General features: G+C 33.5%; 1 protein-coding gene across 1 annotated transcript; it reads right to left on the bottom strand.

Moving 5' to 3' along the window:
- Positions 1–33,205: 33,205 nt before the first annotated feature.
- LOC124364080 lies at positions 33,206–37,399 on the bottom strand. Its single transcript, XM_046819261.1, has 3 exons — positions 36,802–37,399; positions 36,456–36,612; positions 33,206–35,777 (listed from the first exon to the last, which is right to left on the bottom strand). Exons 1-3 carry the CDS (start codon positions 36,958–36,960, stop codon positions 33,655–33,657), a joined length of 2,439 nt encoding a protein of 812 aa, XP_046675217.1. The 5' UTR covers positions 36,961–37,399; the 3' UTR covers positions 33,206–33,654.
- Between the last annotated feature and the right edge of the window lie 34,690 nt (positions 37,400–72,089).

Genomic DNA, 72,089 nt, shown 5'->3' on the forward strand with positions numbered 1-72,089 from the left:
CGAAGCTTATCACTTGAGGAACTGAAAATACGCAACTTCTGTCTGTCTGTCTGTCTGTGTCTCCGTACAATAACTCGATAAGAAGAGGACCCTTACGAGATTCCTGCATGAAGGTGTATTTCTAAATGTGGAACACTGAGTTCGATGATGGTGCATGTCACTCCATGAGATTTGGCTAAATGTTAGCAAATGTTTACATTTGTCTTATGGTTAAAAATCGTGGCATCTAAAAATAGCGGAATATATAGGTTTGTAAACAAACTCAATACACATGTATAATATTTTAATATTAGACATATTAACACATATAGCCTAACCATCCCAAAACATTCAGCGTCATGTTATAGTAATTTGGTGCGTTAACAAGTAATGTTCAAACACTGATCTCCTCCCAACAGAAAACAATCATGTGCAAAGATATATCGAGAAAGATATCACTGACTTTGAATTTTGCATTAAACTTAATTTTTACAAATAATAAAAATAAGTTCCATGATGTGTAATTTTTTTTTAAACTTCGCATTTATCTCAGAATGTGTGGTTCTCCGCTCTAAATCAGTGAAAAGGACTAGAAGGAAGTGTGGTACCGAGTGTCAAGGGACATAAGATAAAGGGAGGATTTGTGGCTGAGACAACAGATATTGTGATTTATTTAAACCCTGTTTTACATATGAATGGATGTTCTTGCAAGACTTTATGTGAGTTAGATTGTTATACTTACATTAACTTCAGCTGTAACGTTGAACCCGAGTCTGCATATTGAAAATTTAACTAACAAACCTTAACAGCCTAGAATATGGTTTTTAGGAGTATATTGTTTATTAGTAGTAACGATAAATTTAATAACGAAAGGAATGAAATATATTTTAAAAAATTGTATGATTTTTTTTCCTAGAGAAGGGAAGTGTTTGCATTATAAATCTGTAGGTTCTAATCTACTCTAAAATAATACTTTTATTTCATATTTCTTTTAAAACACTGAATGTCAAGTCAAGATGAGTGGTAATAAATTATACAAATTAAAAAAATATATAAAAAAATGTCGTCACAATAAAGTCTTATTTCATTTTTAACTGAAATGTAACTTTAGTCGGAAGTTTTGACAATTAACGGATCTGTAATAAAATCTAAAACGTATTTATAATTTGGAAAAACAAAAACTAATATCGTTAATAACATAAATTAATGTTTAGACAGGAATTATTTACAGAGATAATGTCTGTATTCATAATACAAAAATTAGTTACTATAATTAACCCTGATAAGTTTGTTAGCTAAAAATAATGTATTTATAAATCAGGTTATATTACAAACGTTTCCGATCTTGTATCACAACCTCTATTCATCCCTTCCCGTAACTCACCCCAGTTAAGACGTCAGTATATCAGGAGCACCAGTCAGGACACGTCACTAGACGCCCTAATGTGATCAGCGTCTGTCATCGTCACGTCTGTCATTCGCCTTATGTTTCTGAGAACATCATTACGTTAAGACGTCACTACAGCAATGCCTGTTAGGACACGTCACTAGACGCCCTAATGTGATCAGCATCCTGTCATCGTCACGTCTGTCATTCGCCTTATGTTTCTGAGAACATCATTACGTTAAGACGTCACTACATCAATGCCTGTTAGGTCACGTCACTAGACGCCCTAATATGATCAGCGTCTGTCATCGTCACGTATGTCATAAGGCTTATATTTCTGAGAACATCATTACGTTAAGACGTCACTACAGCAACACCTTGTCAGGACACGTCACTATACGCCCTAATGTGATCATCGTCACGTCTGTCATTCGTTCTAATGTTCCTGAGAACATCATTACGTTAAGACGTCACTACAGTAACGCCAGTCAGGACACGTCACTATACGCCCTAATGTGATCATCGTCACGTCTGTCATTCATTCTAATGTTCCTGAGAACATCATTACGTTAAGACGTCACTACAGCAACGCCAGTCAGGACACGTCACTAGACCCTAATGTGATCAGCATCTGTCAGCGTCACGTCTGTCCTTCCTCCTTATGTTCCTGAAAACATCATAGAATTGTGACGGATGAAATATTTACACTTATGATTCCTTAATGTCCTCATATTAGTCTGTTTTTGTAAATCAATCACATATGTACATGTGTATAGTACGCTTAAAAACTTAATAGGTTAATATTAGAAATATTCAATTCCGTTTCAAGACTTCATGATTCTACTGGTTGGTTTAAATGATATTATAATTAATTTTTGATTTAATTCAAATAAACTTAGCTACCTTTGCGGGTTTTTAGAACAGTGGAGAATTATATTAGATGCTATAATCAGATTTTGAAATCTATAATTGTACGAGATACCGTATAAAAATAATTATTAAAAAGACAATAATTATGATAAGAATTAAAAATCTTCACTGCAGTACGATTGATGTTATCAATGTTAAACGACGAGTATAGTTTTATAGTGAAATCCTAGTTAACAGTTCTGTAGCACAGAAAACATACGAGGAGAGGCTATTTGAAAACGAGATAATCATTAGCTGGCCAACCGGTTGCTGCGAGCTGATAAGTGGGTAAAGAGAGTAATGATTATCTCCTGAAGTACTTATAAGTCCGTGGATATCAAAATAAGATCGCTCAGTCCAGTAATCTTGTCACAACTGCCGTGTAAATTGCATCAAGTGATAATCGTTTGCTGGGAAAATGTTAAGTGCAAAGATTGAGCAGCGTTATGTGATTGAGTTCCTGGTAAAAAATCGCGCCTACCGAGTGTTTCAATATGTTCAAAGTGTTCGGTGACTCGACTATGTCACAAAGAAGGTGTAATTTGTGCGGATGTTTTGGAGCGTCTTGAAAGTGATAAAGTTTCTTAGATAGAGTAATTAAAAGCGATAGTACATGTACTGGAAATTACCGACATCCCCAAAACTGAAGAAAGCGAGAGAGTGAGAAACTGACAAAAGAAGTTATAAATGAAATCCATGTTAATAGTTTTCTTCGTTGTTAATGATATTTCGATAACTCTGTGTATTCCTGAGAGTTATTTAATCTCGTGTACAACCATAGATTCTTGCAAAGCCATTCGAAACTGTGTACAAAAACTCGTGATTCTGCATTAAGACAATGTACCATGCCATACCGCTTTATCAGGGGTTTTGAGCTAATAAGAACCTAGGGGTTTTGAGCTGTAAGCCTTGCAACATCCAACCTAAACTCCTGATTCAGTACTGTGTTTCTTTTATATGTTTCCAAAGATCAAAAGTCGACTCAAGGGAACTCAATTTCAAAACGTTGAGGAGGTGAACAGAATGCTGCACAAGTTTTGAAGACGCTCTCAAAGATGACTTCCAGCTCTGCTTCAACCAATGGAAGATACGAAAGCAGCCGTGATTTGAGAGAGGAGGAGAGTACGTAGAAGGGAATATTTCAATTCAATTCAATTCAATGTTTTATTGCATAAAAACAATACAAATTGCATCGCAATCGTCATAACATTTTAAAGCTAAAATTTTGCACTCATCACTACAGTGGCTCTCATTCAGACCTACAGTTTTTCATTCACCCAAATTCTCATTCATTACATAATTTTCCCACTCTAATCACATGGCTAGCCAATTAGGTGGTCGCCCAATCGTTTGCCATAAACTCGTCTGTACTATAAAAAGCTTTAGAGATTAGCGCGGTTTTCAGACGAGTTTTAAATGCCTTAGGCATTGTGGTATTTTTTATCGAATTTGGTAATTTGTTGACGAACTGAACTCCTGCCTGCGAAGGCAATCGTTCATAAGCCACCGTCCTGTGTCTTCCAGTACAGTAGTTATTCCTGCCTCTAGTGTCATAAGAGTGTACGTCACTACCTCTTACGACCTCGCATTTTGATTTGAAAAAAAGAGTTGTTTCCAGAATATAGAGGCAGGGAAGCGTCAACAGTTTGAGATTTTTGAATACTGGTCTGCACGACTCTCTCTGTTGAAGTTTTGCAATTATTCTAACTGCTTTTTTCTGCAGGGTGAAAATTCTTTGAAAATGTGTGTTTGCACAACCTCCCCACAAGATCACTCCGTACGAGAGATGTGGGTAGATTATTCCATAATATGCAGTCATCAGTACCTGAATTGGGCAGTATTTGGAGAGCTGCCTCAGAACATAAATGCCTGAAGACAGCTTTGAACAGACACTGTCGACGTGAGAATTCCATGTCAGCCCTCTATCGAGGTACATCCCAAGGAATTTAGTCGAGAGGGCGTGTTCGACTTCAGTTTCATCCAACATGACTGTTGGATTCCAATTTGAGTCTGTATTTCACAAACAAAATTTGATGAAAGTTGACTTTGATGGGTTTGTTTTAAGATTGAGCTCGTTGAAGTGCTGGATTGTATTGTTGAGCTCTGTGAATGTCTCAATTTCCAGTTCTGGGATTGATTTTGAGCTGAAACAGAGAGTCGTGTCATCTGCGTACTGGACAATTTGCCCTTTATTAAGCGATGAGCCAGCGTCATTGACATACAATAAGAAGAGAAGCGGACCGAGTGTGGAACCTTGAGGGACTTCACAACTCAGGCGCTCCTCCCCCTGCACGTTTGAAATTTTGACGAATTGTTTTCTATCACTAAGATACGATTTGAGCCAATCGAGAGGCACTCCCCGTATCCCGTAATATTCCAATTTGTTAGTCAAGGTGTAATGATCAACGCAGTCAAAAGCTTTCGATAAGTCTAGAAACACACTAAGTAATAAATAGGAGGTAGCGTAAACCTTCACCAATTTCACTTTTTACAAAAAGTCTCTATTTCAGATATCCTCGCCTTGTACACTTTTGGAGAGACAGACCTAAGGGTGAGTCTTCTGGCAATTTAGGAACACTAGTGAGTATTCCTTACATAGTTATCTGATAATTGTGTACCACAATATTTCTGCTGACGCAAAAAAACCATGTCTAAACCATGAGATGGTTCGACGAGTATATCTACTGTAGTCACGAATTCCAATAGAGAATGACTACAATACTTGATCATTTTATACTGATATAAATCTAGTTCAGGAAAAATACAAGGTATTCTGTGATAAGTTCTACACCTTGTTTTCTCAATGGGAATTGTTGCTCAGTCATGTTTACAACCAATCCATCAATCAATATTTTTCCTATTTCTTTAGAATTGGAATAACATATTTTTAAATGGACTCTCCATTTAACTTCTTGAGAGAGATGGTTCAACGAGCATGTCTACTGTAGTCATGAATGCCCCTATATAATTAGTACAATACTTAACGATTTTATACTGATATAAATCTAGTTTAGTACAAATAGAAGTTATTCTGTGAACCCTTAAGCCTTAGTTTTGCAGAGAATTGTAGTTCAGTTCTTGTATATTTACAACCAACCCACCAATCAATATATCCTTTAGGATTGGAATTTAAAATGTTTGAATGGAACCCTGACATCATATATTTTTTAACGTTACTTTTATCACAAAATCTAGCCCTTTAGTATAAATAATGTAAAAAAAATCGGTAGGAAAAAAGTGGAGAAATCGGATTGGTGGAAGCTTATTTGTAAAGAAAGCGATACTTGTAGCTCTTAAAAGTTCAGAGAGAAAATTGTTTTTTCTTGACACCATTGCTTTAATTAAAACGAAATGCCTGGGTTTGCCAATAAAACACCTGGGAGGGTTTTCACTGAACGCGGCAGATTAAAAGCTGTTTGGCCGAGACTTGATAAACGAACTGACTTTAAAAATCGTGATTCATTTTAAGTTTTAAAGATAAGAATATTATCGCCGATTATTAAAACTCTTTTAAATATTTGTACTCTATATTTTATTTTAAAATAAAAATAATTACTTATGGAGTTATGGATGCTAAAGTTGCACTGAACGGAAGAAAATTAATAATTGTATTTGACGTTATATAATATTTTTACTGAATTTATAGAGAAATTTTAATAATAATAGGTGTTGTTTTAGTTTGTAGATTTAGGTTATTATGTAGCAGGACAGAAGTTTTCTCGACCTAGAAAACAATATGGATAGATAAATGTACACGATTATTAGCTAATTATGAGCTAGAATATTTTCAAGATTGTAATAACACACTTCTCACGATTAAGCGCGTGTTTTCAAGGTCGTGATTCTTATCACACTGTCACTCTCAAATCACAATTCATGGATGTGCTTATCACACTTCCTTTGCTTATTACACGAGTAACAAAACACAGGGTGAGGTCACACGTTCTGTTTTACTAAGTGATATTTGCTCGTCCATAGAAATTAGTCATACGCCATGCAGATGATCATAGCGGCCTGTAATACGTTGTCTTTGACCAAACGTTCCAAAAGCTTCCCCAATAATACCTAACGATTTGTACCTTAAACGATCATTGAACATTGTTCTTGAAAGTAAACCAATCACAAATTGATGAAGCCAACATCTAATTATGTATACAAAAACTAGATTTTTTAAAAGTATTTTTAAACCTAGACCTACATTATTTTACTTACAATTGTATGTACTCAATTATTGATATAACATAACAAATAAAAATTAATTAAAAGATTACTGTCATATTGAAAGCATGCTAATTACTTTCACAAGAGAAATCTCTTCTGAAATTATTTAAAAACGTAGTGTTGACAGTTCTTCTAGTTCTGATATAAGCTTGAGAATTTTAATAGTTAATGACTTTCACATGTGTTCACTCATTTAGTCAGGAATGCAGTGGCCTTACCTTACATTCTATGCAATTTATGTTTGTTAAAATGTAAACTTAGCCATTATAACAATCTGGTTTCAAAGATATTAATGGTGTAATTAATTGCTAAACGTTCATTAACAAGTAATGAATGTAACGTCTGTCACTCAGCACTCAACCAACAGAATCAGGTAATACAAGAGAACATCAGAGTGACAGCGTTTACTGGAAGCCGTAATTAATTTCAATACATCTAGCAACAGCAATAAAACTATCCAGCAATACATTTAAAACTCAAACAGCAATACCTCTATAGATGTTTGGGTATCGACTCTTATAGAACTCTAAAGATAAAGAGATGGTAAAGTTTTACAGTTTGATCATTAACACTCTTAACTATCAATTTCCTGTTTTAATCTGTATAAGTCAATCAATTAATCAATCAGTCATATTTTTATTTCATTCAAGAAACTTACATTGCATTTGCAAACGTCAATAAATAAAGCTAAAAGGCCTGCAGTTTACTATTCTAATATTCATTCATTGCACGCATACATACATTAAATTACATTCTCTCCTCTCTCTCATTCATACATGGCTTCAGTATCGGTACTTAATTGCGAAAACTAGTGAAAAAGCGGCGTAAAATACTCATCCACAGAGTAAAACACTACAGGGTCCTTTAATCGAGCTTCAAACAGGGTTGAGTTGTTGACATTTTTATGCTCTCAGGGAGTTTATTAATTAATCTGACACCAGCTTGTGAAGGAAGTTGTTCAAATACCAGAGTTCTATGATGTTGCATCCTGTAGTTGTCCCCACCTTTAGTATCATACCTGTGGATGTCTCTGCCCCCCCACTAACTCGCATCGGAATCGGTAATACAGAGCTAAATCCAAGATATAGAGGCAGAGAAAAGTCAGAAAAACATGCTCCCTGATAGCATCGCTATAACTAGTTTACACAAGCAAAGATACAGTTTTCTGTTTATGCCTTATGTCTTTCTTACGTGCCAATGAAACGCTTCACTTCTCTAAATAAACCCCTGCACCTAACACTAATAAGTAATCTGTAAAAAAAAACAGAATTAAACATTATAAGCCATATTAAGTCTGTGTTTTAAAAAGCCATATGGATAAGTAGGATAGCTGACAGAGAAGTAAAAATATTTTTTTCTTACCGACTGAATAGTCCAGGAGGCCAGTGCAAATTTGCATTGTAAATCGATAGTGAAAATTTCTAATAAAGAACTTGATTGTAATGCAGAACGAATTAAGAACAAGTGGATATTGGTGGAAGTGTACATACAGAGAAGAGGTTACGTTTATGAATTAATGCCACTCACCGAGTCTTCTTCACCTGTGCATGCACAGCATAGCTGAGATGTCTCACCCCCCCCCCCTACATGATCACAAGGGAGACACACTGGCTACAAGCACTTTACAGATGAGACTACAGTGTAGCAAACTTTACACTCAGAGTCCTATAGCATCAACATGTAGCAATATCAATTACACGGAATCCCCAAAACGAACAACGTAAAATGAAATCCAGATGTACATTTTGGAATGTCGGCAGAGGTTAAAGATGCCTTTCTTGACCACGTGATGTCACTGATACCATTACTACCTACAGGGATCGTGCAAATATCTGACAGAGACTTTGCAGAGACTTTGATATTGGTGTGGACCAATAGAAAGAGCAATCCTGATTCTACACTATCTACACAGCCTGTTCTGGCAGCCCATTGAGTATTGTAGATAAAAAATAAAAATATAGAACAAATTGTAACAGTAAAATTATATTTTACTGCACAAGGAATTAGAATTGTACATGTTAAACATTAGCCACCTCAGATGTTGTGAAAGCTGAAATTAGAGAGTATTAAAAAGGTAATGGTATGATACATTAGACTATACGGAGTGTACCATAACTCTCTGGACCAAGATATACCACGTGCTTAGTTTCCCATCTCACTGTCTGCATGTGCTTTGTTTATAAAATAAAAATAATATCTTACGAACTAATTAATTAAATTATACCAAATTCGACTAAAATGTTAGCGACAACAAGGCCAGTTTAAAAAAAATATAATGATATTATCTTTAGTATTTTAAAAATGGCGGCCATTACAACTTTTAATCTGACAATATCTTAAGAACCTCCACTTTGCCCCAAGATTTACAAGAATAACGGGTTTTACAGTATCTTATCACAAATCTAATGACACCAAAACTATTTAAATCGAATAACAAATAGTTGATTTAGAGCAGATTTACTGTGACAAGACATAGCCCATATTGAGAACTTCTGTTCATCCACTGTCTGTATTGTTGGCTATTCACTGAAAACCTCAAATACTTAGTATTAAGATTTTATTTTTTTATAAAAAACACATACAGACAGACAGTGGGAAACTAAGCATCGGATACCCATGTTCATATGGTGACATATGTCTTTCTTGACCTGAGCAATGATGTGGTATACCTTTGTCCAGAGAGTTACGGGACACTCTGTATACGTTTTTGCTAGAGTCACTTAAAACCAAACGCCAAACTAAGAAATAATGTTAGATCAGCGTTAGCCAACAAGCTATAGATCCTGAAAGTCACAACTACAGTATCTTTACCAACTTGGTTGACGATTATACCCTTATTCTTTATTTGCCTGATGCTATTAATGGATATAGAATAATACAAAAAGACAAATTCAATGAAATTAAAATCTTAATCCTAGATTTTAAAAGTTAAATATTAACGAACATAGAGATAAGAGGATTATTTTCAACGGATTATTCACTATATGAGGTATTAATAATTCTACGTAGTCATTATATTTATTAAACCACTTACGTTGTTGGAAACGATTAAAAGGTGGATAAAGAGATTATGATATTACCCAGCGTTTTGAAGTGAGATTACAGGTTAGCTTGTTATAGTGAGTGGGTTTATAAGCTAGGTTGTAACCAATGGATTGCTATTACGAAAGAATATTGAATCAAGGCATATTTGCTGTGAGGTAGCTCTTCTTAACATAGATAGTATAGTATAACATTTCCAAACATATGCTTCACTGTACTTCGAATTACGACATAAACTTCATGATGAAAGTTGATTTATTTTCTCAATTGGTTTTATTTCTCTATTGTGTTGAATTAAAATCTCATGGAAATTTTAGAACACTACTGGTAATACAAATATTCTTACCAGCAATCAGATTTCAAGAGATGTGACAAAAGCAGAAAAACGCTGAATAAAAGTGCAAAGAAATAAGGTAGAACTGTATTCCTCTAGATAAGTGTAACGTCGTCAGGTACAGGCTCAGGTGGAAGAGAAACTTGGTGGTGAGAACCCACTGACAAGTCATCTGATTCCAGTGAAAGAGCAAATACTTCCGATAAGGTACCGAAAACCTAATGAAAATGATAGGTGATTTTCTCGTGTTCGTGCGTCAGCGTTCCGTCATCATTTGTGTAGGAGAACATTTTAACCTTATTTACCGTATTTAACCTTTCTTGCAATATTTTCATATCTAATCTGTATAAATTTTGATCTCGTGTGAATTTTCATCACCTCGTTTTCTTATTCGACGGATTGACCAATACAGCGCATCCTTGGTTGGTACGAAACAATCTGAACCGGAAAAACTCACTGAACCCTTCTCTTATGGTCAAGGGTGGACTACGAAGCTAAGGGCAACAATCGAAAGGGGTATAGGAGATATCTCTAGGTTCTTCCCGATTCTGAGTTTTGACCTCGACTAAGATAGAGTAGAAAGCCACAAATCAAAAATTCATAATTACATCAAGAATTTATAAGCAGACAATTTCAACGTGTTTTTGGTGAAGAAATCGAATATTTTTCCATGCACTAATCGCCTCTCTATCGTCAACAAATGTAACTCCTCTAGATTTAATTCTAGATTTGTGCATTCCAGCTCACAAATATCAATATTCATCTAATCTGAATGGAAACTTTGGCGACTAAACAATTCCATACATAATTGTAGTACCAGGAAGGCCAACTGCCACTTAACTAAGAAGATGTGTTGTAGACTATTTGCATAGCAGCAACAATTTCAAGATAGGTCAACTGTTTTAGCAAAACTGTACATTTAGCTATAGTATCAGTATATATTTTAAAGTAGTTTAAAAATATAAATATTAAATTGTATTAAGTCTTTGTATACTAAGCAATAATTGTATTGTCAGTGAAAATTTTAAATAATCAGTTAATAATTAGTATATTTCAAAGTAGTCCACCAGTCTGAATATTACATTGAACTGACTTAGTTTTTTTATACTGTGTATAAATAATCCCGCGCATGTAGAATTAGTCTGATTAAGTTGATTGCAACTAAATGGCGTCGGTTCAGTAACACTATGATGCTAATAACGAGCGTGGGTCGGTTGGTAATATGTTACCACGGTAACAGGTTACTGGAAGGTAATACCAACTAACCACGTTACTTATGTAATAGGTTATTGACAAATCGCAGTATTTCCCATCTCTAATGTGAAGGCGGAGTGGCTAGCGAAGGTCAATGCATTTCTCCTCGGTTCCCTCCTCCAAACACAAGTAATCTACAACCACTGCCTTATAAATCACAGACATAAATTTAACTAAGGCACAGAGCGCCTGAGACCCGAAGATGCAAAGTAGAGACATTTGTGTAATCCAATGTGGGATAATTGTATTAAATTTGAAGGCGCTTAAACGCGACGTTTATTTTTTTGTTTTAATTTGCAACATATAATAAAGATAATCAGTTCAGGGTTAATTAAAAAAAGTTCCCCTCAAAAATGTTAATGAAATCATTGGCTTCATGTCCCCTCCCCTTTAGGCACCTCAGCCTAAAGATGGTGTTGATGTTAGATGGAATCGCTGCTACTGCTTACGGTTGTTCCTTGTGGGAAACAACTTAGACTCCGCAATTAACATCAGTTGCAATTATTCTTAGCGTACAGTACAAACATGCTGGAAATCTTAGAATGTATTGTCTAAGCGTTATTAAAGCCTAAAAATATTTTATTTATGTCTATCAGTATCATATATCGAGAATAAACTGATCTACATACTTGAAATTGTGACGAAGCTTCACATCTATACAGGCAACATCACGTTCAATGGAGTTGCATAAACAATTTTACGTTTGTGTTATGGGAAGTAATTATGGACAGGAGATAACAAATAGAGTGCAGTTACATGGAATTTCAACATACATTTAAATATACAATAGGTTTGATGCGTATTTAGAAATTTCCAACACTAAACGTGATAAGCAGCTTAAACCACCGCCTAACAGCAGATGAATTAATAAAAATCACATTTACACTTTTATTCATCCACTTTTATAAATCAGATAAGTCCAAACATGGAGTAAAGTATTTTTGTAAACAGTTTTTCATTTCCTCTATAAACTAAAACTACGATTTTAAAATATTTGTTCTATGATTTATTGTATTATCTTTTTGATCACAGGATGCGCAATGACTGAGAGAAAAGAAAATGATACAATAAACAAGTAAAATTACAACAATAAGAAATCAATAATACCATGTGATTCCGATATTGCTGAAGACTACTGTGAGTGATATAAATTGGCTCTTACTGTAAATCTAATTACAATACTTACAATTAAAACTAATTGCACCAGTCAAGTGTTGGTACTAGAAAATATAAAGAGCAATTACAGTAAGTGTGTGTGACCACGTGTATATTTACCATCCATAGTTGTACGTCAGTGTTATTGTAGTTCTTTGTAACATTCACCATGTCATTACTCCTTAGATATAGATATATTATTCTCCTTATAATAGATTGCAATAAATATTCTATTCTTATTCGTGTATGACCTAGATTTTGAAAGTTTTGGTTTTATTCTTAAGTTTTTTTAATTATAGGCCTGGTTATAGTATCGTAGCCCTCGTGAAAGCAACATGGGCTCAATTACTCTTTATAAAAGTACAAATAGTGCCAGACACATTATAGTACATTTACTATGGAATGGACTTGTGCTTGCTCAGCACACTTGGCTTGTTTTGTCACGTTAGTACCCGACGCTTTATGAAATACACACCTGTAACACACATTTACTTTTGGTTGTTTCCATTTGAACTTTTCGAGGTAATTTCCCTAGAGCAAACTCAGGTATAACCTTTCATCTTTATTTTTATCTGCATTTCATTTCAATGGAAAAAAAACATTACATAGATACAAAGATACATCCATTAATTGCTACAGTTCTAGGACAAGCTAAAATACGTGAAATAATAATATGGACAGTAAATGAATTAATATTTATTTCAAAATAATACAAATCGTGATTTTTAAATTTGTGATTTTTTAACTAAAAGAGGTATCAATGATATAACTGACCAAAAAAAAGTTAAACGACTAACTATATAAATATGGATAGAGTTCCTTTAAGGAAATTAGGGTCTACATGGGCAAGTATGCCTGTGCGTAGCCATTATGGTACCCATATTTAGAGCGGTTTTTATAAGAAACCAAATTAATTGTAATACATTAAATTATAACACTTCTGTGCAACGAACAATGATTATATTTCAATACAATGTATTGAAAAATTAAGAGTTAAAAGTATTTACAAGTAAATCAGACTGCACAAATATATAAATAAATAGCAACTGCAAAAACAACTCAACAGTATAAACAATAATACTGCATGCAAAAGAAAAACAAGTTTATGCTCATGTAATACTAACTTGGCAGGGCCACTGTTCTATTAACTTGCATGCTTAGTAGCAGCAAGGACACACGTTCTGATAATCGCTGCACTGTCGTTGCAGATGTCGAACGTGTCGTAGAAGCTATTTCCGAGCTCATCATCTTTGATGGAATACAGAAGTCCACTTCTGACAGAAGCATCGGAAAATTTAGCTGTCCATTTACTAGCTTTGTTAGCAACAGAACATCTGCGGTGCATAGGGTTTCAGTTGGAGATCAGGGAGGAGAAGCTCAGCCTGCAGTCCGGCAAGAGAAACTTCCCTGTAGTGCAGTCCTTGTTGATCTCCCACAAGTCTTAAGAACTTCCTCTGCACAGGCTCAAGTTTTTCAAAGATCCATATTGTAAGGAGACCAGACAGGACTAGCTACTCCAAGGAGCTGACGAACAAAGAAAGAGTAGAGCGTTTTTAAGACAAAAGGATTTGTCATACTGAGCCGGGGCTCAGTTTGGACAATTTATTTTTGTCTATTATTTTTTCCCACCTCGGCCACTCTTGTCAGTCGGTGGGGGAGTCACTCCGTCAAGTATTGATTTTCTGCCTAGTTGGACTGATTGGTTGAGGTCAGCTGGTTGACCTTGACTAGTTTACCGACCAGCTGTTCACCGGCACCGGCACCGGCACCGGCTACTGTTCGGAGCGGTCAGACACGTTCGGAGAAGCTACTGTGTTTCTGTCTGTTCACTGCTCGTCCCGTTCGCCATGGCTGGCTAGTTCTTCTACTTTCGGCAGGGTCCCCGTGAGTGCCGTCAGCGGGACTGATGCGGCGAGTCTGCCCACAGCACTGAAGCCAACTGAATGCCCGCGCCCTGCCAGCGCTATTAGACCGGCATCCAACCGGAGTGTAGTGCTCCTATTCATTTCTTCTGGAACAAGGTTGGATCAAAAAATGTTTTTTTTACTTCTTATACTGAACTTGCGAGGACTGGGGTGCAGGGAGCGCTGCCAGATGTTAGATCTGGAGGAGGGCCAGTACCTAGCCAGTATTTATTTAGTTTAGTTACATGAACTGAAGGGGAGGATTTCATCTTTAATTCGAATTCGTGGAGGCAACTAAGCCCCCGCCTCCTTCGAAAATTGGCTTTAAATATTTTTTTTTTTAATTTTCGGCTACAAACTTGAAACCAAATTACTTTTTAAAATTAGTGGGCCTAGAAATTCTACATCCTTTTCCCTCCCCTCAGTTCATAAAAAATTTACCTGTTAAAAATTTTATATTTACTACCGCCGTACCTATAATTGTTATTTATATATCAAATTTCTATATTATATTATATTATTTATTTATTATGTTATTTATTTCTATTTATTATGTTATTGTCTATATTGGAATTTTATCTGTTGTTCTTTAGTTCTTAAGTTACACGGTGCACCGTGGTGCTGAAGTAATTGTATTTTGCATGGAAATGTTTGCCACCTATTAATTATATATCATTTACTCGAAATCTTGTCTCTTTGTCTCTCTTCCCACTAGTGGCATGTGATTGTTTTTTATGATTTGCTCCGAGTTTGGGAGGGGCGCGCTTCCGAGACCTCCTGTCTTATTCGCTGACTCGGGACAATACCATGAGTTGACCTAGTGATGAAACGCAGTATCCTGTATGCTCTTCTACAAAGGACGTCAAAGTTCTCATTGAATGATAAATCAGAAGAAAAATTAACAACCACATTGGATTTCGGCTAAGCTTATCACTGCTTACATTCAACAACCATTCACAATGAAATTATTAAAGTAATATTATTGTATTACATCAGATACAACACAGAGTATTTATAATAAAATAATCTAACTTCGACAAAAGGGACTGACTCATAATTTATTCTTTCCAATTACATCTGAACAGCAAGAGACATTGAATAGACTCTTGAAAACTCAATTAAAACTGAACAGTCCATTAATATTAAATTTATAAGGAAAAATTCAGTTATATGGTATTGATGGTGTTGGAAATTATTTACTTTGATTTATTTTAGTAGAAATAGTTTTTTACATTACATACAGACGTACCTGATCTATTATATGGATAGAGTTTTGAGGTTTGAGAATCGACTTTTTAATTACAAGCAACTCAGTAATGGTCTTCTGTGAAATATAAGGAACATTATTTAAATTGTGCAGAAAATAATTAAAATAACTGATAAAATAGTATTAAACTATTGGACGGAATGATTTTTCTATCTGAAGTACATTTTAATAAGGAATTTCCTTCCATGATTTTATACGTGAGGTTTTAAAAGAAGAAACATAATTTTGTAAATAATTAAGGAGAGATTCTATTGAGTTTAAAACGTACTATTGACTCATGGATACGACGCAGCAGAGGCTCCCATACGATAATTTGGATGATTCTGGATGATTGCGCATAAAGATTAGAATACCTACTAATTCCTATACCCTCTTGGGAAACCTCTTAGATTGCATAATTACAAATTTCTCCTCTATTGTCAGCGATTCTGTGTTACGCTACTGTAATAAGCTTTCGTTGGTTTATAATCTTCATATATAATTGCTTTGATTATTTACAAGTTTGATAATTAGATACATAAATCCATAACGTTCAACTTAGTTTAATTACATTAATTTACAACTGATAATAATCATTATCATTCAATACACTATATGTAACACACTTAAATTTATAAAAAGATATTTTGAGGCCAGATAACACAAATTTCTACTGTGCAAGTTGATGTACTAAAGACTGAAAATGATCAGCTTTTTGACTCTCTGTTCGACCTTACGATATCTCGAAAACGAACTAACATATAGACTTGAAACTGTGCATGATGATTAACTTCTATATGAACAATGAGTTAGATTATGGTGTTATTTATTCCATGGGACTAAACTGAGCGTTATGGAATATAATTTACATACTTCTTATGCGTAACCATGATGGCTGCGAGAAAAAGGATAAAATAAATTTCTAAAAATACTCAGTATATTCATATGTTACACAATATTTAGTTAATCTGAAAAGTTATGCACAACCATTAAGAATTTCTCGATAATTGTTAATGGTCGGTAACTTATGGACTCCCTTTGTCCGAAAGAGGATCCAGAAAAGTAATGGTGTTTTAGTATTTGAACCTAAAATCCGTGGATGTTCCAAAAGTCCATCCGTTCTCCTGCTCTGATTAATTGAAGAAGACTGATGTCCAGTCACAAACCTATCCAATTTATACTATATATATATATATATATTATACCACAAAAATAATACATAGAAAATACAAAACTTTCACGTACACGAAAAGTCTTGCAGAAAGTTATTGCAGGGTCAGGCGGAACCCTCGGCTGTAGATCACGATTTCTGTTTCCTTACTCACAAATTCTCTTATCACATTTCCCTCGCCTGGCCACTTACATCCTGTCGGACTTTACTTTCTTGGCTACAGATCTCCCATTATTTTATTACTTACAGTTACCATGGAAACACAAACGAGTATTACAATAATTGAAATAGAGGAAAACGCAACAATTTCCTTTTACTATATACTGTAAGATATTCTCGACCTACCATTTATTAAACTTTTGTATTGTTGCCTATTCGCTGAGAGTTGTGACTTCCCAAAGTAAATCTGCTGTAAATCAGATATTTATTATTCGATTGAAATAAATTTGGTTTGATTATATTTTTGGTAAAACGTAAAAAGTGGAAAATATTTGAGTGTAAAATTTATAGCCTTTTATGATAACTTCCTTAAAATTCCAAAGAATTTTCTTATTTCTCGAAGTAAAAATGCAGAGATTAAAGTTCAGGCTTTTTTTTAAGAAGGTGCATTCAAATGACTGAAAATTTTAATGGAACATTTGTACTGTACGTACTGCTTATAGCTTTAGGGAGTAACATATATGTATTTATAAAACATGTACGTACTTCAGTTAAACAAATTGTAAAAATATGAAATTTTCTAAAACTACATTTAAATAATTTAATTTCTATAACTTTTAAGTGTATAAAAACATGACAGTCCCAAAATCCATAAGTCATGGACATACTGCACACCTTTTTGTTTGAAGTTAGTTTTAGATGATGGAAGGATTATGGAGGAAACAGTATTTTGCCGGACCTTTGTCACCTTTCAGAGAAAAAGCTACAAGACTAAATTTCGAGATTTGTAATCTGATCCCTAATTCAGGTGAATAACTAACCTAACTAATAATTACAAACTAGGTTAAAATAAATAAATCACACCAGAGCGTTGTGGCACGCTTAAATGATCTAACCTAACTTATACTAACCTAACCCAACCTAACCTCACTTTAACCTAACAGCTATAATTTGCTGCTTCACACAATAAAATAAAATAGCAGCAAATTATAGCTGCTATAATTCTATAGCTTGCTATAGATTCTTCAGCCATATTATAAAATAATATCATAAATATTAAGGGCTGAGATGATCGTGCTGTTTAGCATGAAAATGATCGGAAAATCCTAGTAGCTTTGAATAAACGTCACCATCATATCAAAGCATTCTGTTACAACTTTAAGATAACAACACGAGTAACTAAAACATTCTTATTTTTTACAATGATGGATAGACGGCATCCATCTGGAGGTCCCAGTGATGCCGGGTGGTTCCAGTCACTCCGTGTGATGGATGGAAATGTGTCACATTTGTTTAATCTCCTCAATCCATATTGTGTGTGCAGTTGTTGGTTAAATCAATCAATCATTTCTTTTCATGACAGAATTTATGACATGGCAGAGAAAATATAGCCAAGTACTCATACATAAACATACTCATCCACATATGTGTAAATAAACTTTTTAACTGCAATATCAAATTTTATTTCAATAAAAATGTAATCAAAAATAATGTTTGCTATTTATGTCAAACCCAATATTTTCTTAAAAAGTCCAATAAATAACAAAAAAGGAGACAGCACTAGCTTGTTGATAAATGGTTAAATTAATGTATCCAGTATTTTTTTCTGTATTACAACAAACCAATCTGACAACGCTACCAAACTTTAGCTCTGGGGAGAGACGGCTGGCTGACCGTGTCCACTGCAGTGTGTAATTCCCTTAGGGAGTTCATGTAAATACTTGACATTAATTTTCTACAACAATAAATCTAACGGTAGTTCATTACAAATATTAACTCTTTCATGTAATCATAAAGCTCCTTTTACGGTGGGAAATTTTGTTTAATATCTGTTTATGTAATTTCTAGTACTTGACTGATGTCTAGAAGTAAATAGTTTTATGTATGTTATTAAAACAGTGTTTTAGTCCAAGAGATCACAATTTCTAATAATTTAGAATAGTTTGTAAACCTAAAATCAGAAAATGATCATTCGTAATGATTACCATGATAAATGTTACACACTTATGGTTATATGTGTATAGCAGAAAAATTTCATTTGAGACTGATTTAAAATATGTATATGAAACTGTGTCAAGTTACTAACCTCCTTATAGAACTTTAAGGGAAAAAAATAACTGACATTATTCGTTTCAAAATGGTTAGTGATACAAGTCATGGAAATAAATTACACTGTAACTAAAATATAACTGGAGAATCAAGCTTTTGCTTGGAAAACAAACGCTTTCACAATACGGTGAACTGAGTGATACGCTTTTGACTAGAGAAACACACTGCAACACTACCATAACAAATACATTATATTTTATTTTTTCAGTATTGAAACATCAATTCGGTGTGAATTAATTTATACATTGTTTCATAATACATTGTAAGTTCCTTTCACTCTTTTATTTTTATGAACTTTTTATATTCATACTCCCAGTGCAAACAAACAAGACACATATGAACATGAGGTAAAGTACAAAATGTACAGTAAAATCTATTTAAGCGCCTTCGCGCGGGTCGCCAATTAATACCCTATGGGCTTATACAACTTAAGTATAAATGTACTAGTACATATAAAATAGTAGTGTACTATACGTATAACCAATATATCCCAGACTATGGAGCAGATAAACCGTTACTCTAACATACCATTGTACTAGTAGAGTGTACTAGTACATTTAAAAACATATGCATATGTTACACTGAGTATTAAGTTAGTACTCGTGATACTGACGGGTGAGTACTCTCTAGTCCCTCACACCTCTCATGATATATATATATATCGACACTATGGAGCAGTTAAACCGTTACTTTAACATACGATCAACATACATACTTAACTTGACATACATGGCATGTACTTGTTTAATTCTAGTGTTTTCTTTTTATTTGGAGAGGGTAGAATACTTCTGATAGATTGAATTAATTGTATATTTTCCTAAAACTTCTTTAGCATATTTTTTATAAGTTGCTTGTCAATTTAATAAACGGTTAAAACTTAAAATACAATGTATACTTTTCTTATACAACTGTCAATCATACTAATAGTTAAGCTAAGTTTTAAAATTAATTGATGTAATTATTAATTAACCAATTGTCAAAAATGAGTTGTGATTGTTAGCGTAGAGCGATATTTAGCATTCACAAAATGGTGCTGTAGGGATCTGATCGAAGACACCACATTAACATCAGATTGTTTCCATCCGATGTCTTCGTCTCAGCTCTCAACCGGAAATTCTCATTTGACGAACGGAAATTGGGTAATCCATCTATTACTGATCTTATTAAAGGAACGTTGCTATTTATGCTGGTAAAAGGCGTCTTTTCTTTGGAAACACTTATAATTACCAATGAAAAGAAATTACTTAATCAATTATAAGTACTGTTCAATAATTTATTTAATACTGCATACTCGTGACAGAATATTTCATCATTCGCAAATTGAGTTTCATATCTCCGGAAATTCCGTTATGATGGAGCTTGGAATAGATAGACCTAGATTCCTATGAAATGTAGCTACCTGATATCCAGTTATTCAAAAATAGATCCAGGAGTAGCAATATTTTGTGATCATCATTGCTTGTATTACGACTGCTTCATATGCCTTAAAAATTTGTCTATGGCGCTAATGTGTTGCAGGGGGGTGGTTGCAAAGCTGAGATTAACAATCTGCAAGTAAGAATAATTATACAACTGCGAAATGTATACATGATTCAAAAACACATTATTTTTTTGCTTTTAAGTACAATTTACTACATGTCTTAAAAGATAAGTAAATTAACTACCAATATAAAACATTCTAACTGGTTTAAAAAGAAATCTTTATAAAATATTTAAATTAATGCATAAATATACAGAGTGTCCCGTAAGTCTCTGGACAAAGGTATACCACGTATAGTCGAATAGATATAACTTCCGAATTGGAAGGGTGTGGAGGGGCAGCGAGCAGTGGGGAAACTGATGCCGCGGTATTGCCACGTTGGTGCGGGCACTGCCGTGAGCGGTCACTTTCTCACCGAACACTGAGAAGAGAACATGAGACGGTGCTCGCCAGCGTACTTACCAACAAACAACGCGTCAGTGTGTGTTGTCTTTTGATTGTTTATACTAGTAATCAGAAACGAAATTTCTCTAATTTAACACAAATATGTGCGATATTAATATGTTACCATTATACTATATAATAATCTACAACTACTAAATAATTCGGATATCATGAAGGACAAATAATTTGGGTACTCTGAAAACCTCATATTGCATTCACAACACAAATATATTTATTTCGGGGGCTGTCAAAATACTTCAAACACCGTCAGCATACATTCTGTTGACGTATATTTCCTGTGTTTCCTTAATCAGTTTGCACTCTATATTCGTCAGCAAAATCTTCCAGGTCACTAGTTTCACTGTCACTGTCATCTCTATTCACGTGAATTATCATTTCCTCTAATGCTGTTTCAATGAGACCTTCTTGTGCCCACGCTTCTAAAATAGATTTTTTTGTGTGCTTTACGATATCCGTCCATTCTACGGTTGTAACTTGTTGAAGTCCTTCTTCGGTTAACCTCATAACTTCAGTCATGTTAAATGTTTTATTGTTCCGAGCAACGTGTCCCTTAACTTGTGCCCAAACCATCTCTATTGCATTGAAATGGCAATGGTAAGGTGGCAGTCTGACAGTTTTATGTCCTTGGGCTTTAGCCATCTCATCTATAATATACTTGGGGACCGGTGCGCGGTGGTTTATTCATTTCACATATTTCTAACAACTCGGCTTTTGTAAAATCTTCTGCAAATTGTATGTTATGCTCGCGAAGCCACGCCTGAATTTCCGCTTTTTTGTTACGTTGCCTTGGGGCCTTATCTAAAACCTTGGAGTGGTATGGGGCGTTGTCCATAGCAATAACCGATGGAGCAGAAAGGTTAGGTAGAAGTGATTCTCTGAACCATTTTGAAAAAGTGTCATGGTTCATTTCTTCATGGTAGTCTGTGGTTTGCTTTGAAGCAAATAACAAGCAATAATTAGGAACAAACCCTCCAGATGTACCAGCGTGCAGTAAAATAAGCCTACCGCTTTTGCCAATATGCCTTTGCCGATGTGGCAACAGTGCCTGTTGTTATGGCAACCGCGTCATACGCTCCTCGCTCCTATTGGTCAGGTAGCCAACCAGGCAGTTCTCCCTCTCACTCCAACGTCAGAACGCCCCGCCCCGCCGATTCGGAAGTTATATCTATTCGACTATAATTGCTCATGTCCAGACAAACATATTTCACCGTATGAACATGTGTTATGTTTATGTATTGTGCTATGTTCGCTTTGCGATATTGGTTACTTATGAAATCAATGTAAATTATCACTAACGCTCAGCTAAATTAATTGTGGAGTGTAATGCACAATCATCAACATCAATGTTTTCAATGTGTAACTGAAGTTTTTTGCAAAATGTCAGTTCTCTAGGTTAGTTTGCTCTGAAAATATCGTGGGGAACTTTAGAGAAATAAAATTTGCATGGTCCATCGATTATTAGAAAATACGAAGCCTTTCTAAAGTAAACTTATGGTTTGATAAAACAGACTTAACATGGTGTAAATATATTTAAGTTATTTCTAGTAGTATGTCTGAAGTCTTAGTAGTATTCATTAAGTCTCGACCAAGAAGCTTTTAATCTGCCGCGTCCATGAAAAGCAATTCAGGTGTTTTATTGGCAAACCCAGGTATTTCACTTTAATTTAAGCACTGGTATTAAGAAAGTGTCATGTTCGTCTTCAAATCTCCACAGGATTACGTTTACATATACTTACTTTTGCCTATCTAATTTTTCATCAACTATCGATTTCCTTCTTTTAATTATAGGATAAACTGTAGCTTAAGAGTCTGTACCACAAATAAATAAGGGGCGGGGGTTGTAAAAGTTAAAAGCTAAAGAGATCGTATAAATCCTAACTTTACCTCTGTAAATAAAGACATTTTATATTATTCCATACTGCAATAACTGCTGAGTAACGTAAGATTGAAAGGATGTCTAATCTGAATTTTTTCACTGTAGTAACAGTTCCAGCAATGCTGAATCATATTATAAATGCAATAAAATAATTTTCTCAACTAAGAATATGTAACTTAAAAGTAAGTGCTTTAACCCAACCAGCTTTAGAATTAATCTCACTTCCCGCAATTACTCGCTTTTCCTGTTTACTTCTATTTAAACTTAGTCTTCAACAGAGTTTGGTTTTGGATGTGCATTACTATCATATGAGATGATATAATTAAAATCAACAGTAATATTTATTAATAAATTTGCATCATACAATCAACAATCTATATACATGATGTCCCATAACTCTCTGGACAAAGGTATACCATGTTTTTTTCAGGTCAAGGTAAACATATTTCACCATATGAAAATGGGTCCTAATGGTTAGTTACCCGGTTGTCTGTATGTGGTTTTTATTTCAAAAAATTTGGAAAAATAATACATTTAATTATGGTAAATTTGGCTCTAATATTTATGATGAGGGCCAGTTACTGAAAAATATCATGAAATTATCTTTAGTATTTTCAAAATGGCGACCATAAAACCTTTTGAACTTTGGATATTTCAAAAACCAGCAGTTTTTCTCAAGAACTACAAGAATAACAGTTTTTGGAGGGTACTATTATATCAAATTTAATGACTTAAAATTATTTAAATCGAATAATAAATAATTAATTTAGAGCAGATTTCTTTAGACGAGACAAGGCCCACATTGAACGCTGCCGTTTATTTAGATTTTGTACTGTTGCCTATTCGCTGAGAACCTCAATGGGAACCATATCTTGTCATAGTAAATTTCCTCTACGTCAGTGATAAGATATTCAAAGTTTAAAAGTTTTAATGGAAATCATTTTAAAAATCAGTAAAAAGATAATTTCATGATAATTCGTTCGGCAATTGGCCTTGTGGTCATAAACATTTGAACCGAATATGGTATAATTAAAATTATTAGTTTTTCAAATACTAATGTTTCTTTAAAAAAAATCACATACAGACAGACCCTTGTTCATATGGTGAAATGCGTTTCCTGTGACTTGAGGAATAATGTGATATACCTTTGTCCTGAGAGTTACGGGACACTCTGTATATTCCGCTGTGTTTATTATTACACACTGAGTGTAGAATTGTGAAGTGGGAACGAGTAAAACCTGAACCAGGTATGTAATTATATAAACCATGGATGTGTAAATAATCATGCACAATATTGGAGAATTAATTAAATAAAACTAAAACTGGACCAATTTCATATACAAGTTTTCTTTTCATATACAGTCTATAAGAAGGTATTGTTTCATATGCTAAAACCTTTAGTCGATATGAAAACGATATGATTGTGCGATATACAATTAAAACAAAAAAAACTATCAATACATCACACAACATAATAAAATTTACTATAATAAAGTGAGCTCGGGCAGTAATAAACGAGAGGCAATTGCTTAAATTAAATTATAAAATAGATAATTATTATACGTTTAAACTGGATTACAATTATAAATTAAATACGTACTATAGTAGCGCTATTTATTCTTCACAGAACAAAATTAGCATAACTGTATGAAACCTCTGCCTCATATTGATGTAAAATCTATTTTTGGAAAGTGAAAGGTTTCAAACCAAAGGTTCAGGATCGCAACAGGTAATTAAATGCGTTACGTCACAAACAATAAATATAAACGGCGGTTACACCGGGGTCTGAGTGGTTTCTGTGGTTTACAGTATGTTTATTGTGGATTCCAGTAAATGGGATTTGTACCACAAATATTTTTATTTATAAATCACATAAAGCACAATAATTTATTTCCTTAAGGCTGTTATAACAATATTGTACACACTTTGGGAATGGGTTTCTCATACCGGAATAAGATAAAATTTCTATGAAGATATTTCCGAGACGTTTTTTCGAGTTGTTCATTGAGTAAAGAGAAAAATAATAATGGAAGGTCAATGTTAAAACTCTGTGACAAAATTTAATTACAGTGCATTCGGTGTTGTAGTACCAACCTTAGTTTTATTTGAATATCGTTATAATAATGTTCTAGTATCTCATAAATAAAAATGGAAAACGCTCCATGTATTTCGTACACGTAAGAATGTGTAGTTTGAACATGTTTAAGCCCAAGACAGTTTCATATCGATCATTTACATACCAAATGATCAAACAGATGGTGTCAGTTAGAGATGGATTACCTAATTTCCGTTTCTCGGCTCTCCATTTCCGGTTGAGGATTAAGACGCCAAGGCTCTTTTACCAAATACATCATTTCTCAATAGATTAACATTTCAACTAATACCAGTCCAGGCTTTAAATATTGATGTTTAAAATTTTACATCTGAACATTTCAACATTTCAAACGGATCAAATATAACTCATAGCCTACATTAAAATATACAAACCTTAAGTTGTTTTATGCTACAATAATAATAGAATACAATACAATAATAGAATGTCATGTTTATAAAAACAGTGTCAAGCTATTTGTAATGTTTTTAGACCGTGTATTGGCTAGCAGTGCAACATAACCTATAACCCTGCTTTAAACCTTTTTCTTTTACCAGGCGTTCTGATTCGAAAATCACTGGTAGGGGAAGGTAGTTCTTTTAGAGTTTCTGAAGTGTCTGATCTAAGTATATAAGTTATATTGCTACTGTTAAACGACTTTCCACATTTTTTTTATTGTAGATATATTTTAGATTAAAGAATGTTTATCATAAACGGATTCTGAGATATTTAATTAATTAATCTTGAGCAGACTTATATATTCATAGTGATAGGGACCTAATAAGTGCTTCTGCTTAACATATTGATGATGAATTAATTTAATTAGTAGGTTTTAGGAATTGTTTATATGAAAGCATTACCAGTAGTTTATTTGTTAGTTTTTGTACAATAGCTACATGCATATTATACCAAAACAGTTATGTTGGCAGCACGAGTTGATAATAAAAATTAACAATATAATGTGTGAGTGCATGAAAAGGTTTAATTACTAAATCACTATTAAGCTGTGTACAAATTAACTGTTTATATTACAGAACTAGAAAACATACAAATAGTGTAATATATAACTATATTAAACTTTAACATCGGTTACAATCTTAAGTCAGCTTATTTACGAATGAATTAAAATTATTATTAAATATATCCAATTCATTGTATTTTTTTATGTAATAGAGAGGCCGATCCCCCTTTAAGCGATCCCCCTCATGGGTCACTGGCCTGTGCGAGGATCTTATCAAACAGAATTAAGGGGACAATCGATACAGTACAAGGTCGATGGTACTGATAAAAAGTGCAAGGGTCACAAACAGGATTTGAATCTGTGCTGTCTCTAACTCAGATCCAAAGTTTAATGTCAGACCACTCGGCTATCGGCACTCTCATGGGTTGTTATACATTTAAAAAATCCAATACCTTTAAAAATGAAAATTTGTAAAACTGCTCTGTCTGACAACGTGGTGTACAAAACCAAGTAATTTCTAAGATTACTTCTTGGAACATACAGAAACATCTTTCCAACTAAAAAAGCTAAGTTATGTAGAATGTTATGAATGAATAAAACAATGGATCTTGTTTGTAGATAAAGAATTTATCTTGAGATAGCTGTTGAGAGTTTTTTCTTTTAATCTTTTAAAATACAAATATCTTAAAAATATCGTTTTGAAAATTAGTTTCATAGAAGCGATGCTAATGTAATAAATAAGGCCTCCAAATTATTGCACAATATTCCACCCTACTTCTCATGAATGCATTTATAGTTTATTGATATAATGCATTGAATAGAAAAACCATTTTGTTTCTCATGACAAAACCCAACATCCTATGGCATCCATTTATAGGAACATGTAGGTGACTGTCGAGCGTAAAAGCAGAGTTGCTCGTTTTTTAGTTACGCCAAGATCTTTAATGTGAGCCATTAATGGAGTATTCTGGTAGAGTTAAACGTTTTTCCGTGGTATATGTCATCGCAAAACACTTCTTTCCTTTTAAAAATAAGGTTTTATCTATTCACCAAGGTCTAAGAAGATTTAGCGCTGATTGCAGATCAGCAACGTCGTTATTGTCTCGAATTTATCTATATAGTTTGAAATCATCAGCATACAAAAGGCAGACCGTATTTCATAATTATAAAGATCAATAATGAATATTAGAATAACAATGATCCTAAATAGAATCCCTGAGGAGCACCTGAAGTGCTAATGTAGCTTTTTGACATAATGTTAAAAATAATAACAAACCGACTGCGAAGTTTAAAATAAGTTTTCATGAAACTGATAAATGATAAAAAAAGATGACTCACTTGCCAAAACACCGTGGTCAACTTTATAAAACTCCTTAGAAAAATATTTATACACTAAATCAACCATACCAGCAATATGCAATTCAGATGCTATATCAAAAGAAAATTCCATTAGATTGGAAACTGTTGATTTACAAGAAAGAAAGCCATGCTGCTAAGGAGAAGGTAAGATTTTACAATTAAAAAATATAATCATAAAGAAGGGGTTCAAATATTTTAGCCAATGTATTTAATAATGAAATCGGATGGTAATGATCCATATCGAAATGTTTCCTGGTATGAAGATAGGAACAACCTTAGCTCCCATCCATTTCTCCGGTAAAAAATACAGGTTGGTAAAGACAAATGGCACTAAGGCACACATAATACCTCAGTGCAACCATTTACTACATATTTAGGAATACTGTCAGGTTCAGAAGATTTTTTTTGTTTCACTTTTAACACGCCGCTAGAACTGTAAACAAAACCCTTTAAATGTTTTCACTATATATGTTTTCAGAACACGAAGTCACAGGTTTACTTCCGGAGTTAACCGAGAAAACTGTAGAAAAAAGTCTGAAAACGAATCGAAAATGTGATTAACTGGAACCACTTTGTCTTTGAATTTTATTTCAAAAGAGCACAACTCGAAATTAGAAGAAGAGCGTCTAGACTTTATAAAACTCCAGACAAATGGATAGTCTACATTATGCAAAACTCAATGTATCGTATATATTCTCGATAAGCCAAATGTATTTTCAGTTTGACACCTCTATGAGATTCTTGAACCAAGTGTCATGAAATTTAAAAAATTCTTTTTTAGCACATTTATTCTTTATCTATATAGAAATATTACTTTGTAAACGAAAACTGATTTATACTTTTAAAGAGTAGCTACTTTTTAGGCAAAAATGGATTAAAAACGTTAATTGTTTTATAGACCACATCCACTGCTCTATTTACGTTATCTACACTATAAACTTCATTCCACTTACATTATTTAAATTTATTAACAAGCTGCAAAAATCAGTTTTATCAAAACAGTAATATGTGTTAAGTATTGATTTATTGTTAATTAAATTATTAACAAGGAAGGTTTTTAATATCGTCATTGTGAGATTCAAGATCGTGCATTGCCATAAAGTCATATAATTTTTCAACACAGTGCTTTCAAACAACATATTACAGTTCAATCCATTAATTTCGGGTAGATTAATACCACCTAGTATTACTAAACTATCAAACAGACATACTTTTAAAATCCTGAAAAGAAAGATAATAGTCATCACAGAAAGTACGATTACTGTTACGTGTAAACTAAACAATGTTTACACAGAGAGAAAGATACGTTTGAGCGAGGCAGCCAAATAGATTCAAGGTCGCGGGGAATCAGCTGATCGCCAACTGTCAGAGACAGCTCGCATACTTTTGTACTCGGCAGTCAACTGCTAGCGATACCCCTCCCCATCACTCTTTCCAGTTATAAGCGGAATTGTGTCTTGTCTAAATGCAACATAACGATCATCAAATAGCTCCCTATCATATATGCTTTCTGTCAACCACGTTTATGTTATACCAATAATGTCGCTTTCACAAACTCAAATAATTCATGTGTTTCGGTACTGAAACCTCTAAAATTTCGATAGTAAATTATGACTTTATCAACAGGATTCGTTCTAATTTATGGTTAAAATCCAAATAAATGTGATAACCAAAGTTGTACCGTGCTGAAACATATTTACTTTAGTTTGAATGTAAGATACAACCGGAAATACCCTCACAACATAAAGTAGTACTAATAATATTGTCTAGAAAATACGTTATTTCAATTTTCGAGAATACCAATCTACATAATACATAACGTTTCAAATTCGAACAATGTACGAGAGTGTAATGATTTGTTCTATCACTTTTTTGTTTTGAATGAAGTAAATAAACCTTGTTGTTGGAAGTTGAGAAATAGGTGCAATCGGATGAGGAATAATACTACAGTAATTAACATTGAAAATTTGTCGAAACGTGATGATTTCTTAGTTTTTATTGAAGTAAACATTCCTTGTTGTTGAAATTTTTGAAACAGGCGCAATTCGATGAGGGATAATAACACAATAAATAATAACATTGAATTTTTTTCAATACGTGCTGATTACTTATTTATTATTTGGTCGACCATTATAATTATCTCCTCGTCCGTAACTGACAATAAGAAGAAGGAATGCGTGTAGGCAGTGCCGGGCTGCGATGCCAGTAACAGCTGTACGGCAACTCATAAGATAATTATTGATAAGCTCTAGGACCGAAAACCCAATACCAACAATAATTTTATTTCCGTATTGGTTCCTCCTTCTTCCTGTAATTTCATTTATAATCCATCCATTGATTAGAAATGTCGTTGCCATAATGAATTAGTCTACTTGCCTAATAGTTGTTTTCAGTAAATATTAGATTTTTCAGTTTTTTACAATATATAATATATATATATATATATATATATATATATATAGTAATAATCAGGGCCGTGCGCAGAATTTTATTTTGGGGGGGTTCTGTACTTATTTTATGAAATAAAAAAGAAGAAACTTAAATAAGTAATAGATTAAAAATTAATACGTATGGAAAATGAGTTTATTATAAAATTTAATTTATTATAAAGTTTATTATAATAAATTCAACTGATATATGGAAACAATATGATATATCCCAATCTTCAAGGGGGGGGGGTTTGAACCCCCAAAACCCCCCCATGCGCACGGGCCTGGTAATAATTCTTTAAAACATCTTTATAAGGTCTTTTTTATAAGTTTTTTCCTAGTATTAATTTTACTTTAGAGTTTTTAGTTATCCATGGACTAATTCATTAATACAACTACATGAGATTACTATATGTGATCAAATTGTATGAAAATCATTATAACTTATATTAACATCATCAGTAGATAAATAACCAGACCATTTTACTAAAGCTAATTTCTCCTTAACTAAATTATAATCAATTTTTAATTCACAACTTTCAATATATTTTCTACTTAATTCACCACTTTCTCTATTTTCTTTACCTACTATTACAAGTCCTAATAGACAATAATCCTTTAAACCAATATCAAATCGGACAAATCCGAATACATATAAAACCCTATTTATAATAAAAATATGGTCCATACATGTTTGCGAGTTTACAACACTTCTAGTACGTATATTTAAAAAGGATAAGAAACCGTTGTTAATCATTAAATTATTATAACCTATTACTTCTTGGTTATCTTTTATCAAATTAATTCACATCTCCGATGAATATTATGGATCCATTAATCACAAGTAAGAAATCAGCCAACTCACTAATAACTGCTTGGGATATAATCGTACCGTTATCAAAATACAGTAATATCAATAAACATTATATTTTTATTTGTTGTTATAATGATATAATTCATTATTTACTTGAATTATTATCAATACCTAAAAATAACATAATATATATCTCAGAAACTTAATAGTGCTAAGTAAAATTTATTACAAATAACATTCACAAATTATGCCCATAGCGTACAGAGCAAAATATTGTCATACAGCTATTATTCAATGCACTTCTACGATTTTTATTTTTTCACTCCATAATTTCCGGCGGCATAGTTGGCAACTCTGAATCTTTGGAGTGAGTCATCCTCCGTACAGGCTCCGCCCCACTCCCACACACACACGACGTGGTCTTTTGTTCACGTTGTTGATGCAATAGGCAGTACTGTAGTTCCTTTGTTTATTACGTTCTTAGTGTTTGAAGAATTTCCACATTACACTGCGGTTAGGTTATCTTTGTGACATTTGAGTGTAAACTTACTAAAGTATAACAAATAAGTGATCTTTCTCATCGGTGCTGTTGTCTGTGTTGTCATCTATAAAGTCGGAGTTGAAATCTTCAAGTGCGGTATGTATAATTATAGATAGTACCACTTTATTAAATGTCAAATAGTATAATCAATTGATTAGGGAAAACCCCACTTAGGTAGTTTTATTGTCACACTCCCACATAACCTCACTCACACCAGCAGTTTAAAACCGGCCATAGATTCCATAGATAGAAGAGCTAATCCTCTGACAGGAATCCTAACCTGGTTCATGAACTACTCCTGACCAAGTTCCTTAACTATCATTAACCTAGTTCCTGAACCAGTTCAGTTAACAAAACTAAATTAAATTAAACAAAATGAACAATAGAATCTACCCAACGGGCATTCCAAAACTAAAAATCCGCTTTTCATGAACAACTGTACTTAATTTCACAGGCCTAATGAAGAAAAAAAAACAATTCTGTAAATGACCGTAGGCCTACCTCAAAAAAGTAACTGCAGAATTCGATAAAATATTCTATACACATTTAATACATTGTATACTGTATTATATTACCAACCTCATTCTTAGGCTGTACATATATTTGGTATATCAATTTTACATGTCATATACTGGGGGGAAAATTGATGGCTGGGATACGGTACAATAAGCGGACCCGGTTTTTTATATCGAATGTAATCATCGATACCTAATATTCCCATCTCAAATCCTAGACTATCAATCGATATAAAAGTATCTATAGTCCTCAATAAAAATCATATGTTTTAAATTGAAATATGGATTTAATATTTACAGTGATGAAAAAAATTATTATAAGCAAAATTAGGAAAACTGAAGACCATATTTGCTCCTCTCACAGTTACAGTTGTTCTTTCCCACAAATTTCACATTTTTCAGTACGAGTCCAACAGGGTAAGGTACGATAAGAGAACCTGGTTTTTTATATCGAAATTGGCCAGTCCTCAATAAAAATCATATGTTTTAAATTGCATTAATGATTTAGTATTTACAGTGATGAAAAAAATTATTATAAGCAAAATTAGGAAAACTGAAGACCATATTTGCTCCTCTCACAGTTACAGTTGTTCTTTCCCACAAATTTCACATAATGGATTTTTCAGTACGAGTCCAACAGGGTAGGGTACGATAAGAGGACCTGGTTTTATATATCGAAATTGGCAAACTATATTACTTAATCATAACCATCGATATAATCAATCGATACTGATTAATTATTTTTAATGATTAATTAATAATCTATATCAATAGCTATAAACACTTTAAAATAATACTCTTAATGTAATATTTCAATTTCATATAAGTAACATTTGATTATTAAAAATGACAGTCAATTTTAGAAAACTGCGCGACATTGCTTTGGAAGGTGATAAGACATGTTTTTCATGACTTCAACATGTTGGACTCGTGAGGAAAAATCCTATTATGTGAAATTCGTGGAAAAGAAACAACTGTAACTGTAGGTGGAGCAAATATGGTCTTCTTCAGTTTTCCTAATTTTAGTTATAATAATTTGTTTGATCACTGTAAATATTAGATTCATATTTTAATTTAAAACTTATGATTGTTGTTGAACACTATAGATACTTTATATCTATTGATAGTCTAGGATTTGAGATTCGAATATTAGGTATTGATGATTACATTCTTTGATATAAAAAAATCGGGTCCGCTTATCATCTTTCAAAGCAATGTCGTGTAGTTTTCTAAAATTGACTGCCATTTTTAATAATCAAATGTTACTTATATGTAAAATTGAAATATTACCTTACATGTATTATTTGAATGACAGCTGTAGATATAGATTATCTAAGTTATTTGTTCAAAATAATTAATCAGTATCGATTGATTATATCGATGGTTATGATTAAGTAATATAGTTTGCCAATTTCGATATAAAAAACCAGGTCCTCTTATCGTACCCTACCCTGTTGGACTCGTACCGAAAAATCCATTATGTGAAATTTGTGGGAAAGAACAACTGTAACTGTGAGAGGAGCAAATATGGTGTTTAGTTTTCCTAATTTTGCTTATAATAATTTTTTTCATCACTGTAAATATTAAATCATTATTGCAATTTAAAACATATGATTTTTATTGAGGACTGGCCAATTTCGATATAAAAAACCAGGTTCTCTTATCGTACCCTACCCTGTTGGACTCGTACCGAAAAATCCATTATGTGAAATTTGTGGGAAAGAACAACTCTGTACCTCAGAACTATATGGGCCTAAGTCACATTTAGTAGATTTTACAGGAGAGCATAAAAACTACGAACAGTTGTGTTTATTCTTTATTATAAAATTATGAACTGTGTTTAGTTTCTACTTCACAAGTTAACTTACTTATGTTTATAGAAGCATTAAACTGCTTTAGTATTTTTATGTAATTATTTTTTTGTTACATTAAAAATGGACTTACGATATTTTGGCTCTAATCAAAAACATATGTTATATTGCTACTTGGACTTAAGCAACCAAATTAAGTGTATCCATTAGCAACCAATATACATGGTTTAGTCAATAAAAACACTATTACAATGCTAATAAAATATATTATCTAACAATGTTGTAATGGCATCTGGAAAGTTGTTTTTTCTAAAATCAAAAACATTTGTTTTAATGCTATTTGGACTTAAGCATTGTATTTCCATTAGCAACTAATATACATTGTTTCGTCAATAAAACACTATTACACTGCTTATAAAAACTATAAATATAAGGTAAGAATTAATCTAATAATGTTGAACTGATATCTGGAAAGTCATTTTCACTAGCCCCATGTGGAAGGTTCTCAAAGTAAGCCTTGTATTCTTCAGGGACCCACTGGAGGATTGTCATTAAATCTCTGAATTTTTCATTACTTATTTTCCTCTTCTCAGATCTTGGTTTCGGAACTGATTCAGGCATGATTGTTTCTTTTCTCTTATTTCTTCTCAAATCCACACTTTTAAAATCAACATCATCAAAGCTTGTTTTATAGTACAGTATACCAAGTTCTTCTCTTCGAACCTGTAACCAAACTGTGTTGGAAATGAGGAAAGGTTCTCCAATAGTATTTTTTTTCCTGTTTATTAATGGTCCATCTTTATTAGTAAGCGAAAGAAAATCAAGAAAGTGTTCAAGAGACATTTTCTTTACAATGAATGGGTTTTTATTGCTACAAGATGCGATGAAGTTCGCCCAATCATTAGTAGTAAATATTGTGTTAGTTTTAAGATGCTTTTTTGCTCTTTCTATTAATCCATGTTTACCATCTACCTCCATATGTGTATGCCCAGCTAATAAAAATTTGTGGTTTATTTCATTAATGTTGGGTAGAGTTTTCAAAATCCAAATGTACATAAAAATCATATTAATATTTCTATTTTGACCGCTGCAGTTATCGGTCCAAACAGTCAGAGTGTCAATGCTGCTTTTATTGAGCTCTTCATTTGCCCAGGTAAACAAACAAGAAGCCATCTCACTTCCACCTCTACCTGCAGTGGTCTCATTCCAAATCATGCACCACGTTTTCTTTCCACTACTGTCGTCAATGGTGTAGTTTAGAGTCCAGAGCTTTCTCAAGTAGAAGCTTTGACAGTTTGTGAGAGCTGGAGTAGGAAGACACTTCTGTAGGTCTGCCATAACAACTTTAAATTTTTCATTTCCTTGTCCCAAAAGCTTATCTTCTTTTTTCAAATGGTATCTACGTGCTGCTTCATCTAGATGCTTCTGCTTTTCTGCTTGAAGGTTTTCTTTTTGCTCACCGTTTGCATTCTTTAATTGGCAATCAATTCTGTCACAAAAATCACATGTGTCATTGTCTGGCAAATGAAATGACAAATTGTATTCTCTATTGAAAATTTCTGAAAATAACCATTTCTTTTCGGGTTTGATATTTTTTTCTTTACATTCATTTTCATACATGGTATACATTATGGAAATGTTTAAATCATTACCCAAGTATTTTTTGTTTGTCCTTTCCCTACTATAGTGACTTTCATATGCTGGATATTTTGATATGTGGTTTCTTATGATATCCTTTGCTGTCTCTGGTATTTTGTTTCCTGGTACATGTTTGCCACGATGGTCTGGTTCAACCATACCAGTACTTTGGGTTTTTAAGAGAGCAAACTTAACATATGTTTCTGATATTACTAGTGTGTTCAAGAAAAATTGTTTGCAAACTTTTTCAAAATTGTTATCCCATTTGAGAAAATAAGTATGGCTGTTTTTTCTACTATTTCTAGAACCATCTCTTTGTCGTGACCTGGCTATTGGCTTGGTTGTAATACAAGAAACTATATACTGGCGTTTAGAACTTAAGTTTCTTTCACTATTATAATAGTCAGAATGAATGTGTACTCTTTGTGCATGACTTATGCGCTGAGAGCATTTCAAGCGACAAGTAGTTTTACAAGGAGGTCTTAAAGTTCTTTCTTTTACAATATCTCCTTTAGAGTTGACATGCTCTTTTCCAGAAATTCGTCCCTGCTTTCTAATGTTTTTTTTCCACTTTTTTTCATTCCTTATTCTTTTTCTTCCTTTATTTTTAGGTTGAGTAACTATCGGTAACTCGCTCTCCGTGTCATCTGAATCGGTGTATGGTACCAGAGGTATTATATTATTATTATTTGCTGTAGTATTTGTACTTACAGATTGACTTTGTACTTGTTCTAAATCGTTACTTAAAGTTGAATCACTCTCTGAACCTGAAGGTGGAGTGTATGTTGGATCATCGATGTCATTCTCAAATAGGTCGCTCACAGAAGATAGCGCATCATCTAAATCTTCCAGTGTTGTCGATGCTCCAGATTCTTGTTCCATGTTTGTCACTTGTGTTATCGTCTCTAGCTCCCATTCATTTGACTCTGAAAAATAAATTGTTAAGATATTTTGAATATTTAATTTTATTTAAGTGTTTTGCTTTTAATAACATAGAGCTTTCTTTCCTACAAGTGTTCCCAGCCTTCAAGAAATAGAGAAATTCACTCGGTTTTGTCCAATTTATTTTAATTTTTTAAATTGATGTTCCGCCAAAACATTGATTAGTTCATTATATAGATAGCCTACACAAAGAATGTGGATATAAAAAATATTATATCGTTAAAGTGGATTTCTATTGAATTTTTATCATGTTTTTGGTAATTATGTGTAATTTACTCGTCACTCACGAAGTTTTTCATATTGAAGTATAATTTCTGTTAAACATGTAGAATGTTAAATTAGGTAGAATAACAAGTCGGAAAGACAAAGAACCCCTAAGAATATAACTATTATCGTATGAAATTAATGCTCTCTGTCCCTACCGACTACAGCATTTACAGTCTAATGACAATGTACTAGGTCTAGGCCCAGCTTAACACGATTGAAATGGAACCTAAATTATTGCTAGGGTAGGCTAAAGCCCCCGAGTAAATACCTGCTACAATATGGTTAAATGGTTAAACATAACAGTAATTTACACAAAAAAGATTTTTATAACAACCATAAATTTACTGAAATTTATTTAAACTGAGCCTAGAGTATTATGTACCTACTAATCTCACCTGGTTCTACTGGAGTTGAAATGAAATTAAGAAGATGTACGTCTTTACTAGTTTCTCTTTCAACTTGGATATTTTCACTTTCATGCATGTTAAAATTCCATTGGGTTGAGTCATTGTCAGGTAAAACGAGGATGGATGTGCAATCTGGATTCAATACCTAGAAATAAAATTGAAAATCAAACATACACTTAGGCCTACTTCTCCTATTGGCACAACAATGTTCTAAACCTAGGCTAATAATAATAATAATAATAAAAATTGTTCCTTGAGGTCTGAGTATAAAATTCGAATTTTACTTTAAGTTTTACATATTGTTAGCTTGTAAACATATTTAAAAAATACTTACTTTTAATTCGGTTAAAGTCGGTGAAGGAGTGGAATTTCTTCGTGGAACTTCTACTGATTGATTGCTAGGACAATCATTAGTTTCAGGTTTCAGATTATCTTCAGTGAACGTATTAAGGTTTTTCAATTTGGAAAGTATAAACTTTCCCCTACTTTCCATATTAATACCAAAACGTTTTGTTAAAAGTAGAATAAAACTTTGATTAGTACAGCTCAGTCCTAACCTCAATAATCTCTCTAATAGCAGGCAGCAGCAATATCAACAGTATTATTGACAGTCATCAGCTGTTCAGAAAACAGGACTTGAGACTAAATGAGTATAGTGGCTAGGGCCAGACAATGGCAAGTCCATTTTGTGGACTTAGGTTTTTGCTGAAATGCTCAATGTTCAGAACCATAACATCATAGGTGGAGTTAAGTTTGTCTGGTTCTGATATACCTCAGGACTTAGACTCATATAACCTTTGATAAATCATAAAAATAGAATTTTTAGCGGAGTTACGATGGTATGGCTGGATGTAAAATGAAATTTTAAGAACATACGTGCAATAACCTAAAAAATAAGAAATTTTGGACTTAGGCTCATATGGTTCTGAGGTACAGAACTGTAACTGTGAGAGGAGCAAATATGGTCTTCAGTTTTCCTAATTTTGCTTATAATAATTTTTTTCATCACTGTAAATATTAAATCATTATTGCAATTTAAAACATATGATTTTTATTGAGGACTGGCCAATTTCGATATATAAACCGGGTCCGCTTATCGTACCCTACCGGATAGTTGTACCTCAAAAACATACGAGATGATTTTGATAAAAGTTCTTGTACGCATTTAAGACACAGTCTACTATACTACAATGTAAGCCTCATTCACAGGCCGTGTCTGTTTTTGGAGATACATCGATTTTACATATCGAATACTGGAAAAACATGTGGATGGCCATACCTCTAAAACGTACTAGCCGATTTTGATAAAACCCACATTCTTAGGCTCTGTCTATTTTTGGAGCCACACCGATTTTTCAGGTTACGTGTTCTAAAATCTAATATATGGATGGCTTTACCTCAAAAACGTACAAGCCGACGTTGATAAAACTTTCTATACGCACTCATTATATGGTTACTATACTACAATATAAACCTCATTCTTAGGGTGCGCTTATTTTCTAAGGTGCGCCTAGGGTGAACTAGGTTAGGATACAGTAAGGAACTAAGACTGGGTACTCGTCCTTTATAAATGGAATCTATGGCCAATTTCACGTCGGCACTTTTAGATCTGTATAGTTGTTGCACTTTCTAAATCTAAAATGTTTTGTATTTGTAATTTTAAGCTAAGGATATACACATATATATAATTATATTATATATTAAATAAGAGAAATATAAAATAAAGGAAACACAACAGTATTGTTTGTGGGTGTATATGTGATAATGAAGCTGAGTTCATTTATTTCACGTTATATGTATGTTTACGAATTTTCCAGGTGTTTGCCTTGGTGTTTTAAATAAACGGTGGCATATTTTACCTTACTCCTCTCCCGCTTTAGACATCATCTATTTATTTAATCATTTGTCTGATTTCAATTAAATTGTTTCTATGTAAATTCTTTTATTTTCAACACATTTTATAATTATGTGTAATAGTTAAGTTAACTGCCGGCCCAGCAAATACGGGTTTTCTGTTAATAACCTATTGCTATCGACCTCCTGAACAAAACAATTAAAGGTTTCTATGGGCGGAAATGACAAATAACAAAAATATAGAACATAAATTGAGGAGATATTTTTCTTGTGCGGAGTAATATTTTGTTGTTGTACAGCACCATGTGGTCTTGTGATGATTGTAAGACAACCTCTTATTGGTTCCTGCTGACGTCATCCTTTACACGATCTTGGGATGCGTAGAATAACTATAATTTTGAAATTGGGGAGGTTGACCTTTTAAGAATAAAATTTCATATAAGTGTGACATAAGTGCCTCCAGCCATCAGCGCTGGATGGGACGTACAATAAATATCCCTCAACTTTGTAACTATCAGTAAAAACTTAAATTCTAACTGGTATGATTACGAATGTCTCCAGCCATTGCTGGGTTGTAGAAAAATGCAACTTGAAAAAAATACAAATATTGTAAATTCACCTGACCATAACTTTCTGCTATTTTGCAAGAAAGTTAGTTCCACTTTGAATGTTCTAAAATTCATTACTTGTCATTTTAATAACCTAAAACCTTTTATTTTTTCAGAAAGTCAATAGCAATAGGTTAATAACGCGATCTCATTTTTAGGGTGGTAAAAATAAAGTTGAAAACAATGCATACAAATTGAATAAAACTTATAACAAACTAATTAATAGTGTTAACAAGTAACATATATTTAATAAATAAGCAAAGCTAACGTAACTATAACTTCGGACAGCAGTATAATAAGCGGCCACTACCACAATCGAATCGAATATTCATATCTATACTTTTGAATACAACATTTTAACGGAAATATTGTAGAATATGCCATGTTTTCTTTATTTTGAGACAGTTTTCAATATCAGGGAAATTAGGCCTTCTTCACACGACATCGATTTCACAGTCTTATTCCAAAAGAGTAAATACTCCGGCGTTCAAATCTTACCAATCATTTTTACATTTAGTTCTTTGTATTTCTTTGTATATTCCAACAACTCTGGAACAATTGAAAAAAAGGTTATGTGCATGCGCTAGCTGATCAGGTCGTGACTGTTATTCACAATGTATGGCGCCACGCCGCCGCCAGTCCACGATACGATGTGTGTGACCTAGACATTGGGCTGGCGCGACATACAAATCGAGGACTTGACCGGCGCGCGTGGCCTTGAGAGTGTGGTATTGGCGGGAGGGCGGCGCGGTAGACTTATACACTCCGTCTCTGAACATTTCCTATGACTCATCGGCGACAGCCTCCTTCTCGTAATCATATTGACGCTAATAACTTATCTGACTCTCTCAATCAATCTGTTTAGTGATTGTGCTGAGTGTAGTGGTTGGTTTGTTTTTATAGATGTCTGGTGATTTAAAGTCGTAGAATAGTCAGTCCCGCGAAATTGTGAGTAACGTTTATAAATTTATGGAAGAAGAGGTAGACCGTTAACTGTTGATATTACGTTGTTAGTCAAAGAACTTCTGCAGCAACTAGTGTAATCGGAACAAGTTTTGTCACTCAAAATAATTGCATAATAATAAGTGCCTTATAATTAACAAAATATTATTGAAGTCGCTGTGTTGGGTGGTTAGAGAACCCAAGTAATAGCAGTAACGGACATATACTTGTCGTTTAATATGTTTTTCAAAATAACTTTTTTGCTGTCGAAACTAATCGGCACATAACCGGGAACCTCCTCAACAGTTACGATAGTTTCAGTTGCAGCCAGACAACGGTGGCAGAGAACCGTTACACCGCAACTGTTCCACAAAACGACGGATCGCAACTGTGGAGAAGAAACAGTTCTCTTCAGCGGTATACTTGCATATTCTCTCAACGTTGCTGGATTTGTTCAGTTGTAGAAACCGTCTACAAAGGATGATTATCAGTGGCGTAGCCAGAAATTTCGTTCGGGGGGGGATCCGAAACCGGGGGATCCGGGGGACGTTTTGTGTGTTATTTGCCAGTGAGTTCACTGGTAAAAGGTAAATACCAGAAATATGGAGCCTTAGTAACTACGCCTTATAGAAAGTGGAAATAATGTAATAGGCAAATTCAACTCTCACAGCGACTAGTACCACAAATTGTCTTGTATGACTACAGAAACTTTACTAAGTTCGATTCTGGCCGAGTAGAAGGCACCAAATTAATGTTGGATTCACTGAATAAGAAAGAAAAAGAACAAAACAGTGCTTCACTCAAGCGTATAATTGACTCAACTATATTCTGTGGAGAAAATGAAATACCACTTCGGGGACATTGGGCCACTGACGGCAGAACACCCTTTAAAAAGGAGGGCAATTTTCGAGTGTTGCTCGGGTACAGATCAAACTAACAGTCGGAAAATGCACCGGAAAACTCTACTGATTAGGAGTTCGGTTACTTTGGATTTCACTGATTGAGGTATTTATGAATGAGTTATAATGAAGATTTTTTTGTATCATTACACTGTAGACGAGTATATAATTATCGGAAACAAAATCACTTTCGATCGGAAATAAGATACACCTGAAAAACTCTAATGATTAGAACTTCAACTACTTCGGACTTCAGTTATTGAGGTAAACGTGGTACTTTTGATTGAGTTTGGACGACGATTTTTTGTTTTCATTAAACTGTACTTGACTCCCTATATAATTATCGAGAAAAAAATCACTTTCGGTTGGTAAATACGAATCTACAGATTCAAGTTTTGACGATATTGGATTTCACTGGTTGAGTGGTTGAGGTAAAAGTGGTACTTATAATTATGTTAGGACGTTGATTTTAGGTATTAATTCAAAGCCGACTAATAAATATATAATTAGTAGAGCTTTTCCTCGGTATTTTCCGACTGGAAGTGATTTTATTGTTTTGTTTCTCGATAATTATATATGTAGATATATGTATATATGATAACAAAAATCGTCGTCCTAACTGAATTGAAAACACGACATTTACCTCAATCACTCAAGTCCATATTAGTTGAAGTTCTAATCAGTAGAGTTTTTAAAGTGTATTTTCCGACCGAAAGTGATTTTTTATTTTTATTTCGATAATTATATACACGTCTACAGTTTAATGACACCTAAAATCAACGCCGTAACTTAATTCTAAGCAGTCATTTTACGTCCTCAAGACGAATTTGAACGAAGTGGTCGCTAATTTAAACTATTCGTCGTGTTACAGTTCAGGTTACTTTGTGACGTCACGTGACCGCGCCCTATAGAAATACCGTGATTACACTACACTATCCGAAAGGCCGAGCCCAAAAGTATCGTTTGTTACTTTATGATTCAAACGAAAGCACATATATATTTTTAACAACGGTCACTTTAATCAATTAAATCAATCAATTTAATGTTTGTAGACAAGAGTAATGATAACTCCTCCTTTTTTCTCCTGCTCCATGCTTTATTTTTTAATATGTCTTAGAATTTCGGGGGTGGTCCGGACCCCCTGGACCCCCCCCCCTTTGCTATGCCACTGAGAGACGAAGGCACAGTAAGCGGCGCGGCACAGTAATACCGGGAACCTCCTCAACAGTTACGGTAGTTTCGTTTGCAGCCAGACAACAGGTGCAAAGAACCGTTGCGCTGCAACTGTTCCACAATCGCAGCTTTCCCGTGATAAAATCCCAAAATGTTACCATGTTATTTAATCAGGCAAAAGACCCCAAATAATTACAACTCGTTAATCAATAATCATTTGAGTTTTTGCCAACATATATTCTTTTTTTACGTAAAGTATGTCTTAACAGGGTGTCTCGTAAAAACTGCCCAAATTATGAACTTATTATTTATTAGCCCAAAACAAATAATTTATGTAATTCATATTCCTATCTTGCTTAGTTGTCCGTCTATATCTCTTTTTGTTGTTTTCTTGATTTTCTTTATCTGTGTACGGTTTTAGATATTAAATTAAAAATTCTAGGTTTGTTTATGCTATTATACGAATTTGAATAAAATACCAGAATGTTTGTATTCAAAAGGGCTATCTGTTATGTACTTTGCTGACGTATATCGATACGACTGCTGTGCGTCAGTGGAAGTCGGATATGCGTACGTGTATGCGTATACCACTGTACCACTACGGATACTAAAAAGACGGTAGGGATAAGGATGTAAGGATGCTTCCAAGTATCACGGTAAGATCTGACCTGCTATTTCCCGCCATGCCACGTCAGCTGTCCCGCTAAAGCGACCGGTGTTACGTTCACACGTTGTGTAGAATAACAATATTTCTAGGAATGCCTTTATATTGCGTCAACGTCTTGAGGTGCAAGATTAGAGATTATTTAACAGACGACATATTTGGAGTGGTTAGTTGGACTTTAATCCAGGTCTAGTTTGAACAGCTCTTAAGAAATTTACATTAGTATTGTAATTGGTTGTAAAGTTACTAATTTAACCTAATCACTACATTTAGAACAGACACGCCAATACTTAATAATGTTTGTATATTTCATTAAAACTCAGTAATAATTAATTGATCATGTATAGCTTGGTATAGATAATTGTCCAATTATATAGCATGGAGCTGTCATGGTTGATCTGTTTTCTGTTATTTCTTTAAGTTTAAATTGAAATAGAAAAGAGATAATAATATTCTTGGAGCGTTATATTATGTCCGTAACATTCATACTTAAAGTCACGGTAACTAGAACTAGACGGTAGGGCTCACGCGCATCTGGCTGTGAGGCCGTGACGTCACCTGCACCAAGTCGGCCGTGCCGTCCACTATGTATGCCTAGCTTCTCTGCTCTAATCCTAACAGGAAGCGATTTTATCAAGCTTATGGTTGGCTTTTCGTGTTGCCTTACTTTAACACTGACTCGCATGTCAAGAAATTTGTTTTGAAATTAATTATTTTATTAAGTTTTGTAGGCTAAGGTTTTGAAAATCACTCTTAAGGCCTTTTTTATTAACACGGTATGCTACATAACCAGCTAACATTTGTATTACATCTGTGTTCTCTTCAGGATAAACTAGTTTATTATTAGTTATTTCAGTCAACTTTTCAATCAGTGGTTCTGCAATGAAAATAAATTCTTCAATTTAGATATCGTTCGCTTCCAACTTGCCTTATATCAAGTCTGTATTTTCACAATCTAGTACCGGTTCTGCCAAGTCTATATTTTTAAGAACGTCCACACTTAAAGTTTCACACTGCTCAGCAATACAATTGTCTGTTTTTAATATGTCACACGCACTTTTGCTGAATAACGGGTATTTTATTCTATGTGTCACCGCTGTGGAGAGAGGGTAGTCGTAAAATTTCCCAGATCCTCTAATTAGTGAAAAATACGACTCCAGAACATCTTGATTACACTTCACTGATAGTAAATATTTATAACCTTCGGTTACGTATACAAAACCCTGACTCTTCAATCATCTTGACGCATTCAATAAATGTTTCAACCGTTACACTTTGGTCGAATTTCCCATTAATACTTAGGCTTCTAATAATAATTACTTGAACACTTACATGTGGCCCTCTAAACATGTCTTGAGCGGCGTCGTAGTAAACATCGGATTTACCTTCATCTCGTCAAAGCTCATAACAACGTCTTTGTGAAAAATCATCGCTCAAAACTGCCGATTGCCCTTTGAGTAAATTTTTTAACTTATATCTAAAATCCAGGAGGAGTAGAGAACTATGACAACCGTCTTCCTATAGTAGCCTCGCTTGGTAAGGGGTATTTTAAAGTATCTTTAACATACGCAAAGGCTTTTATTGAAATACACCTAATCACGACAGCTTTTGCAACATCTTCACTAGACCAATTTGTACATTTTGCTTTTAAAAGTTTTTGGTGGTGACTTTTAGAAAATAACTGTTCAAATTTCATTAAATCATGTTTTGATTTAGTTATAACTTGTTGGGCACATATTAGTTATTCTGTTTAAAAATGATTTTTTTCTTTTACTTCTTTGTTTTCGTTTATTAATTGGACGTTCTGCACGTCATTATTACATAAATGTTGATTTTCAGACTCTAGTTCGTCCAAGGCTCCTGTAATTTCGCTGCTTCTTTCTTCTGCCAAATTTTCTATTAACGATTTTAAAGTTTTCTTACAATTACGTTTATCTGCACGAATTTGTCTTTCAATGGATCCCAAAGTGTCGGTTGAAGTTGGAACTGTTGGTATTTTTTGTGTTGGTACAGAGGATTCTTTCAGTTTACGTCTGGGTGGTAGGCCTATCCGAATGGTTACGCATTATCCGAATGGGTTGTTCAACCGGTAACGGCACAACACAGCATTTTAAAGAGAGATAAATACTCAGTCTATCAATAAAACTCAGTAAAAACAGTCCAAAACTACAAACACAACCGTCGTGGCGAAAGACTGCACTACAAACAACTAACAACACTAGAGTGCTGTATCTAGTGCAGGGCGGTCGGTCCTCGTGACGTCATCTGCCCGGCGATCCACTGCGCATCCACCTCGTGAGCGCTACCATCTTGTTCTAGTTATCGTGCTTAAAAGTCCTTTCAAATCATCTATCGTCAATAACCTGAATTTAACCCATTATAAATTGCGAATTGTTAGAAAACAAAGTAAATTATATACGGGGCCTAACTGTAAATAGTAGCGCAATTCCCGGGGTTTTTCTGTTTACTACAATTCTGTAGTATTTACTTAATGGCCTCAGTGATTGAAATGATTTCATCTATGTAAAGTTTTAATCACTTTTTTCAATTGCTGAGTTTCATCCATTCAAGGGTCATATTTAGTATTTTTTAAGTTTAAGGTTACCTTCGACTAAAAAAGAAAGAACATATTAATATGCTTAGAGCTGTATGTTTAGGCTATTTTAATAACATTGAAAATGATAAGTATCGGTAAAATTCATCTCTAAAGTCCATGTCTGTTCTGTACACTTTCAAGACAAAAGGCACTGTGGATGGGCCTAAATGTAAATAACGTTCTCTACCCTAAGGTCACGTGACCTTGAAACATTTAGTCTGGGACACACAAAGTCGTTGAGGTAGTTAGTTAATATTACACCATAACTCATGACTTTTCATTTCTTTCTGATCATATAAATAATGTCTTATCACTTCTGGTTTTCGCACACTTTTATTTGAGTATTTTTAAACCAGCCGGGTACATTCTTGATGTAGGAATGTTTATAATTTAATTGTCTTAGTTTAGCACTATAGCAATAAATCATTTCCCGAAATTTAATAGAAACTATGCAATGTTAATGGTGTTCATTTATGTATATTTCTTTACAATTTTTATAATTGGGGAAGTTTTTGGTAGTGCAATGGTAAAACTAATATAGTGAAAGGGGAATGTTTTGTTTTGGTGGATTTATTTTACAATTAGGACTACAAAGCTATAGCTTGATGACTTCTCTCGCAAAAATAAACGTCCCCTAGAACTTCTGGTCATATAGCATCATAATTAAATTCAGTACATGTTGATCATGTTGATGATGATTTCTACAAAGAACTTTATACATTTCAAGGCATTTTATACCATCTTATATTAGGCCAATGGTGTCAATGTATTTAAACCTCTTTCGGGGTTTACAAGTATTTGCTCAACAATAATTTTAACCAATGCCTCCTCTTTTGGTATTTTATCCTTTGAGTCCTGACAGTTCTAAATTATTAAGGAAGCAGTGATAGTACAGATGTTTTTTTCGTTACCTTTGGCATTTCGGACGCTCCGCAACTAGCTTAACTGGATTGAAATGTGTTATTACTATGTTATAAAATGATTGACTATGTTAACAAACCGCCAGGGTATTTGATGTTGATGTTCCTTGTGCCTCCACCGACCTATTCTACAATGTGTATTGTAGGTTCTATCTAACAGCACTATGTAAGTTGAATTAGTTTTCCGTAGCCAAGGCCAAATACTTTGATAGATTATAATAAACCATAAGCCTGACTTCCAAGGTCATGTATAATCCAGAGTCGGCATATAAATAAAATCTTCTCACCAATGTCTCCCTTCTGGAATAAAAGTTTAAGAAGGACAGCCATTGTTAGATCTCCACTGATAGCGACAAGAAAGTCCTTAACGATTTGCACGGCGTTGTAATAAATAAAAAGATTTTCACGAAGAGTGGAACCACATACGGTAAAAATATTAAATAGCATATATATAATTGTTGTTAAACTTTACAAAGAGACTCAGAAATTCCTCGGAGAATACTTAAATCTGTATTCTCACACATTCTTATGCTGGCGTGGAACAGTGCCAAGAAACCTATACGTAACCAATAAAAGTTTCTGTAATTTATAGAGAATTTATGATTTTCAGGAGAAGCCGCAATGGACTCACTCCCATTGTTAGTACTGGATAAAATCGCAGAGCACCTGACACCCTACGAGCTGGCAGCGTGTTCTGACGTTAGTGTGGGCTGGAGGGATGCCTTCAACCAGGACAGTCTGTGGAGGCCACACTGCAACAAGGACACGGCACAGTACCTGGAGACTGCGGAGTGTAGAGTGGAGCCGAGGTTTGAGTCTCCAGAGTCGGAGGACAGCACGCTGAGTCCTGTCTGTCGCTGGCGGATGTGTTACATGCGTGAGACCCACCTGCGGAGCAACTGGAGACATGGCAGATCCGTCAAGGAAAATATAAGCATCGTAGAGAACTTCGGAGACAAGTTCTGCATGTTTGTCTCTGACGATTATGTGCTACTGTCAAGTGGAATAAAATTAATGTTGTGGGACGTTAGAGGATCTCCAGTTTATATAGGAGAACCAATACATTTACTCTTTGAATCAGAAGGTATCAGGTTGGTACAAATGATCAACTCCAACATGGTCTTGATTGTTCAAGAAATATCTGTACAAGTTTATTGTTTTAAATCCATTTTAGACAAAACCTGGGAATTAAAACACGTTTTCTTTTTTGATGAAACTCAAACTGTTTCATCTAGTGACGAAGTTAGCCTTATGGCTGTTAGAAATAAAAATCCTATTTGTTTTGTAGTTTCGATTGCCGTAGGCAACATATTCATTGGTTTCTCCTTAATGTACCCAACAGTTTTACACATTTGGAATGTTGAGAAAGGGAAAAAGTTAAAGACGGTTGAATGTAAGATTACATCGCCAAAGTGTTACATGTTACGGGGCATTTTTAAATCTGACAAACCATCTCTAGACATTGTAGTAGTTCTCTGGCATCGGAGTAATTTTAAAGACGAATTTCACGTATACATTTACAGTTTAAAACATTTGGACTTCCTCCCTTTCCACGAAACCTATGACATGAATAACGATTCAAAAATTAGTTGTGTGTTACAAGACAGAATTCTTGGTGTTACATTTAATGAACGTCTCTACATCTATAATTATGTGACGTCACAGTTACTACATACAATACCAACTATAACCAACTGTGTAACGGTCAACAATCACATTTTGTTCTCTGAACAACGAATTTTTTCCAAGAGTTTCAATACAACTACTCTAGAGATTAAAAACGTAAGAGTGGCCAATAACACAGAAGTTCCTTCGGAATGTTGTTTGGGAAAAGTTTTATTCGGCAATTTTTTTTACACTTCGGATGATCGCGGACATGTACAAGTATGGGAGATGGGAAGAAATCCTATGGCAGAAAAAGTAACATGGATAGAACATTTAGACTATAACCCACATAGTACCATTAACAGATCAAATACTAAATTAATCGTTAAATCATATGGACATAAAAGTAATTTTATTTGTGAATATTTTTGGTAATATCCTCAATTATAATATAAAGACTCAATTAACACATAAATAGTCTTATTTTTAATAGGCCTTAATGATTTAATCCAACCATGACAGTTCATTTTTCGAGAATATTTTGTCTTAAAGTGTATAAAATTTGTTGTTCTATAGTATTATGGTTGTATAATCTATCATACTCGAAGTTGTCTAAACAGTACTCCTTTGTTTTAACTTCTGTGTTACTTTGACCCAGTTCTTTAGTATAGAAGACCTAAATATACAATGGCCTAACGTTTTACCACATTAAACTTTTTTATTTATTGGTCACATTTTTTGTACATTAACCTATCACCTCTATTTATTGGTTTACATTATGTTATTTAATTAGATATAACACTTACGTTACTAAAGGGCACAAACACTTTTGAATCGATTCTTCATGATTTCATATTTTAAACTTTTCCAAATCGCCAGTCATTAGGAACTACCAACTATCTCACATTCCACTAATGTGGGTCCTACGGGTGCATACAGCTTGAACACTGCCTCTAATCAGGGACTTAGAGACTATATTCCACTAATACGGGTGCACAAATTGTAAACTTACCATCATCAATGACTACCATGTATATCAAGCCTCCTTAGAGAAAATATATGACACCGTATGCACCATGTTATGAAATTTCCAACTTCAATCATTTTCAGTTTCTCAGTTCTTAGGCTGAAGCGTTGATGCTATCATTAACGTCAGTCTCCTGGTTCACACGGGTTTAAAACTCACCTTTTACAGTTAACTTGTTGATATATTTCGGCCTTGACGTGGAGAATCACCATCAGTCAACAACTATTGTACTGAAACCCGTGATTGACGTTAATTGTTTGGTTTCCGTGAGAAGCGGAGCAGTGTTGACTGAGAATTTTTTAACTTTTAGCCCTTAAATTATCATAGCTCTAGTAATCCCAATAGATTTTGAGAAAAATATCCATACTAGCCCTCGTCACTTCCTTCATATGGAACAATATTTTATTGCCATATCAGTTCGGTTTCATGTTTCATTCTTATACTTTATTTGGTTTTGAAGCAAGTTCTCACTGGACTCTGGTGTTAATTCATTCTGAGTTCATTTTTTAGTTTAAGAGTAGAATTTTTGTTTTTAGATTTCCCTTTTGGTAATTTATAACGCTATCCTATACAACTAAATGATATCGAACTTCTTATTAGTCAAAAGAGGTATATCTCAAGATTTATTCCTTATGTATATAGTAAATATATGGTAAATATTAATTTTACCACCTTAAGTGATTACCAGATCTTATTCCAGCACTGACATAACTTTTAATAACCTGGTTCACAGCTACTTATAAAAGTTTCAAAAACTTTTTGTGAAAAGACAATCCCATAGATCTCCTAATCTCCCAAACTATTTCCTTCTGTACAATCATACGCTCAACCATGTGTTTTGTATAAAGTACCAGGAGTTAGTTTTTACTTAAACATCGTATTACCACATTACTTTGCTCATTACTGATCTTCATTATACAGTTTTACCTTGAGGTGCATTATTAATCTTTTAACCATAGTAACTCCTGCATATAGAATTAAAAGTTAGCTAGGGTAATATGTATCTGGTTTTTCTGTAGTAATAATTTGTTCAATAGATTCTCTGCATCCAGAACAAGGCGTTAGGATATTCTATAGGCTGGTCTAGTGAACCAGCTGCGGTTATCTTGTCTAATCACGTGGTACTCTCATCCTGAAAAGCTTCTTAAATTATAAGACATTAAGTTTTGTTTCCAAAAACTAAGTCACCTAAACATATTTGCCACTGTAATTTTCTGTGGTAAGGTTTTTTATTGTTTCCTTGTATCTAGTGTAGGTATTTGTGTAACATTTTACTTAATAGAGGTATAAATTGATTATATTATTGTACCCATTGTAATATATTTTGGTACTGTATTATAGTGCTATTTGATATCATAGTTATTATTAGTTGTTGTATTGTAGATTTGTGGTATAAAGAATCAATAAGAATAAAGTTTATTTCTTCAATTCCTGAATATAACGTAGCACGAGACATCAGGAGAGTCTACAAGTTGATCGATTCCTTCTTTCTTTGTCTCAACAGTCTCTGTCTCAAAGTCATAACTCGAAGTTTCAACGCGTACTCCCTTGAATGTCCCTTGAATTGACTCTTGCAGGGGAACGTATAATATTTCTTCATAAAAACGTGGACTTAGTTAAAATTAATCCGTAATTATAGTTGTAAATATATTCACCTATAACAATTCAGTTACATACATATATTTTAAATTTCTCAAGCTACCTCAGCAAAGTCTGTTATGAGACAGGTGGTGACACGTCTGTTACTGTACCTTGTAATAGAAAGAAATATAACAGAGCCACACACGAGTCAAGTCTTTAATCTACATGTTTCAATATTTTACACGTTAAATTTCATACGATTAAAACATGTCAGTTTGTTTTAAAATTTATTCATTCTGTGATTTTATCGTCATCATACATGCATTGAACTCGAATTTGCTGTATATAAAGAATCTTCAAACAAAGTAAGACGTCTCTAGATAAGATAGTTCTTGGGATGAAGTATAGACAATCAGTCAAGAGGAAATTAAATTTCCGAAACCCCTAGAGTAACAGGCTTCGCCGATGCTTAGGAAAATTATATTTGCGAAGTGGATATTTTTTTATTACATAAAATGTTAAGTAGTATATGAAACAATTTGATGAGACCAGTTTCCACAACTATGTTTCTATTCTACTCATGCTGAGTAGCCACACATAACGGCTAGTTATGTTGTTAATAAATCTAATAATCTAAAAAATCCACAATGAAATGTATAGATATAAAACATATGATTTAAAGTGTAAAGTGATTCTTAACAATATTACAATTATATGTTGAGGAAACAAAAGCTATGACAAATAAAATTTTAAATCCATTGTAAATCAATTGAATAAAACCCAAAAAAATCCAAAATATATATCACAGAAGGTAGTTTTTTTTTTTCAAATATAAAAACAAATTTATAGTGCTTTTAATTTGAATACGCTCTTTTTTATATTGAGGTTTTCTAAGTATTTTTCTACTTTAAATCATGATAAAGACGTACATTATAAATAGAGTTACAGTACAGGTATACAAATATTGACAGAAGAGAATTTTATTTGCCATTATTAACAAAATTATCACATTAGTTTTAATTCATTAACACGTAATAAACCAATTTATTTAAAACTAATTTACCTTAAATAAATGTTATTCAATTATGTTGAAAAGGAATAATGATCATTTCATTTCACTAACGTTGTTTATTCGCTAATGCAAATGGAGCACTTATTTAACGTTAACAGTTTTAAATGGATCCAAACCGTATTTAAATATATAATTACGCTGATTCACAGATTATATATTTTATATTTCCGTTTTAAGATTCTATTATGCAAAACATATTAAGTTGCTTATGGATGGACTACGTTTAGTGCAAAAGAATTAAAATATCTTTTGACTTATTGACATACAGCAGTTAGTAATCTGCATTCAATAAGCACATTCCCTGTTTTTCGTTTTTTTAAATAGATTAATACGCTTTCCCTAAAAAAATTTATGTCAGCAGTGCTAGTTTGGAAGGGTATTAAAAGGGTGTAAAATATGAAATTTAAACTTTTTCCCCAGATCTTAATTTTTTTTAGCTCTATACACTTAATATCTACTTTATCTTTATAAAGTGTGAAAAAAGTGTGAAGAATCTTTTCCCCTCAGATTAATTTTTTCTTAGCTTGATACCCTTAAACTCAACATTCAGAGAAGTAAATAAATGTTGATTCAGCGCCAGCTAACTGCGTATATACTCGTTAAAAAGTGAATTTCAGTCTCTGTGTCTAGTTGTCCGACGGCCAGAGACATAAGTAATTGCCGTACTAATTATTTGTGTGCCTGGTGGTTGGGTTTTAGGAGTACCAACCTAGAACAATATAAACTGAGAAAAAATTATTGTTTCATGTTTTTTACCATTTCGACCTCCAACAAAACTAGTGTGGCTGACGTTCAGTTTCTTTTTTTCAAAAACTATTTTTTGTCAATTCTAAGAAAAACATTGCCATGTGCTTACACAACCCAAATTGGCACTCAGCTCGTAGACTATTATAACAGTCATTTTAAGCTCCAAGACGGTTCTAACAAACAATATCAAACAAATAATAATAGTTATATGTTATTTGCCTCAGAACAACACCAGTCAGACAGAGGTATGACTACACGATTCAGCTCTCCAATCTGAGAATATCAACGTTGTAACAATTACAGTTTAAGTTGTGTTCCTAACAACGTTTACTACCAACTTTTTAAATTTTCTAGTCTTAAGTGGAATAAAATAAGTGCATATGTATGATCTTATTTAAAGTCTAAATGCAATATTACGATTTTGTATTACCACTGATGTGGTAATAAATATCTGGTAACCTCCATGGCAATATAATGAGTTACAATACTAAATTAAGAGTTTAAATATAAATTATGTTATTATTGTAATATAACTGTTACAAGTATTACACAATGTGTTAAAGCTTAATATTCGGATGGAATTAATCAACGAGGATTCCACTACAGTTACAGTATAACAAGCAAAATATGTTGCAAAAAATGGTTGTTCCCTAAATTGCTCTTTTATTACACATTAAACATTGCGATTGATTTCATAACAGATGACAAGTTAATGTGGCTTTGCTTAATTTAAATGTTTCAAAATTTATGGATTATGTCGGTTTGCGTCGCAAGTATAAAACAATATGATGGTGTAATTTTATTACTGCTGAGAATTAACTTTTCCAATGACGTTGATAAATTCTTACTGACTTTATAAAAACAGTTTTAGTAAAAAAATTAGATTCGAAAACGGTGAATTACAAAATTGTGATACTTCCATATTTTTAAAAAAAGGAAAATTTCCAAAAAATCGTTATTTTTTAAAATGGTTAGCTTCAATAGACTGAGTTAATTTTTATAGCTTGCAATTTAATTCAAAACCTTAAACAACGATTATTGTTTAATAAAACATGCCACACCCCATAACATTCTCACCTGGTACTTTTTCTGTAAAAAATCACAAATCTCCCACTACCATTTAAACTATTTACTTAAATATGACAAATTAGATAATTGGACATGGGGTATCGTTTATTAATGAAGAATATCTCTCTCTAAATTTACTTAACATAATTACTTTAAAAAAAGTGTATAGAGACCATACTATTGATACAATGATAATCTTAGTATGAAATTTAAATGTCATCCTTTTGTTCCTATCTTGTAGAATGTAATTTACCCCAAGGACTCTGTTATCATCCATCCAAGGATCAAGAACCCTTTTCTGAGGAAGGAAATTGCTTCACTCTTGCTGAAACTTTCCAAGAAAGAAGAACAAAGTCTTGATAGTCACATATACCATTCTCTGACTTCTGGTAAGTTAACTATTTATATAAAACTGCACCGTGTATAATTTAATATACTATTTAATCCGTGAATTTTATATCAAGACCACAATTGTAATTAAATTCGTTGGATGAAATATTACTAATGTATGTAACTCACACCATTGCTGACTATTCAGATTATAAATGAAGAGTTAAGACACAGATAAGGGATTTGAATGTTGAAAGAGGATAGACTTGGATCACTATGAATAACAAAAGGTTTGGTTAGAAGTGACTACTGGTGAAATTTGTATCTCTATGGAAAAGAACCAATGCGACCATCGACGCTGATTGACTACTTCTCTAACTATCCTCGAAACCGCAAAGTGCTCTAAACCACAATTTGTCACATATTGTACTCTGTAAATAACTGTACTTAATAGTCATGGGTGAGCACAGTTCCAGCCCTATCTATTAGCCTCTGAACCACGCGAAACGTGATACAACCTAAACGACCTTAATTAATGTTTTCTAACTTTCTATATATGATATTGTAATATATAATTCTATTAAAATATAGTTTTTCTATCTTTCTCTTACCAAGTATAGTGTGTCCACAAAGTCATGACAAACTTTTTATTGCTTATCGGTAATCAGTTATTCAAGTTTGCTATTGATGATGGAAGCTTTGAAAGTATAGCATGATTTTGGACAGTTGCCATCGTTATATGTTACAAAAGGTATAACACAATGTTTCGAGGATTGGAATCTACACCCTTCGTCAGGTGGGGACAACGCCGGACTAGACTTCAATACATATTTGTAGGTATATTTTAACCTTTTGCCTTATTTTCTTCTTTCTGTTCTTTATTTTAGTATGTATTAAATACCCCCTACCCACATGACGAAGAGGATAGAATCCAATACAATCTTTATTTATCAGGAAAGGTCTATGTTCATAGTTTACGTATCTAGGAAAATAATGGACATTGTAATGCGTTTGTAGAACATCAAAGTAATTCTCTTAGAGTAAACTTTTGGTGTGCTCTGTCCCGGGACCATGTTACTCTTTGGCAGAAGAACTAATAATAGATTTATTTCCTGTGATATGCTAGAACACTAAGCTCTTCCACAAATTTAAAATGAAAATGTGATTTTTGTTAAATTGACGGCACACCCTCTAATGTGAAAATGAAAGCACAATGAACTCTAATGCTTTTTTTGACCAAATTGTGCTTGTTTTTCGGAACGACAAATTGCCTGGAAGTTGGATAGGTCGAGTGGATAGTATGGCGTATTTCACGTATACTTTCGGTCGGGAAATGTAGAAGAAATTTTTTCAGTAACATCTTTATAAAAAAGATAGCAATGTAACTATGCTATTGAATAAATACTTGCGAATGACTTTCACAGAATCGAACCAGAACATAGAACCTTGCCAATTTTCATTGCTATAAAAGGTTCAGTCTATCTGCAGAATTCATTTTCTGGAAATAAAGCTTGATCAGCGTCAAAGCTAAGTGAAACACTGCCAACACCTTACACAACAGAACCTGTAGCAATTAATTTCTCTTAGCGAGAACTTCTGATCCTGTTATTGACAGTGGCTAAGTGAAACACTGCCAACACCTTACACAACAGAACCTGTAGCAATTAATTTCTCTTAGCGAGAACTTCTGATCCTGTTATTGACAGTGGCTAAGTGAATTGTTGTTTTTGATATCATCGAGGTTGATTGTTTCTCAGTGTTGACAATAAAACCCTCTAAATAACGATTACTTGGGATATCGCTGGTAAGGAGAATTTAAAATTGCTCATTAAACTGCTGCCATAAATATTACTAATTATATAACGTTTAAAACAGAATTGTATAAAAATAAAATAATGCCAGGCATAATTGCTAATACGAATAAGGTAACTGAGGTGATTAGGTATAATCGGAAGAGTAGTAAATCGATCGAGTAGTGGCAATCGATTGTCTTGTATTACCTCAAAATTACCCTCAATCACTCGTTACACAGTATCATAAGTAGCCAAATCTGTAAAAGATCGGCCAATACAATTATTAAATATGAACTATAAACATATTAGTATCAGCTTAATGAGGTTAATAAAAAAGTAAATAATTATAATATTCAATAATTTGATCTCAAATACTGTATACATCTTTGACATTTTACTGTAGAGGGGGATTTTATAGATTCAGATAAATTTTAATAAGTTATCATACTTGACGCATAAATTTTTAAAATATATGTTCATTAACTTTTTTTAGTTCATATCTTGATAAAGTTGTAATAAACTATAAAGAATATAATAAGGTCATCCATAGCTAAATGTTATGGACAAACATCAGTAATTGTCTCATATTTTCCATTTTTTTTTAAAGTTACATGCAGCTTGAGATATGACTACGTACTTATACGTACTTGCATATTTCACGTATACTTTAAAGAAACACTTTTGAAGATTTATTGGTGATTATTGCAGATCGTCTTAATGTTTCATCACCATTTTACAGGTCGACAAAGTGAGGTGATAAGAATTATCTCGTTAGTGAGAATTATTATTAATAATTAAATCATTAAAATATTTCCGTTTGGACCCAAAACTATTGCAAGGAGTATCATTTTCATAAATATATATGTCAAGAAGTGACTTTTTGCCTCGCCATATCTGTACATATGATATTTTTCATACAAATTCAAAATCGTTAACTATTTCACCGTGTCTGTCTCCGGTTTTGTTTGAGCTGTTATTCATTTTTTTAAATAGGTAAGTTGTCGTAAATTGTTATCCGATCTGCCTTGGTTCTAGGCTTTGTCAACATCACATATTAATAATTGCTGGCACAGTATTTTAAAATGATATATGAAGACATCAATAGCTAAAGGAGCTAAGAGCCAAAATGTAAATTGTTGGTAATTAAAAAAAAACACTGCAACTTTCTTAAATAAAGTAATTTTATTTTACAAAAGTATTTTTTTACAAGTTTGAAGTAAAGTACACATCTTTGCAAACTCTTGTTACCATTAAATAAAAAGTTTCAATTTTATTTTTTTTTTTTTTTCATTTTTTACTTAGATTGTTAATTTGTTTATTTTTAACAATTTATCGAACAAGCTGACGAAAAAAGTGTTTGTTTTTCTCATCTAGATACGGTATCATTTTGGAAAGGTCAGTTTTCTTGCTTTGAGTTAGTTCAACGCCATCATCAAGTTTTCTTAGACAAAAGGATGCAATGTCTTCTATTTTGACCCCAGCCTTCAAAACGTTGACTTCATTCCACGTTTGCAACTCACCGAAGTTGTTCTTGTAGTACACAGTACCTTGCTTTCTGTTGGTAAACTTCATGCTACTTATCTTAGAAATTTTCAATGCCTTTGTGTCGAGATATTCTGATGAGGCACTATCAAAATCGAAAAATCTCTCTTTCATGTCCAAAACTTTGAATGGCTTTGCTGATCTAGATGACAAAATAACTTCTTTTACATCTTCCACAACTTGCATCTTGCACACCTTAGCCCTTTTCTCGATTATAGCAAAGTCTCTGTCTGCAGATGAAAAACTGTGACCCACTACAAGGTAGTTATGTTGAATTGTATCAAAGAAACCTGAGTTTGTCAGCATCATGTAAAGGAAAACAAGCATGCGATTTTTTAACTGCCCCCCACAGTTATCACTCCAAACAGTCAAATGTTTTTTGTTGGAATCCAAAGTACCAGAATTGATCGCTTCTAGCAGACATGACGCCATCTGGTTTCCACCTCTCCCGGATATGCCCTCGTGCCACAAGCACATGATACCATCTCCAGTATTGGATACGTGAATACCAAAGTTGAAGCACGAAAGCTGCCTCGAATAATACATTTCACTGTGGGTTAGTTTTGGCAATGGAAATACTTTTTGCAAATCCATTACGACATTGACTTTCGTGCTACTAGGCAAAGCACTATCCAAAGCATCTTTTTTCATTGCTTCAAATGCACTTTCAGCTTGTAAATGATGCAGTTTTAAATCTCTTTTTGCTTTATTTGCTTCCACAGCATCAAGAGATTTGGACTGAATGTTGAGCAAGTCGCATGTTTTACAAGTATCTACTCGTGGGGACCTGAAAGAGAGATTAAAATCTTTCCTAAAGACTTTGCGATAAAACTCAATTTTAATTTGAGAGTCAGGAAATTTGATCAAGAAAGCTTTGTACATCTTAGGTACATTTAAATCACTGCTCAAATACTCCTTATTGGACTTTTTCCGCCCATAGTGGCTCTCATCTCTTGGAAAACTGTTTACATGAGCTCTAACAATTTTACGGTCTTGGAAAGTGTATTTGTAGGTCTTCAAACCTCCTCGATTATCTTTGAAAGTAGTTTCACCTGCTTTTTTCTTTTTTACTATATTCTCAAGCCTCTTGCTTGATTGAATACCAAATATGTTCATAAAAGTCTGTTTACATACCTTATGAAATCCTCCTTCACCGTTCGGCACTGTGTAACTTACAGTAACTTGTCTCCTACTCTGTCCAGCTTCTTCATACGTCTTAAATCTTCGTCTACCAATATGTAAAACATCAACAAGGCCGAATAAATAATTTCCTTGGGCGTTTCCATCGAGCTGACTGAACTCTTGGTGGAGCTTTATCTTCATGTGAGAAATATCCCGGCATGATAACTTGCATTTGCATATTGTCTGGAACAAACAATAATCATTAGGCTTAATAATAATATGAAAAGTAATTTATGTGGGTACACGCTTTTATATGAGATAGAGGAAGTACGATTAAGCACTATAAAGCAACGTTAGAAGTCATAGGATTAGGCTATAACATGTTAGGCTTGAAGTAAAGTGAGGTTAGATTTAAGGTTATTGTATTTTTAAACATATAAGTTTTAAGTTATAGTTAAAAGTTATACATTATGCTTTAATAATATGTAAGCCTAAAAAGCTTCAATAATAATATCCATAATATAGTTTAAATTTTTATAAACTAACCTCATTGGTCGGTGGCAGTCTTCCAGGCTTCAATTTCTTCTTCTGAGTTACGTATGGTTCTCCTCTTAATCTCGCTTTCCTCATCCTTTCTCTAAAAGGAGCTGTTTTATGTTCAATCTCAAAAGCAGCTGAATCATTAGGATCAACATTCATCTTATTAAACTACAATAAGAACATCTGAGATGTAAACAAGCTCTACAATGCAACAGTGATGTCGAAATACACCACCTCAGCTGATTGGTTCTTAGCTCCTTTAGCGCGCCCAAAGCCATGGTTCTTACTGCGCATCCAGTTTGCGCACGTTGTTTCCCCTGTTTATAATGGCGTTGGACCTTAGCTCTTTTAGCCATGCATGGGCATCCGTTCATACATCCCTTAGGTATCAATAACTCGAAAATGATAATTTTGGCTCTTAGCTCCTTTAGCTATTGATGTCTTCATATGTTCATCTTAACCATTTCAATTATCATTTGATTAATTTCGGATACATATATATCTTCAGAGAATCTTTTAAGGCTGAATAAATCACAAACATAAATGGTAGTTCTAATAGTTTGATGGTATTTGTAGCAGTCTCATACTTATTTTCGAAATAAGTGTTGCAAAAAGTACTTAAAAATAATGTTACATCCTTTTGTGACATATAATGATAGCAAACCTCCGAAATCCTACAGTCCCTTCAAGTCAACCATCGCCAATAACGAACTTTTGTTTTTATTAAATAAACATGTAATATAAACACGAAGCTTGTAAGATTGTTGATTTCAAGTACACAATGAATCTTGCGAAAGTTGCTACTTGGTCAGACGACACACGGCTGTAGATCACGTGATAACTTACTTCGTTACAACAGAATCTAATCTAATCGTATAATGTACTATTCAAGGTCTCACTTTTGAAGATTTCGAAAACAATCTTTTGTAATTCTTGAAACAAAAAGTGTACATAGTTCATTATACTAACGAACTATTTGGACACCGTGTGAAATTTCATTCATTACTTAACTTTATCCAATTTATGTATTGGATTATTTCCTATAAGTTACCTAATATTGTTGAGAAGTTGTCGTAACAAAGATAGCAGAATTAAAGTGGTAGATTGGAACATTAATTAGTATATATTTTTAAAAATCGTAGTAATGTGGTCATAAGGTGTAAGGTGTTATTTAAATTCACAGGTTTTGTTTAAAATTTTTTGGATTTTTTAATAAAATTTACTTACGTCAAAATTGGTCAGATAATTATGTGTTTCGTAGAACCTAATTATTTAGCTTTTCAAATAAATACTGCTTTAAGATCAGGCAAAGAATTACCGAGTAGGCTACACTTAATAAATTGTTACTAAAAGTAGCGCCTGCATGATTTAACGTAAGGTAGATTGAATGTTAATCTTTTTTTATTTATAAAATGTGCTTGGAGAGCTAGAAAGTTTATTTTCTGTCAGACTGATTGTATGTAAATGATACTTCAAGAACTAATTGAGTTACAGACTTGATAAGTAGCGTGCAGCTTCATTTCTTTAGAAGCAACATCGAATTCAATATATTGAATTTTCCTCCGTTGTATTTAACTGAGCAATTGTGTCCAACACTTTAACAGCCTTAACCTCAAAGCAAATTCTTCAAAATCAAATTTCTTGACTTTCGCGTTGCGATCAGGAAACTCCAATGACGGGCCAGCCGTTTTATTGGATGACTTTTTCCTGGAGGAAGTCGACTGTTCAAAATTCCTCGGAATATTCCTGGATCGGGGATTGACTTGGAATTATCACATTGATCATGTTTGCTCAAAACTGGCCTCGGGCATCTATGTATTGAGGTCTTTAGCCAAATACTGCCCCAGTCAGGTACTGATGACGGCTTATTATGGCTTGATCTACCCCCACCTCACCTACGGTTTGGTGCTGTGGGGAGCCAGCGCAAACTATCATTTTTTCAGGGCATTCAAATTGCAGAAGCAAGCGATTCGCATAATCGCACAGCTAAGGTTCAGAGAAACATGCAAGGAAGCTTTTAAAAAACTGCAACTGTTGACTCTGCCGTGTCTCTACATCCTAGAGACAATCTTTTTTTGTATGTCTAAATGTGCCATGACACGTGGCCGAGACATACATTCGTATGGGACAAGAGGCAGAGATACCTACCGAACTGGAAGTCACAGGACGGGGGTTTACGAACACTTGCCTTCGCAGGCAGGAGTTCGTTTTCTCAACAAGTTGCCAAATTCAATCAAAAACGCCCCAACGCCCAAGGCATTAAAAGCTCGTTTAAAACGCTTTTTAGCGTCTCAAGCATTTTATAGTGCTGACGAGTTTATGGCATTCGACTGGGTGACCGCACAATTGGAAAACTGACAACCAGCGTTGGAAAATGGGAAAATTGGCAAGAGTGAATGTGGGGCGACTGAATTTCTGTATGTTTGACTGGTCTCAATGTGGAGTGATTGGTCCAAATTATAGAAAAATGACTATTGCTATACATTTTTGTAATGTTCTGGCAAAATAAAAATGATTTGATTTGATTTGAGCTTCAACGAAGCTTAACTTACCAGGATATCTCAAGAACAAATTGAGCTTTGCATGTGTTTCATTTTGCCATTACTAAAAGCACTGATATTTTTCTTTTTATGTCAATATCTTCACGACTAGGAACATGAACATGACCATGTATTTAATTAATTTCTTTTTGAAAAAAATATTTTTTTAAACTTAACTATAATTAAAAAAACGTATTTACCGTTTATCCACAATTTGGGGGGAAATGTTAAATATATAGTTATTTATGGTTTGCAATATGTTTTTATTGCCCAGCGTTAGGAAAAATAGTGAAATAAAATGTAACAACTGGGATGGTGAAGTACAATTTTTTGCAGTCAATATCAACGTATGAATTAGTGAGTCAATAAAATATAGGACGTCACTCACAAAACTGGGGAGGTTTTCACACGCTAAGAGCATTTAAATATGTTATAGGACTGTACTGCCCATCAATCAAGTGTTTACCTCTCTTTCCATTCCTTGTTACTTTCCTCTATGTATGAAAACAATACGGAATTACTCTTTAATATACTAATAAACACACTTCAAATTAAGGGCCAGAAAGTTATATTAAAATTTTAAAATGGCTTGGGGTTAAAAATGCGATCGTTGTAATAGGGATGTTCTCTCCCACACAAATATTGTATTTACTAGGAAACCCCACCTCTGTACTATTATCTTGTAAGTTTATTTTATCCTGGGTCACCAAAGTAATATGAGAAATATGGTTAAAATGAGATACTGACGAGATTTATTAAATACTTAATTACCGTCTATGTGTACCGTATATAAATATTCGTGAATTATAATTGCTTACTCCTTATATTCCCGTGAGCACTGGAGTTGGAGATGGATGGCCGAGTTGGTTATCGAACCACGATCTCGTCAGGTTGTTCAACACGCCCGTTCCTATCCCAACTTGTCTAACCACTGTGCTTAATCCATTTTCACTGGTAAAGGCCGGAAAAAAGCTAGCCTCCCTTCCATTGTAACATGACTAAGATGTAGTGACTGACTCATCACTGTTCATGGAGGCGGCCTTTTACTCCAACTTTACCCACACTGAACATCCTGTCACTTCAGCAGCAAACGCAAATATCTTTTTATGGCTAAGTGCAATGTTGACTCAGCTTCAGACTAAGTTCTCAAGTAAAATATCGTTTACGGTACAACACCCATACATTTTTAGAACGGAAAAAGATGGATTAGTTGCAAATCTTCGATTCCTCTTCTGTAAAAAGATTGCTGATCACTTACTGGAAGTGTTTCTAGACCCGCCAAAGTCCAAATATATATTTCAGAAGAAGTTCTTGTTGCTTATAAGGTACATAAAGATACAGAATACTTCATCATACAAATTAGATCATCATAAGAATATTGAAAGATTAAGTATGATAATTTATTCATAAATATATTCATTCATTTAGGATATCCTCTCCGGTAGAGACTTTTGTAATTTAATACGGTGGATGCATTTCTGCGTTTTAATCAATCTAATATGTACTGTCTAGAATGGTTCATTCCCACAATTTTAAGCTTCTTTCAAAAGCCACGGTAACGTTATTTTTTCTCAAAATTACAACAATAAATAGACTTAAATTAAGTGTTAATAGTCAATAAAAACCTCTACGCATTTCCTGCTTCGAGCTTAGATTAATTTAATCATTAATTCAGTAATTGAATGGGATGGTGTGGAGAGCAAAGAGAGATTTTTTCACTGAGAAATTATCCACTAACAAGGACCCTAAAGATTTTTGGACTTGTTTGAAACAGTGTAATATAGTGATGAAAAACAGAAATGAAAACATTCCACACCAACTGAAGCTTGATGACATCAATCAGTATTTTGTCAATATGGGGAATGGAAATGAAGCCAGAGTTGAAGAAATCGATGTCTTCAGAACTAGTAAGAGAATTGAATCGATGAATGATTTTAGCTTTTCTGCTGTCACTGAAGATGATGTAAAAAAAGCACTAAATGAAATAAAATCTAGAGCTGTTGGTAGTGATGAAATATCCATCCAAATGATTAAGGCCGTGAGTCCGTATGCTTTGGGTGCAATTACTCATCTCATTAACAAATCATTGATGAGCGGGTGTGATCCCGCAAAGATGGAAAATGAGTGTTGTTCATCCATTGCCAAAAGTAACGTCCCCTAAAAGTGTCCAACAATTGAGACACATCTCGATTTTACCAGCAATATCAAAGATTATGGAAAAGATAGTAACACGTCAAATAGCACAGTATATGAACGAAGTAAACATATTGCCAAAAACACAATCTGGATTTAGAAAAAATCATAGCACATGCACTGCCCTGGTAAGTCTGTTCAGTGACTTAATTGATGCGAAAGATAAAGGGATGTGTAGTTCACTAGTGATACTGGCCTAGTGCAGGCGCCACGTAACAAAGAAAGTATTTTAGTTGGTGACTCAAGCAGTGTTGTATATTATTAATTTGTGGTGCAGGGGTCACAGGGAGCGGTCCGGCTATCATTAACAACACATGGACTCTGATAAGAAACCTGTTTTATTTTGTTGTCCACTGACCACACTACTCGAAAAAGTGGTCAGTCAATTCCGAGTTATTAAATTTGGTTTTCATGTACATTTAAGTTCATATAGTCGAGGCGAATGTTGTCCAAACTTTGTGTACCATGTGAGTTAGGTCATAGGTAAAGTTAGAGTGTATCCGATGTGGGTCATGTCTTTTATTTAACAGCCCCACAGGTTAATCGTCATATGAGGAAAGTTTTAATGATTTTTACGCGAATAACAACCCCACGTGGTGTTGTGAAGCGAGTTTAAAATTAGGTCACGGGTTGAGTATTTCATGTGAGTTTATTCAAATGTAATTTGTACAATTATAATATATAGTTCACTTTAATTACAGCTATTAGTAATAATGACCAAAGAAGAGTATTTTTGATTCAATAACACAATAAGTATTAATTGTTCCTTTAATTGCAATCATCAACGAGCTCATTATGTATAATTCATTAGCGTTTAAATGAGTTTACTGTAACAAAACTGCATTTAGAACTATCTTGGCATAGAATAATGAACAATTCATTTGGCTAATGTTGTTTATTCATGATTGCAAATGATGCAACTGTTCAATTTTTAAGCAGTATCGAATGAATTTGAACCAGCATTATATTAAAGACCTGCGCTAGTTGACAGTTTCTCCGTTTAATTTATATTTCAAGATTCTAAAATGCAAGAAATTTTAAATAGCTTATAAATTGAATAGTTTGCTACGAATTAATCTACATGAAATTTCTCTAAGACGTTTGTAACACATAGTATCAAATAAATAATATAATTAATGTCTTATTAATAGCCTATATTACTTTTTTTCACAGTAGTAGATTTGAGAGGAGTAGGAATTGACAGTTTTAGCTCTCTTGTCTGAGAATACCACATTTACATGATAAACGTTTACTTCTTTTATAAGTTGTGACTCGAGTTTATTTGTCACCTGCGTTCAAAACCATTTCACTGAAGTTTTTCACAGTCCTAATAGTAGAATAAATAAATTTAATTGTGTTTACTCATATTCTGAATGAAAAATTATAATTTTGCATTGAGTGTAGTTTTGTTAGTAAATATCTATTAATTTCGATGTAATTATAATAAATTTAAAATGTACTTTAAGTAGATAAATAGTAATATAAATGATGTTTTATATATATATATATATATATATATATATATATATATATATATATATATATATATATATATATATATATATATTAATTTACGAAACTAAAGTATAAACATTTTGAAACTTACATATCATTTAAGAGATCACGAGTCCTTAAAAATTACAAAATGTTTATAAAGATTTTGTATAATTACCACTGATAATAAACCTTACTCTATTCATAGCTAATTTGTATATAAAACATATTAAATGTGTTGGAAAGGATAATATCCGTTTAGTATATTAATAATAGAATTTATTATTATAAATGTTTTGATAATAAGCGTCAGATTGTTTGTGTTCAATTTATTGATTAATTTTAAAAAGAAGGAATTAATATGTTATTATAATATTCCCATTCTATGTGCGTTTTGAAATTGGTTGGATGTAGTTGATTGAGTTGATTTCTAACTCATGCATTTAAACTCATAACTTTAAACAGCGATCAGTGTTAACCTTTAAATGATAAGGGCATTCACCTGGTTACTTTTGTGTTTGCATCTAACCTAGTTTCTTAACACTAACCTATCATTTAAGCTATTTATCTAAATTTAATAATTAAGAATTTTAAGGTGACCTGATATGAGTGAAATAATTTTAATAATGTTTTAATATTTTAAAATTTATCTAATAGTGCTTCTAAGGGTTGAAAATGTATAACGAAAGTTTTTGATTGGTTATCAATAAGAAACTAATTTTAAAATTATTTTTAATTTTGTGTACGTGTAAGGAACACGTACAATTTCAACTTGCGAAGAAGCGTTCCACCATTCGAGGCGTAATAGAGTGCCGTCATTGGTATAAAAGTAATTACTGGGAGTAAATTAAATCATTACTAGGCAAAGTCGCGAATTTTTACGACGAGACCAATATATATAATTCTTATGAATTGCTAATTTGGCTAGCATGAATTGTTGCTGTGGCCGTAAGCATTACATTACTGGAAAGATTTATAAAACAGAGCTATACTCTGGTAATTGCAACAGTGAAGTATTCTGGTACTTTATTAGGTACTAGAACGGTGTAATCTATTGATCATTTCAACAGAGAAATTATCTGGTACTTTAGTACTAGAACGGTGTAATCTATTGATCATTTCAACAGAGAAATGCTCTGGTACTTTAGTACCAGAACGGTATAATCCACCGATAATTGCAACAGAGAAATGATCTGGTACTTTAGAACTAGAAACGGTGTAATCTATTGATCATTTCAACAGAGAAATTATCTGGTACTTTAGTACTAGAACTGTGTAATCTATTGATCATTTCAACAGAGAAATGCTCTGGTACTTTAGTACCAGAACGGTGTAATCCACCGATAATTGCAACAGAGAAATTATCTGGTACTTTAGTACTAGAACGGTGTAATCTATTGATCATTTCAACAGAGAAATGCTCTGATACTTTAGTACCAGAACGGTGTAATCCACCGATAATTGCAACAGAGAAATTATCTGGTACTTTAGTACTAGAACGGTGTAATCTATTGATCATTTCAACAGAGAAATGCTTTGGTACTTTAGTACTAGAACGGTGTAATCTATTGATCATTTCAACAGAGAAATGATCTGGTACTTTAGAACTAGAAACGGTGTAATCTACAGATAGTTGTAACAGAGAAATGATCTGGTACTTTAGAACTAGAAACGGTGTAATCTACAGATAGTTGTAACAGAGAAATGCTCTGATAGTTTAGTACTAGAACGGTGTAATCTACAGATAGTTGTAACAGAGAAATGCTCTGATAGTTTAGTACTAAGGCGGTGAGGTTTACCGAGGTTTGTTCAACAGAGACATACTTAGACATATGCAGGTTCCTTACTCGATTTTCAACCCCATTTTAGCAACATGCGTTTACTGAAAGTTATTGTACGCCCATTAGATTTTTTAGAAACGGTTCTGTACACTTATTTTTGGGTAGATGGCACTCTGAAGTTAGAAGTTTGGTATCTGTTCCTTTAATTTAGAGATGAAGACGTTACTCGGATTAAGTACACCAGGGGTAGGGAGCACAATTGGTCCTCAATCATTTATCAACGTAGTTGAGTGGATGTGATAAGATTAAGGTATTGTAAAATGTTCTATTCGACCTATAAAATGTAAGCTCTCACCTAATAATAGTCCTTAAATCTATAAGACAGATTTGAGAGTTTAACAGTCGGAGATATTGTAATTATGACTGGATATATCCCAGCTTGGATCTACCACGCAACCTGGTTTTGACAGGTTTTCAATTTATTAACCCGAAACCCCCCTCCCCCCCTACAAATTGACATACTATATTGGTGAGACAATACAGCCACATAATGGAACTAAACACTTTATTTTAAATACATGTATTTGTGTATAATATTGATGAAATGTTAATATAATAATGAATTTGTAAACCCATTATATTATTCCTATCTTTAATAAACTGATTAGTTCCAAGGACTCCTACTATTCCTCATTCATTGCTAGTTTAACAGCGCCCTTCTAAGTGAAATTGTTTCCATCCTCCTGCGGCTTCCATACAAGAGGAAAAAGAGACACCTTGCTAGTCACATTTACTATACTTTAACATCTGGTAAGTTATACAAGGTGACCACAAACACAAACTTTTCATATTTTAATTAAGTCGAAGTATAGGCTATTACGATATACGATGAAAATACGAAGTTTGTAAGATTGTTGGCTTCAAGTGCACAATAAATTTTGTGAAAGTCATTACTTGGTCAGAGGACACTCGGCTGTAGACTACAATTTCTGATTCCTTAATCACAAATTATCTTATCACACTTCCTTCGCTACGCCACTTACATCCTGTCGGGGTTTCCCTGGAAGGATAGCTTTGATTTATTCTCCACCAGATTTGAACAAATCGTAAATACAGAAGTACAACTGTGTGCAGTCGAAATAGTTTCTACAATACAACATTTAATACACTCTTTCATTACAAAAAAAAATCAAAGTCCTCACTTATAACGACGTCCAAAACATTCTTTCCCAATTCTTGAAACAAATAAATGTAAATAGTTAACTATACAAAATAAGTATTTGAACACCATGTGAACTGTAATCTTTTGATTTAATTTCAAACCTTTACGTATTGGATCATAATCGCATAAATTACCTGGTTTTTTTGAAAAGTTCTAACAACAAAAATAGCAGCACACTTTACAATGCATATTACAAAAATCAGTATAATACGGTCGTATTGTATAAGGAGCCGTTGATCATTTTATTGTAAATTTAAAGATTTTATATAATATTTTGGAAATTTTTGAATAGTCTACTACCGCCAACAAAATTACGATTTTCTTGGAAATCCATTTTCTTCTGCAAAATATTAGTACGCTTAGGGGCAAATACTTGCTGAGAACACTTAACAAATTGGACGAAATAACATTTATTTTACATGCAATGACAATCTTTTCAGTTTTTTTATAATTTTCATAATTTAGGCTACCTTGAGCTAACAATGCACCTGATGATGAATTCTTAGAATTTGAAATGTACATCTTACGAAATAAAAAACCATATCAAAAGTGTAAAAAAAGTTTATTATTGTATGTAATTTTATCAAACACTTTTTTATGCTACATCTCTATAACATTTTTTGTACGATTTTAAAAAACTCAAATTTTTGAATACGCCAACACAACTACGAATTTCTTGGAATTATTACTGCTTACGGATCAGGGAAAATAATTGCTGATTACACTCAATAAACAGTTACTTACAAGATAACACCCCCGTATCATTCAACGTAAGGTAGTTGGAATATTAGTTATTATTTCAGAAGTGTATTTACCGGCTAACCGTTACAGAAGCCCACCATAGGGTGGGATACATTTCTCAATTGTCAGCTTGTTTTACACGATATTTTTCGATCCAATTGTGATATAGACCTGATACCTTGCATGGAGCTTCATTTATGTAAAGGCATCATTGAATTTGTTGATATTGCCTGTCCTTCATGGAATGTGCCTAAACGTTGGCGAAGCTTAACTTTCCGAAGGATCTCGAGAGCAAATTGAGTTATAGTCTTTTTTGTATTTTGCTATCACTAAGATCAGTGATCTATCTTTGTAAACACTTCACATAAATTATATTTATGTTTCTCTGTTTTCTGCGAAATTTCTTGAGAAAGGATTATGCTATGAACATACACTTTAGTACATATATTCTTTTCCATATTGGTACCAACGAGATTCACGACGTTGGATGTCTTTTTCAGGAATTTGGTTGATATTTAGCATAGGCTAACTATAAGGAGGATAATATCTCTAGAAAGATTTCCTTTATGCTTGGGATTTAATTTCTACAAAACCGTCCCAGGAATTTGGCTGTTTCATTGAACCTTATTACTTAGAGTGCCGGGAACATGTTTCTTCTATACGTTTGTCTGCCTGATTGCATAAAGGATGTCTCTATAACGGAATGAGCTATGTAGTCTAAATGTGCATCCAACTTCGACGAATAATGTTGCGAGACCCATGGTCCGACTGCATGCTACTACTTTGTTAGGTCTAGTATTTCACTTACATTACATTTCTGGTACAAAATAATTAATATTACCTTAATTTAAACATTGGCATTCACGATCAACATTACAGTCTTGTCTGTAAACAAACTTTTGCCTCTCGATCCAGTTTTAAAGTGAGTTTCCTGCTTAACACTTATATTAGGTACGTAAACTGCGGCTGTAGATTGAAACAAATATCTGTTATTCTGGGTGCACTTATGGATCCTATTGCAGAAACATAATTTAATCAATCAATCTCTCTACAGATTAAACACACTATCCCAAAGCATAATTTATTTTATGTACTTTGTCATGTTATTTCCAATTTGTATTCAATGAGTCAAATAAATTAGATAGAATTGATACAATTTAACTAGAAAAGAACTTTAGTAGAGTAGTAAAGTGTGTAATTTGAAACTTGAAAATAAAAAGGTAAGACGCTCAGTAGAACATAAATGTCAAAGCATACTAAGCTCTGCCATTAGTGTATCTGGAACACTGAGGTGAAGTGCCATAATCTCAGCCACGCTATCGGGGACAGACGATAAGCGGTGTGACGTCTGGGTTTTATATTCCAACTCTATTTACTGGCCATTACATTCATCTTGATCTGAAATGATACATAACGTACAAGATTTTTATTTTCTAAAACAGCATGTCTCAAATAAATTAAGAAAATAGTTTATAACAGATTTTATCTACATATTAAAAATCCTATTTTTGAATAAAGATACTTAATGGCAATTTTAATTATGACATTATTTTTCAACTTTACCATAGATTTTTTGGTAAGTTAGACTCTTTATTGGATGTGATTTAAAGTCGCTCCTAAAATCATCCTATTACTACTTTGTCGTTATCATATAATTAAGTGTATTATAAAAAGTAAAAGTCATAAATACATTTATTTACCCAACTCATAACCAAGTAACTGATAATGTCTGTTGTTTTGTTGTGAATCTCACGGGATATATAATATTCTATCCGGTTTAGGCATGCGAACAATATTCCAGTCCGCAGTGTTGCCTATCAAAATTAGCTATGGTTAAAGACGAGCCATTAGGGAGAGCCAAAAGAAGGTTAAATATGTCTAAGTCACCTTTAGACGGCAAAGCGATGGAATTGAACATATAAAGCTGAATTACCACTTCTTCTTTAACATAGCAAATAAAACTCACAAGCACCACTTCAATATGTTTTTAAATAAAATAAAATAACGGCTTCCCATGTTACTGCCAAAATAGAGTAGTAATATTTAACTTAAATTATATTTTTGGGGTGGGCCTAATGGTTGCCACGTTACTGCCAAAATAGAGTAATATTTAACTTAAATGATATTTTGGGGGTGGGCCTAATAGTTGCCACGTTACTGCCAAAATAGAGTAATATTTAACTTAAATGATATTTTGGGGGTGGGCCTAATGGTTGCCACGTTACTGCCAAAATAGAGTAATGTTTAACTTAAATGATATTTTGGGGGTGGGCTTAATGGTTGCCACGTTACTGCCAAAATAGAGTAATATTTTGATTAAATGATATTTTGGGAGTGGGCTTAATGGTTGCCACGTTACTGCCAAAATAGAGTAATATTTAACTTAAATGATATTTTGGGGTGGGCCTAATAGTTGCAATGATCTATGGAATTTTGTATACGAATTTAATAATAGTAATAATAACTTTAAAATTGACTTCCCTTCACGTCTGTGTCAACTATGTCAACTCACATGCGCGGAGTCAGCATCTTGGCTCGACATTGCAGCTGTCGCCGGGAAAAAATTGGAGATTAGTAGACTAGAAGTCTAAAACATGAATAATAGAAGTACTTGAAGATGTACTTATAATGCACTCGTAAACTCGCCTAAAAAATGGCGTCGTTATTGACAATTTATCGAGAGAACGTGGTCTCGTCAGAAGGACATCACCACAACTATTATCTCTATTAATCTTTCAAATAAAACATCATCAAAGGTTACTGTATGTACTTATAATGCACTCGTAAACTCGCCTAAAACAAAATCGCGTCGTTATTGACAATTTATCGAGACAATGTGGTCTCGCCAGAAGGACATCACCACAACTATTATCTCTATTAATCTTCCAAATAAAACATCATAAAAGGTTACGGTACTATTTACAATTTTACTTTATATTGCATTCAAATTAGATTTCTCGCATGCAAGGGCTAATTTGTAATACGAAAATATAAATTTTACTTACGGACAAGGCGCGCGAGGTGTTGCTTGGCAGCAAGACATTCAGGTACAAAGTTCGAGAGAGAAAATATACTATTACGCGTGCCAATTAGGTTATTAAACCGCCAAGAATTTAGTTCCAAGAACATCAGATTAATCTTATGCTAACCAGTAATGAGTAACATGGTTGCGAAAATATGGATTATAAAAAATAAAACTAAATAATAATACAGCGTTATAAATAATTAGAGTAATTGGTGATAGTTACATTTAAATAATTAATTAATGACTTATCACATTCCTCCCGTCATAAATGCAAATTTGAATCGTATTTAGTACATATTGTTTACTTGTGTATCAGGGTGCCATAACTTGGTAGTTAATAGAATGTAAATGATTGTTAATATTATGCGAGTATCTATCTAAACAACGTAGAGGTACGCCATACTACATGTCACATCAAAGGCTGCGCTGAAGGTCCATTCAAAGTTCCAAGTCTTATAGCTCATATCGCTCTTCAGGTGTGCTATGGGGAGATTGGCAATTAAACAATGAACATTTTTACAGCGCCCAGGATAAACAGAACAG

This window comes from Homalodisca vitripennis, chromosome 6 (assembly GCF_021130785.1).
Source record: "Homalodisca vitripennis isolate AUS2020 chromosome 6, UT_GWSS_2.1, whole genome shotgun sequence".
In the NCBI taxonomy this organism is placed as follows: Eukaryota; Metazoa; Arthropoda; class Insecta; order Hemiptera; family Cicadellidae; genus Homalodisca; species Homalodisca vitripennis.

What these genes read in the sequence shown, in the direction of transcription:
- LOC124364080 (XM_046819261.1), bottom strand. Translation starts at nt 36,960, where the DNA reads ATGGAAAGTAGGGGAAAGTTTATACTTTCCAAATTGAAAAACCTTAAT. An exon ending in CGACTTTAACCGAATTAAAA is followed by an intron (nt 36,613 to 36,801) that starts GTAAGTATTTTT and finishes TTTTATTTCTAG; the next exon opens with GTATTGAATCCAGATTGCAC. An exon ending in TTCAACTCCAGTAGAACCAG is followed by an intron (nt 35,778 to 36,455) that starts GTGAGATTAGTA and finishes TTTATTTTTCAG; the next exon opens with AGTCAAATGAATGGGAGCTA.